The 72,089-nt window shown below is 37.2% G+C and overlaps 1 protein-coding gene across 3 annotated transcripts; it reads right to left on the reverse strand.

The window, feature by feature from the left end:
* Positions 1-8,936: 8,936 nt before the first annotated feature.
* EPYC (epiphycan) lies at positions 8,937-48,776 on the reverse strand. 3 transcript variants are annotated; one of them, XM_043880980.1, is made up of 7 exons: positions 48,687-48,776; positions 46,014-46,191; positions 21,579-21,750; positions 15,173-15,331; positions 13,671-13,873; positions 12,184-12,279; positions 8,937-9,567 (listed from the first exon to the last, which is right to left on the reverse strand). In XM_043880980.1, the coding sequence occupies exons 2-7, from the start codon at positions 46,176-46,178 to the stop codon at positions 9,397-9,399; spliced, it is 966 nt and encodes a 321-aa protein (XP_043736915.1). In that variant the 5' UTR covers positions 46,179-46,191; positions 48,687-48,776; the 3' UTR covers positions 8,937-9,396. The 3 variants fall into 3 exon arrangements, with proteins under 3 accessions (XP_043736915.1, XP_043736925.1, XP_043736936.1); XM_043880990.1 differs by lacking the exon at positions 48,687-48,776 and adding an exon at positions 47,586-47,706; XM_043881001.1 differs by lacking the exon at positions 48,687-48,776 and adding an exon at positions 47,552-47,664.
* Between the last annotated feature and the right edge of the window lie 23,313 nt (positions 48,777-72,089).

Genomic DNA, 72,089 nt, shown 5'->3' on the forward strand with positions numbered 1-72,089 from the left:
ACTCTGCAGGTGGGCTCATGGCTCACAAGCCTCACACCTACTCTGTGAGGTAGGTCTTGTTACCACGTTTCGTAGGTTAGGAAGCTTAGACGTTAATTTACCCGAGCTTGTGAGGTCAGTGAATTTAAGGGCTAGTGTTTAAACGTATTTGACCTCTTAGCCCAAATTCTTAGTGAGGTTACTGCAGTGCCCAAACAGCTTAAACGGGGCTGTGATGAAGAGAACAGGGAATCTGTGTGGTGAAGCTCCGTACTAACTGTAGTATATCATGTACATGTGCTCTGATTAAACATTACCAGGATGTACCCCATGGGTTGGTTTGTAAGAATGCTACTGTGCCAGTTGTTTTTCTTTTCGTCTTTTTGTTAACCAGGCAGCATGGTACCTTGGGAGCCTCTGTAATATTACAGTTAAAGAGTATGGGCTTTGGTTTAAATAGACAAGAGCCTACCCTGAATGACCCCCTACAGTCCTGTCAGACTCTTCGCCACCCTGTGGACCATAGCCTGCCACTCTCCTCTGTCCATGGAGTTCTCCAGGCAAGAATACTGGAGTAGGTTGCTATTCCCTCCTCCAGAGTATCTTCCTAATGGAGGGATAGAACCTGTGTCTTCTGAGTCCTCTGTGTTGGCAGGTGGACTCTTTACCACTAGTGCCATCTGGGAAGTCTGCTGCTAAGTCACTTCAGTTGTGTCCGACTCTGTGTGATCCCATAGACGGCAGCCCACCAGGCTCCCCCGTCTCTGGGATTCTCCAGGCAAAAACACTGGAGAGGGTTGCCATTTCCTTCTCCAATGTGTGAAGGTGAAAAGTGAAAGTGAAGTCGCTCAGTCGTGTCCGACTCTTAGCGACCCCATGGACCGCAGCCTACCAGGCTCCTCCATCCATGGAATTTTCCAGGCAAGAGTACTGGAGTGGGGTGCCATTGCCTTCTCCGCTGGGAAGTCTAGGTTTATCCAAATCTGTAGAAGGTGTAACCGTCAAGAGGAGCCCTAATGAGCCCTAATATAAACTATGGACTTCTGTTGATAATGATGTTTCACTGTAGGTTCATTATTAATGAAATGAACCACTCTGGTGGAAGATGTTTATAATGGGGGAGAGAGTATATGAGGAATCTCTGTACCTTCTTCTCATTTTGCTGTGAATATAAAATTGCTCTAAAAAAGAAGGGCTAATAAAAAATAATAATAATAATGGCTTCCCGGGGAGCTCAGTGGTAAAGAATCTGCTTGCCGGTGCAGAAGACTGAGGCTGGATCCCTATATTGGGAAGATCCCCTGGAGAAGAAAATGGCAACCCATTCTCCAGTACTCTTGCCTGGGAAATCAGATGGACAGAGGAGCCTAGCAGGCTACAGTCCATGGGGTCGCAAAGAGTCAAGTATGACTTAGCAACCAAATAACAACAGTAAAAAATAAAGGTGCTTCAACTTCAACTCAGCAACTATTAACTTCTGGAAGCCTCCAGTTCCTTACCCATACCATGAGCACAGTTATAGTGCCTGTTGCATAGAGTTATGTTAAGGATTAAGTATCGATTAAAGTACTTAGCACAGGTACTTAGCACTTAGTAACTGGGAACTAGCATCATTGTCATACTTACATGTTTTAGGACTTGTCAAGAGATTGATACAGTACGTGTAAAGATAACTAACCTTATGCATGAAGCAAAAATAGACTAGATGTCCCCATCCTTGTGTCCTTTTTCCTGTCCCACTTTTGAGAAACAGCAGGAAAGTACCACCGGCTTTGACCCTACAGAAAACTATCAAGTATATTCCTTTATTACCTTCCTGTGCTCCGTGGAATTGTGCAAAATGGAACACTGCCCACTGGGAACTGAGTCCATACAAGCTTCCATTAAATGACAGAGAAGCACAATGTGGGGAAGCCCTGATGCTTGCAAAGGTCATTGATACTTCCTGGCTGAAAATTGAGAATAGTACAGGGGTTCTTGGATCAGCACTCCACCCTTTGACATGGGACTTATAGACTCCACAGACATCATTCAAGTTCATTTGCTCTGTGGTTTGCTGAGGAGACACGTTTGCTTGAGTCCAAGGGCAGAATGCTGACATTTTAAGCCTCCAGTGTCCATTTTTGGACAGACTCTCACACACTTGGTGGTGACTCACCCCCTGATATGCTGAAGTTGGAACTGTGCTATTCCAGATTTATTTTTCTAAGAACATATATGGTATATGATATTGAGTTTTAATTGAGATCTTTAGAAATTGAGCATGTTGATTAGTGGAATTCCCATCTGTTTCTTTCTTTAAAAAATTACCTCAAGGATAATTAAGGGCATTTTTTTGATCAGTTGATGTGAACTTTATATAAGTAATACTGGCTTTATACACTTTTTCCATGGTGAGATATATATCTTTCAAATCTGTCCTCCCTACTTAATAACATTAATGCAGAATTGTCTTCCTTTTCTTAAGAGAAGCAGCAAATTACCATTTATGATTTTTGTGTTTTTTTCAGTAGATTTACATTATAATACTGATTGTTCATGTACTGGTAAATTACCCAAGAGAATTAGCACTGGAGCTTGTTAAGCATCACCGTCAGAAATGCAGTTAAGAAATTTTAAAGACTTTTAAAATTGACCCGTATTCTTCAAATACTGCAAAAGGAAATACTTTGATTCAACATTAAAACCCAACACACCATAAATTTATATATTGTATCCATCTAGATTGCTACATTAAAAATTCCCACAAACTTAGTCATCCATAGTTAAAACAATGTGTACATACATTTGTTTTCTCAGCATTTCCAAGTGTTGGGATTCAGGAACAACTTAGCTGTGTTTTCTGCTCAGGATCTCCCTGGGGCTATGATATAAGCATTTGGCTGATTGTGCTCTCATCCTGGAGCGCAATTTGGGAAAATCTGCTCCCAAGATCATTCATGTTATTGGCAGAATTTATTTCCTTGTGGCTGTTTAACTGAAGGCCCTAAACTTTAGCTTGCATGTTGGCTGGAGGAAGTCTTCAGGTCTGCAGGCTAATGGCAGGTTGGTGAGGACAACGGTGGTCCTAGAGGCAGCCTGCAGATCCCCATCATGAGTTTCCTCAACGTGGCCACTCACTCTCTCACACTGGCCAGGAGCCTCTCCTTCGTGCTTCCTAGCACGGTGAACACTCAGAGACACATACATGTGTGTATCATAATCATGGGGCTTGGCTTTTGTGACATCCCTGAGCTTTGTCATATCCTCTTGGCTGGAAGCAAAGCCCAGGTCCTACCAGCGCTCAAGAAGAGAGGTTGGATGCCAAAGGCACGTATGCCAACAGGCAGGAAACCATTGGGGATCACTTTAGTCTGCTTGCACACGTTTCAAGTAAAGGCAGTCAGATATGTCCTTTATAGCAACTAGTTGCAACTTGGGAGATTTTAATGATACTGCTGCATTTTGAGATTCTAATGAGTGCCATGTAACAGCATTGATTTTGCTCTGTTTTATGTTATTCAGAGTGTTATTTTGTTAGGTTGAAAACACTGCAGTCTTGGTTGTGCATTTGGGTGACTTGAAAAGAATGAATTCTAACACTTGATGGCAGTAGTAACTCAAGATTCAGTCAGTAAAAGTCCTTATACCAAAGAAACTGAAGCTAGACACTTTATAAAAAATATTTTATCACATATATCAAGTTACTCCAGGTTGCCAATATTAATTATCCTTTTTTTTCCTGGAGTGGTAGAATTGGGTATATTTATTAGATTTTAGCATTTTTTTGACTGGATTTTGGAGAGCTCAGCTCAGCTAATTAAACTTGTAAATAAAATTCTTCAGAGAAAAGTGGGATATACCTGATACATTTGGTCAGAGAAATGAAATGCAAAGCATATTTCAGATTTATCTTTGTAATCAATGTGTTGCTATGATATACAAAAAGTAATGTAAACATAACTCCTTTTATGCACTCTCAAAAACTTGCCTTTTTCCACCCTGAAGATATTCATGTAGTTTAAAATGTCGTCGCCATCTAGTGGTTACAGAGACTAAATGCAAGATATTAAGCCTTTCCGACTTTTTGAAAGTGAGAAAAGGATTCAAAATTACTCATTGCTTTCTCTCCACAATTTGGAAAGTTTTGGTGTTTGAAAGTTAATGAGGCACCTTGTACATCAGGGAATGCCACTGTGATATTTTCCATTTATGATTCTCATATTATTTAAGTAAATTGTGAAGGGAAAGTTTATAATAAAATAACTACAAAGACAGTGTTGCTACAGATTTAAAGAGAAGTAAGGATGTGAATTTTACATTCATAATAGTAGTCTGTGTAGGTATTATTTGCTATTGCCTTTTGAAAATATTACTAACCCTACAACAACTCAAGGTTTTCAGAGGATTAGCAAAATATATTGTAGTCCTATTATCTGAGAAATATGTGTATTTGGTGAGAATTACTTAGGAATTTCAATATGGAGATGTTTGCTTATAAATAGCTTTAAAGTACACTATAATGTGGGACAATAAAATGCAATGGCCTCCCCCTTGGAAAAGAACCTGTAATATTTAGAGAAAAAGAAATGTGTGTAGTATATTCATGAAGAAAAACTGTTGCCATAAGGAAAAAAGATTGTGTTTAATCAGGGATCAATTTTAGAATCAGAGCTTTCAGTGAAGAATGTGATGTGTTTAAAGTGGTCATTTAAATGGGATACATTTAAAAGGAATGCTATTATCACATACTATATTTTCAGGGTTATAGTAGTTACTTTGTCCTTATAGAGTTGATGAATTACATCTGTAAAGGAGCCTTGTGAGTAGGCAGTCATAATGCGCATGAGAATGTCAACTGACCCCATAGCTTTTGCATAATGATACTCTTTTTATCCCAGTATTTTCTTTTCTTTCTTTCTTCCTTCCTTCCTGTCTTCCTTTTTCTTTCTTTTCATTCTTTCCTTCTCTTTTCATTCTTTCCTTCTCTCTCTCACTCTATCCCTCCTCCCTCTTTCTTTCCTTTGACTACAACTTCCCACACCCCATTCTCATGATTTTGTAGTCATGGTGTGTTGAGAATACTGTGAGAACAGAGGGGTTTTCTATGTCATTTGTGGGGAGATCTGAGATCATCAGTAGTTTGTGTGGGCAGGGCATTATGAATTTATGGACCCTTTCCTCCATTAAAAAATAAAAGTTATATTTTATATCATGTTGCTATAAACACTAATATATTCCAGGCTGGATTCTTTATTGCCTGTTTACTATTATTATTATAATTGTGTGTTTTCTTTTTATTGAAAAGCATATGCAAAGTTCTGAAAATGAGTAAGTCAGCCTTGCCTGCTGGGAGTCTTTCTTTACCCTCCTGGTCCAAAGTGTCTCAGTCCATCTTTCTGCTGAATTTCTGGAGGTTGGGTATCTGGAACCCAGAAGTGTTTACTCAAATGTGACTCAAAGGCCTTTGGCCATTTGGAAGTCACTGTGGCATGCAAAAAGATAACACTGAGCTTGGCACCTGTGTTAGTCTGTTTGGGCTACCATAATACCATACCATAGACTGAGGATAGGATATCCAAGATCAAGGTCTCAGCTGATTTGATTTCTAGTGAGAGCTTACTTCCTGGATTGCAGATGGACGACTTCTCATTATGTCATCACCTGGCTTTTCTTTTTTTTTTAAACTAATTTATTTAATTGGAGGCTAAATACTTTACAATATTGTAGTGGTTTTTGCCAAACATCGACATGAATCAGCCACGGGTGCACATGTTTTCCCCCTCCAGAAACCCCCTCCCACCTCCCTCCCCGTTCCATCCCCCAGGGTCATCCCAGTACACGAGCCCTGAGCACCCTGTCTCATGCATCGAACCTGGACCGGCGATCCACTTCACATATGATAATATACACGTTTCAGTGCTTCGCTCTGAAATCATCCTACCCTTGCCTTCTCCCACAGAGTCCAAAAAAACTGTTCTTTACATCTGTGTCTCTTTTGCTGTCTCACATATAGGGTCATCATTATCATCTTTCTAAATTCCATATACATGTGTTAGTATACTGTATTGGTGTTTTTCTTTCTGACTTTCTTCACTCTCTATAATAGGCTCCAGTTTCATCCGCTTCATTAGAACTGATTCAAATGCATTCTTTTTAATGGCTGAGTAATATTCCATTGTGTATATGTACCACAGCTTTCTTATCCATCCGTCTGCTGATGGGCATCTAGGTTGCTCCCATGTCCTGGCTATTATAAACAGTGCTGCGATGAACATTGGGGTACATGTGTCTTTTTCAATTCTGGTTTCCTCAGTGTGTATGACCAGCAGTGGGATTGCTGGGTCATATGGCAGTTCTATTTCCAGTTTTTAAAGGAATCTCCACACTGTTCTCCATAGTGGCTGTACTAGTTTGCATTCCCACCAACAGTGTAAGAGGGTTCCTTTTTCTCTGCACCCTCTCCAGCATTTATTGTTTGTAGACTTTTGGGTAGCAACCATTCTGACCATCATGAGATGGTACCTCATTGTGGTTTTGATTTGCATTTCTCTGATAATGAGTTACGTTGGGCATCTTTTCATGTGTTTGTTAGCCATCTGTATGTCTTCTTTGGAGAAATGTCTGTTTAGTTCTTTGGCCCATTTTTTGATTGGGTCATTTATTTTTCTGGAATTGAGCTGCAGGAGTTGCTTGTATATCTTTGAGATTAATTCTTTGTCAGTTGCTTCATTTGCTATTATTTTCTCCCATTCTGAGGGCTGACTTCTCACCTTGCTTATAGTTTCCTTCGTTGTGCAAATACTTTTAAGTTTAATTAAGTCCCATTTGTTTATTTTTGCTTTTATTTCCATTACTCTGGGAGGTGTGTCATAAAGGATCCTGCTGTGATTTATGTCAGAGAGTGTTTTGCCTATGTTTTCCTCCAAGAGTTTTATAGTTTCTGGTCTTACATTTAGATCTTTAATCCATTTTGAGTTTATGTTTGTGTTTCATGTTAGAAAGTGTTCTAGTTTCATTCTTTTACAAGTGGTTGACCAGTTTTCCCAGCACCACTTGTTAAAGAGATTGTCTTTTCTCCATTGTATATTCTTGCCTCCTTTGTCAAAGATAAGGTGTCCACAGGTGTGTGCATTTATCTCTGGGCTTTCTATTTTGTTCCATTGATCTATATTTCTGTCTTTGTGCCAGTACCATACTGTCTTGATGACTGTAGCTTTGTAGTATAGTCTGAAGTCAGGCAGGTTGATTCCTTCAGTTCCATTCTTCTTTCTCAAAATTACCTTGGCTATTTCAGGTTTTTTTGTATCTCCATACAAATTGTGCAATTATTTGGTTTGGTTCTCTGAAAAATACTGTTGGTAGCTTGATAGGGATTGCATTGAATCTATAGATTGTTCTGGGCAGTATACTCATTTTCACTATATTGATTCTTCCTATCCAGGAACATGGTATATTTCTCCATCTATTTCTGTCATCTTTGATTTCTTTATGACTTTTCTTTAGTATAGGTACACACACACACACACACACACACACACACACACACAATCTCATTTTCTTCCTGTTCTTATAAGGCCACTAATCTCATCATGAATGCCCTACCTCATGACCTCATCTAACCCTTATTAAACTCCTAAAGGCCCCATTTCCAAACACCATCACAATGGGGAGGGGGTTATTTAGGACTTCAGTATACAAATTTTGGGGGTAAGCATTCAGCTCATAACAACTTCCCTGTCCAGTCTGTACACCATTTTCTTGTATTCCAATACAGGGAAAAGACACATTCATGGTATATGAGACAGGACAGTGAGGTGAAGTAGAATAGGCCTTTGGGGTCAGCCCTTAACCAGGAGCAAGTTGTTTAAGCTTTCTCTCGGATCTGTGATTGGAATAGTCATTGCTATCTTCAACTCCTAGGATGCTGTGAATTAATACATGCAGAAAAACCTTAGATGCCTAGTACATCTTTTGTGTTCAAGAATTGGTTCCTGTTGTAACAATATACATTCTTGTAGTAGGCTGATATATGTTTTTCAAAATCAGTAGAGCTGTGTGTGCCAATATGATAGATATGGTAGGAATGATCAAGGAATAGTTTTAAGTGAAACAAGAAAAATAGTGATTATCTATTGTGCTTAAAAATCCATATTTACATGTACTGATACATACATAATAGTGATATATATATACATATTATATCCATGTGTATTTTTGTAAAAGAGGAGCAATTATTTTTGCTTCTCATGAAAAACTTGATAAAATAATGAAAGAAACCATTGACTATTTCCAAGGAGTGGAACTTAGGGTTTGCTGCAGGAAAGAAACTCACCTTTCATTGTGCACTCTTTTGTTATCTTTCAGTTTTTTGTATTATTATCACACATTTCAGAAAGTTCCATTTTCTCTCCTTAACTTCTTCCCTACTGTCATTTTCATATTATTGGTTATATTTTCCACTTTCTATGTTTTATTTTTTTCACAGGCACAGAAATACTCAGTTCAGTTCAGTTCAGTCACTCAGTCGTGTCTGACTCTTTGCGACCCCATGGACTGCAGCATGCCAGGCCTCCCTGTCCATCACCAACTCCCGGAGTTTACTCAAACTCATGCCCATTGAGTCAGTGATGCCATCCAGCCATCTCATCCTCTGTCGTCCCCTTCTCCTCCTGCCCCCAATCCCTCCCAGCATCAGGGTCTTTTCCAATGAGTCAACTCTTCGCATGAGGTGGCCAAAGTATTGGAGTTTCCGCTTCAGCATCAGTCCTTCCAATGGACACTCAGGACTGATCTCCTTCAGGATGGACTGGTTGGATCTCCTTGCAGCACACCAGTTAACTAATAATTAGGAAAGGTCTAAAATCAGTTGGCAGGTCTTTAGGATGATAAAATATTATTGTTAAAATACTGAAGCTATGTGTATTACGATTATTTGCTTGTTGTGATTATAATGAATATTTTCCACAAGGCCCTCATAATTTTCAAATATTTTTATTCTTTTCTTCATTTTCTTTAATTAATTTGAAAATAAAAACATGCTTTAGTAAAAAATAAAAGGAAAAGTTTAATTAAAGCATTTAAATCTTGGCAATATACCTACATTGTTAATTTTTAATTTTTATTATGATTACTTTAAAATTATATAGGATATGAATTCCTAAAACTTGAAAATTACATGTGATTTATAAGAATATCTATGAAATATTTTCTCTTAGTCTCCTATTTCTGTACATTTTTGGTTTATTTCTGATTCATCTGGTGTTTTCTTAGACTACTACATTGCTATCATATATTAAAACTTTTAGCTGTATTTTATGTACTTATATCATCTTCCAGAACATATTTTGAAAGTATCATGCTGAGGTTTCTTTTTGAAGAGAGCAGGAAGAATCATTTTGTTATAGGAGGCATCATAATGCTAACCATTATCTGAAATCAGACAAGACTCCCAATAGGCAAACGAGGTAGGCACATGTAAGCTTGAGGAGTTTTGCTGAGATTGATAGGGTTTCCATCCAGTCGAATATCCTCTAATGCCTTACGAATATAAGTCAAATTTTTAACATTGCAGAAGGTATCTTCATGCATCTCCAGAATGTTGTTATTCTAAAAAAGATTAAGATAAATTATTAGATGAGTTATCACCTGTTCCTCATATTGATTAATAATATAGTCCATTTTACTCCACCCCTGCTTTTACTCTTTCATTCCTTCTCTCATCCAGAAATGCACATTATGCAATTATTATATACGTCAACACTTTCTAAGCAGTGAGGATAAGCCAATAAACATGAGAAACATATGCTTGCCTTTATGGAGCTTACTTCACTAATGGGAGTATAAGATAATGAGATGAAAAAGCAAATTTAAAGAAAACAAATTATTTCCAAAAATAATCTGAACTAAGAAGAAAGGAAAGTGTCTGTGAAAACTTACCTTAAGAGACAGCAGTGGAGCTGAGAATGGAATGACAAGGAGGCAGGGGCATGGGAGACAGCTGAGGTAAGAATGTCCCAGACAGAGAGAATGTCAAGTTCAAATTCTGAGTAATATGCAGGGAAAGTTCAAGAATGAGAAAAAAAAATGTCAAAATGGCTGTTGGGTTGAAAGTTTTGTATGTGACTGTTAGGGCTCATTAGGGCTGTTAGTGTTGCTCAAGTCTTCTGTTTCTCAGTATATCTTGTGGCTAGTTGTTCTATCCATTATTGAAAGTGGAATATTGAGGAATCTATTATTGTTGAATTGTCTTTTTCTCCCTTCAATTCTAATAGTGAAGTCCTTATAAATTTTGAGGCTTTGTCATTAGGTACATATATATTTATAACCCTTATGTCTTTCTGATGGATTGACTATTTTACAAAGTGTCCATGAGAAATAATATAGATTTAGTGCCTATGCACTATTCTATTTTCTTTGATAGGTAATAGATACTCAGTTAATAATTATCATGCCTTATCTTTAAGTCATTATCATGTATCCGTGAATGCAGCACCCACTTTATAAACTAAAACTGAGATGCAGGGAGGTTTAGATATTTGTTCAATCATTAAATAGTGTCAAGTAGAATTTCAGCCCAGGGAATCTGCTTTTGCCAGATCTGTCATTCTTATAGTATGTTGGAAAATATTTTTCAAATGAATCACAAAAAGAGATTTTTATAAGAGCATTAAAGATAAATATAAAATGAAGACAATGTAAATTAAAAACAGCTTTATACTGGATATTGGTGAGGTGATTGTGAAAGAGAAATATTTTTAAATGTTCACTTGATACTTTTTTAAACCTTAGAATAGGGAATATAAAGCCAATCACTTAAAAAAAAACTTAGATTGCATATGCAAGCACATTATGTTTAAATATAACATCAGAGACCTGGTTACTCTGTAGACTCAATATCATCAGACAGTAGTAATGAAATTTAATTTAGAATTGGAAAAAAATTTCCAATTCCTTTTATGGTTCCCTTGAAAATCTTTCTAATCCTAAACCAGGCAAGAAATTCTCATTGACATAGACATTCACCCCCAGAAAAAGAGAAGACCAATAGAGAGCCATCCAGAAACCAGATAAGGGCTAGAAAGGGCATCACATTAAGGAAGTTAGTCAGAAAAACTCTCAAGAGATAGATATCTAAGAGTCATAGACAGATACACACACAAAGACACCAGAAAGAAGTATGGAAAGATGTAAATAGGGATGGAAGAAAAGACACAGAGGTAAATAATTACAGAATCCACAGAGTAAAGAAGAAAGAATCAGACTTGCTCTCACACAGCAGAATCACTTCTTGTGATGGTTTATACTTTTCATCCTAAAAGACTGTAATATTGCACTATGATATTGTGTCTTTGAGCACATAATGGTTATGTTCTCTACAGATTTATTCCACAGAACAGATGAAATTATTACAGAAAGGTGATTACAACTGTATACCAAAAGTTACATCTGAAATAAGAAGTAATTTATCTTTCTTTGTCTCAACAACCAAAAGTGTTTTTTAATTGATCATATTGTAATATACTTCAGTGGAATATATTGTTCGGGTTTTTCCATAACATCTTACAGAAAAAAACATGAACAAACTTATTGGCCAACCCAGTATTTAGAAAATATTAGATCATAACATTTTGAAAATGTGTTTTCACTCATTACTTCAAAAATAAAATGTAGCTTAAAGGAATTTAAAATAACGCAAGCTTTCAAATATGTTGGTTTAGAAAAAAACTGCATTTTCTTAATCCAGAGAAATGAAAGTCCATCATCTCTCAGCAGATAGGAATGTCCTAGGATTGACTTTAACTCAGTTCATGGAACCTAAAATCAGGAGCTAAAACTGACATTTTTTTCCTTCTGAAAGCTATAAATCAAATTAAATTTTTCTTTCTCTCTTATTCTCTTCCATTTCTAATCTTCACACATTTCTTCAGCAGATGAAGCTCTTATTTTCTAAAAAAAGATTTGTGTGCCAAAAAGATGCATTATGAGGTGGCAAAGAATGAAAATAAAGACTAAAGTTAGTTATCAGAAATAAATCAGTATAGATGAGTCATGAATGTGCAGACAGCTTGTACTCAGAGTGAGAGAGAGAATAAATGAGAGAAAAAAAAAAAAAACTGTCACAGTGTATTAACATGCCATCATACAGCTTTTGCATCGTGGCTTCTCCCGTCTGCATCCGTTTTCCATGGATGTGCTGGGCATAACTTACTAGTATTAGCCTACCTGGAGGTGAAGGGCCCGCAGATTTTCCGGGAGTGGTAGCGGGATGTGGTCCAAGTTGTTATCCGTGAGGTAGAGATGATGGAGATCATACATATCCTGTAAACATTCCAAGTGTAGGGCCTTAATAGAAATTAGTGGTGCCACAGTCATACGGTTCATCCCCTGTTTATGAAACTATTTGTAAAATAACACATGCCTGTTCAGGTCTTGTTTTCTAAGTGAGTGAAGTCGCTCAGTTGTGTCCGACTCTTTGCGACCCCATGGACTGTAGCCTACCAGGCTCCTCCGTCCATGGGATTTCCCAGGCAAGAGTACTGAAGTGGGTTGCCATGCTTTCTAAAGTCGAGTCCTGGACAATTCAAATGAGTTCCACAAGAACTGATAGCAAGCAAATATCTCTCGATGTAAATGAAACATCTTTCTTAGTCTCTGGAAGAACCTACTTTGTCCACTCTAACTTTCTCAGTTTAAGCAAGGCATTGATTTCCCACACAGAGATTCTGCAATAAAATTTTGAGGATTATGGTGGGAAATAACAAGAAGTTCCTTCATGTTACAGGAATGGGGAAATGAGAAATTCTCCCCGAGAAAATGCTCCCATCTCCAGCACAAATAGCAAGAGGGCACCCTAGCAAGACAGAATATATGTTTAGATACGACCAGGTCTACTCCGACCAAATGTCACAGGACAACTGTGACTCACTGTCACCCATGCCAATAGACTCTGAGTGAGGGGACTAGATTTGATCTTTGCCAGGCTCTGATGAGGTGCCCTAACTCCCTTGCCTGCCACAGTGGTGTCGCAGGAGCACTAGTGGAGATACAGGCTTTCTACCATTGCCCAGGGCTAGCAAATGAATCCACACAACCCCTTGTAGCCTCTATGGAAGCTGTGAGATGTCCCTTCAAACAGTAGCTTAAATTTATTTGTCCAACAGATATTTAGAGAAGCAACTCGAAGGGAGTTAAGACTGGGTGAGAAAGCCAAACTGGTTACTGTTCTCAGACTCTCTGCGGTCATGCCAAGCAAAGCCATTCTAACCCCAAACTTGTTTCCTTCACTTAGAAAACAAAATTCATAAGACTAACTGAATCCATCCCCCTTACAGATAATTTAGAAGGCTTTTACCCTCAAGGCATCACCCACACTCTGTACAAGTAACTGTCCTTCCAACCACACAAAGTACTGTCCTTGAGTGGAGCTTTGGTAAGTATGAATCATTTGGCTTATAACATTCCTAAGTGCAACTTAACAGACTGGTGCTCCACCCACTTCTTATTCCAGCTCTGCTTTCTCCTCTTAGTTCTTGAGCAGCTTCAGAATGTACCAGTATTTCCCAAAGGCATGACACATAGTGTTCTAAAGTTTACTTTAGGCATTAAAAGTCTCATCAAATTGAATCCCTTTGTGGAAATAAAAAGGCTAGACACTGATAGCAAAGGGAATGGAAAGATTAAAGTATTTCATATTCAAACTTAAAACTCACTTTAAATGCTTCTTGCTTTATTCCTTTCCTTCCAAGTCTATTGTTGCTAATGTCAATAAATCTCAAAGTGGTTGGCAATTCTGGGAGCTGCCTAATTTTGTTGTCACGCAGGACAAGCTCTCGGAGTTGAGGCAGCTTTCTGAATGCATCTTCATCAATCTCAGATATTAAGTTTGATGTCAGATCAATCCTCCTTAGATCATCTGGAAAAAAAAAAGATAGAAGTAGTTGAATATGTTTCACTCACATAAAAATATAAATATAAAATTTCCCACATATAAACAAATATAAACATGCATTAGCAATAGTTAATGAAACAATTATTTCTAACAACTTTATAAAAACTTAATAGACTGCAGCTGCGGCTCAGTCATGTCCGACTCTGCAACCCCGTGAACTATAGCCCTCTAGGCTCCTCTGTCCATGGGAGTCTCCAGGCAGGAATACTGGAATGGGTTGCCATTCCCTCCTCCAGGGGATCTTCCTGGCCCATGGATTGAACCCCTGGCCCTATGTCTTCTGCATTGGCAGGCGGGTTCCTTACTACTGAACCACCTGGATTTCCTCCAAATACTATTCATATTTATGCACTCCAAAGTGTAGCCTTAGCAAAGAAATTGACACATTATATTTCATTATATTTAAAAGCATTGATCTTTTTCCTGTATTCCTCATAAATTTTGTCTGGATCTTACTATTTAAAATATTTTTTTTCCTCCGTGCTGGCAGATTATTATATTTTCTAACAGTAATAGATGCATTAGCATGAAAATACACAGGAATTAAAAAGAAATTTTCAAATGATTAAAACACTTAATGAAGACAAATATCAACTTTCTTCAAAGTTGGCAACAATCATAAGGTCAGAATTTAGATTTGCATTCATCAATTATAAAGCAATTGTGCTTTATTTTTTTAAATTGTGCTTCAATGGAAGTCTATTTGAACAAGCCAGATCCTACTAAATAGGATGGTCATGAATTTCTGCTCTTACTGTGATAATGTGATAATGAGTTTTAGCCTATAAAGTATAATTATTTGTGATTTTTGTTTACTTGAAAATAGTTTGAGAATATCAACAACTATATAGTTTCATGTGCATAAGTCACATCACTTCAATCGTGTCTGACTCTTTGTGACCTCATGGACCGGGGACTGTCATGGGGATTCTCCAGGCAAGAATACTGGAGTGGATTGCCATGGCTTCCTTGAGGGGACCTTCCCTATGCAGGGATCGAACCCATGTTTTTTATGTCTCCTGCATTGGCAGGCAGGTTCTTTACCACTAATGCCACTTGGGAAATCCATATAGTTTCATAATGACCTTTAATGATTCATCATTCTTTCTTATTGTAATTAAAACAAACCTTCAAGCATACAAATAAGTAAAAATTGATTTATGAGACATATTTTGATATTTATATTTCATTTTCAGTGACAACATTTTATAATGCAAACATTTAAGAAACAAAAGGGAAGGATATTAGTGCCAGCATCCATACTTAGGCTTGCAAAATCATTTTTGTTGATCTTTTTAATTCTGTTAAAACGGGAATAGAAATAAGCTGTGTTCTTGGGCAGTGGAGGAATAGCATCAAGTTCGTGGTCATCACAGTATACGGTGGTACTTATACAAGTACACAGAAGGCAGGTTGGAAAGTCTAAAAGAGAGGCAAATAACATATGTAAGCAACAGGCAATTTCTAACAAATAATGGGATTACAAATGTTTATTAAGCAAGATTACAGTCTCATATAGAGTATTCTGGAATATTTAATATCTTCTTATGTAGTTTTCTATAAATAGAATACTAAAGTCAAATATAACAACTCAGGCTGCCCCAATAATGAATATATTCTTTGTAATATTTTAAAATTTTATATTAAATTATTTACTGAATATAGCATGATTGTTGCTTTTATATTTATTGAAAATTCTATTTTCAGAAGTAAATGTTAAGATTGCGTATTTTATAAATTTAAAACATCACATATAATATTTTTATTAGATCTTTCATTCATTATTTAAACACGCCACTGAAATAACATCAAGGGAAAAGGTAGGGCAATTATCATTATTAATTCACTCAATATGCATTTATTGAATCTATTCTATGTAAATTGCACTGTGCTAGCCGGTGAAACAGTGGTAAGCACAGAGACACAGTTCTGTTTGATGATCTGCTATGTAAGATGGATGTTAATCACATAAATAAAATGATGATTGTGGTAAATGTCATGGAATATCATAGAGGCATACAATAGGAGAATTTGATCCAGTCTGAGAGTCATGGTTCTTTGAGGAGGTGATAACTGAGTTGAAATCTGCAGGAAGAGCAGGACCTGACTGTTGAGGTGAGCTGAAAGAGTCTGCAGGCAGAGGACACAGAACGTGCCAGGTCCCTTCACTCTGGGGGAACTGAAAGGTGGTCCCTGTAGCTACAGTACAGAAGCATTGGAATGTGTAGGACGCAAAACACACAGGCCTTATGGGCTGTGTTACAGGTTTTGTCTCCTGTCCTAAGGATGGGCAGGAGTATTACATGACCAGATTTGCATGTTACGATATCACCCTGTTTGAAGGTGAGCTGGAAGACTGATTGATGGGGGGTGGGGGTGCAGAGTGGGATGGGCATAGGGGCAATGAGTTATCAAGATAAAAGATGGTGCTTGCTTGGCTTTGATAATGTGCTAGAAAAGGCAACAGATCCCCCCTAAAAAATTCAAGTTATATTACATCTCCATTTATTTATCTATTCTCTCTCTCTCTCTCACACACACACACATACACACACACACACACACACATACACACAGCCCCCTCCTTCACTCTCTGCTTATTGCTCTTATTGGTCTTATAGAGGACAGAGAGCTTCTAAGGGAGATAGAGAAGCAATGGTTAAAAGAAAAGAAGGATAGTAGATGGTCAGTATTATGGAGGCCAAGTGGAGAGAGAGTCTGAAGGAACAGGGAATAGAAAATAATCTAAATCTGCTGAGATGTCAGTTAAGGACTGAAAAATGTCTCTTGGAGTAGTTACTATGGAGGTTATAGGAGACTTCGGTAAGTGCTGTGGAGTGATAAGACTGGAAGCCAGATCACAGTCCCTGAAGGAGGATGTAGGAGGCGAGGAAACAGTTACAGAACATGCAGACAATGTTTCTGAGATGTTTGACTGTAAACAAAAAGGAAAGAGAGATAGTGATAACTATAAGACATATTTGTAGTGTGTATGATGAGGAAATGGACTAAAGTGGGAGAGATTTGAAGAAAAGTATCCAAAGAGAGAGAGATTGAAAGTAAAAAGGGCAGCAGGAAATGGAACCAACAACACAGTAGGAAGCATTTACATCCCACATGAGGGAGCACAGACAGTGCCTCTGTTGTAACAGGAGGAAGGGGAAGAAGCGAGGATGTCTGTCAGGCAGTTTGGTTGCTCAGTCTTGTCCGACTCTTTGCAACTCCATGGACGGCAGCATGCCAAGCTTCCCTGTCCATCACCAATTCCTGGAGCTTGCTCAAACTCATATCCATCAAGTTGGTGATGCCATCCAACCATCTCATCCTCTGTTGTCCCCTTCTTCAACCTTTCCCAGAATCAGGGTCTTTTCCAATGAGTCAGTTCTTCCCATGAGGTGGTCAAAGTATTGGAACTTCAACTTCAACATCAGTCCTTCCAATGAATATTCAGGACTGATTTCCTTTAGGATGGACTGGTTGGATCTCCTTGCAGTCCAAGGGACTCCCAAGAGTCTTGTCCAGCACCACAGTTCAAAAGAATCATTTCTTTGGCACTCAGCTTTCTTTATGGTCCAGCTCTCACATTCTTACATGACTACTGGAAAAACCGTAGCTTTGACTATACAGACCTTTGTCAGCTAAGTAATGTCTCTCCTTTTTAATATGCTATCTAGGTTTGTCATAACTTTTTTCCCAAGGAGCTAACATCTTTTAATTTCATGGCTGCAGTCACCAAACGCAGTGATTTTGGAGTCCAAGGAAATAAAGTTGGTCACTGTTTCCATTGTTTCCCCATCTATTTGCCATGAACTGATGGGACTGGATGCCATGATCTTAGTTATTTGAATGCTGAGTTTCAAGCCAGCTTTTTCACACACCTCTTTCACTTTCCTCAAGAGGCTCTTTCTCTTTCTTCACTTTCTGCCATAAGGGTGGTGTCATCTGCGTATCTGATGTTATTGATATTTCTCCCAGCAATCTTGATTATATCTTGTGCTTCATCCAGCCCAGCATTTAGCACGATGTGTTCTGCATATAAGGGTGACAGTATACAGCCTTAACGTACTCCTTTCCCAATTTGGAACCAGTCTGTGGTTCCATGTCTGGTTCTAACTGTTTCTTCTTAGCCTGCATGCATATTTCTCAGGAGGCAGGTCAGGTAGTCTGGTATTCCCATCTCTCTAGGAATTTCCCCCAGTTTGTGGTGTCCACACAGTTAAAGCCTTTGGTATAGTCAATAAAGTAGAAGTAAATGTTTTTCTGGAACTCTCTTGCTTTTTCAATGATCCAATGGATGTTGGCAATTTGATCTCTGGTTCCTCTTTTTCTAAAACCATCTTGAACATCTGGAAGTTCATGGTTCATGTACTGGTGAAGCCTGGCTTGGAGAATTTTGAACATTACTTTGCTAATGTGTGAGATGAGTGCAATTGTGCGGTAGTTTGAGTGTTCTATGGCATTGCCTTTCTTTGGGAGTGGAATGAAAACTGACCTTTTCCAGTCTTGTGGTCACTGCTGAGTTTTCCAAATTTGCTGGATGTAGATAGAAATGTATGTAAAATATGTAGGGTGTGGATATAGATGTAGGTAAATTATGTGTCTGAAAATAGAAAGACCAAAGAGCCGTTGACCTGAAGACTGTATTTTCTTTGTGTAGGAGGAAGCTAAGCTCTCTGACTAGTTTGAGGAGTTTTGGGAGAAGGAGAGAATGGTTGTGAGATGTGAGATGGATGGAGAAAGTAAAATAGCCATGAGAGACAGAAGAAAAAAGTGATGGAAGACTTTCTTGGGATTGCTTGGTGATCCTCATTTAGCTGAGATTTTGCTGGTTTTAAGCACTGGAAGCCTCGTGTCTTGGGATCCCTCACTCCCAGGCAAATCAGGACATTTGGTTGCCCTTGTTGAAGGATCCATTTGTGGTTTGAGATCAAGAATTAGTAATGCACCTATTAAGGTCTTATTCTTGTTGTTGTTTAGTTGTTAAATGGTGTCTGACTCTTTGCAACTCAAATCTGACCCAGGTCAGATTGAACCCAAGTCTCCTGCATTGCAGGCGCATTTTAGTGATTTTAATTATAGAGTTAGGATTCCCAAGAAAACAATGTCATTAAATAGAAAAAATCACTTATAACAACTTCAGGAATGAAAGCTATTTTAGGAATGGAAGTTTGGGAAAAAATTTTAAGGGAGAGCTATAAAATATTTAATACTTGCTAATTTCTCCAATTATTATAAATAAATATTTTCTCTTTATCACAAAGTTTCAAGAAGAAAAGCATTTCATTCTTCTATATATTCATGGCCATGCTAATTTAGCAATAATTGCTTAGAATAATTATATATAGTCACAACAATTGCTTTTAATTCTAGCTTTTTTTTCACTTATAACTCAAGCCTACTCAATGTAGCTTCTGAATATTATTTCTAGAAATTGACATTTATAGTAACAATGTTTCGGTTTTTGATGTTTTAAATATTTCCAAACTATTTGACTTAAATCAATTTACATTTAAGTTTTAAAGTTTAGAATTTACTTCTGTGCAAAGTAAAGTGTGAATTAAATTTTTAATTTCATTACTTAGACTCCTTTAAGAAACAAATTTTTTAAGTCATAATTTTTCTTACATTGTTTCAAAATTTACATTATTGAGCCATAAATTTTACTAGAGCTTTTCAAAAGATTGGGCATTCTGCTCCTCTTAGTCTTGGCACATCAGGTAATTCCAAATCAGTCAACTTTTGAAAGCTCTGAAATTACTTAAAAGTAAGTAATGTTCTAGAGATATTTCATTTCCCTGTTTTGAGGACTTTCTGCTGGGTATGCACATTTCCTTCTAATTGTGTGTGTATCTCCCTGGTTCTGTTTTTAGCATGTTCTATCACCCCCACAGAAAGTTGACTGTGTGGAAAGACTATGATATATTCATTAAAGACAGGATTTAGTGGTTTCTGTCTTCATTCCAGCACCGTTACGTACCACCTCCATGATCTTGGACCACTTTTATGGCATTTGGAATTTTAGTTTGCCTATTTATAAAGTGAAAATAATAATAACTAGCATGTACTTAGTACTATTGTGTCTCTTCAAAGACACAATATAAAACACTTTAGGGACTGGCATATTGGCAGCATTTCACAAAAGACAACTTTTCATAGGACTTCTTAGTGAATAGTGAGAAGCTCATAGAATTAGGGAGTACATTGGTGATTACCAGGGACGGGGGGAAGGGGGAGATGGTTTCAGGTGTGTAAAATGAATTATGTTCTAGACATCTGCTTACAACACAGTGCCTGTAGTTAATGTATCGTACACTGAACGATTTGTTGAGATTAAATAAAAAAAATTCTCTTCTATCAATAATAAGAATCACTAACACTGATGATGTTTACTGTGGGCCAGGCACTAAATTTATTCAGTTAATCCTCGCAACAACTCTATGAGGTAACATCTATTACTTATTATCCCATTTTCTAGGTGAGGAAGCAAAGGCAAAAAAATACTGAATGCTTTGCTCAAGACAGTACACCCAGCAAATCTGAAAGTGGGGATCTGAACGCTCTTTCCTCTATTTTGTTCTCTCAGCGTGTTCTGTACAAACTTTTTCTTGTATTACCTGTAACACTTACTGCCTCTAAGTTGGTTTACATGTCCGTCTCTCTGTACTAGACAGAAATATCTGTGAAAATAGTAGTCATTTAAAGATGTTTTGTATATCCAGAACTTACAGTACAGAGACATTTGATGCTAAATAGACCTTTGCAATGGAAACTGTTCATTTTTTCTGCACCCCCCTCATCAGAGCACACACATTCTCCATGTATGTAAAAGTATTCTAGTGTGAGTCCACTTGAATACCTCCCAAGGTTGACACTGACAAATTCTTACATGAAATATAGACAAACCGTAGACTCACATTTAGCACCAGGAATTCCTTTTATGACCCTAAAGGCCCTGGTTTACATAACTTTCAGGTCCTACAAAGTGGAGTCCAATATTATGGAACCCTGTCTTCCCTTTTCCTTTCTCTGCTCCTAGGACTGAGTGGAAAGGCAGCCTGGTTCCCACTAAGAACACACTCAAGAAGCAGAACAAGCTTGCTTGAAACTCAATGTGTGAAACTGATGCTCTGTGATCTCTTTCTGAGCTAGTTTCTTAAGTAAGAATGTAAAAAAAAATGAATACTAATACCTTCACAGGGAGGTTGTAGTAGTCACATGAGATAATGTGACATGCTGAGCATTATGGCCCCCAGAAACTGTGTGCTCAATCAATGGAAAACATTATTACTACCATTACCATCATCCTCACCATCATCACATATCTCCTTGAAATGCTGGGACCTGATCTCAGCCATGGATTCTGATCTTGCTAATAGTGTTATCCTTTGGTCTAGAAATGCATTCCACCACAAAGCTTTTTGAGTAATGATACAAGACAAATATTTTCACCCCAGATCTTTGGTTATTTGATCATTTCCATCATGCCAAAGCTGCATTATTAAAACTGCTTTATATTTTAACAGAAAATACACGTGTATCTCCTGCTTCAAACCTAGCCTCTAGCAAAGCTTTCTCCTTGGGTCATGTGGGTCCCTGCAGAGTTGGAACTTGGCAGTTTTGAGAAATGGACAAGTGAACGTCATTACAATCCAACTGTGATGGACCTGACCTTCATTGGTCTGTGGACCCAGAACCCCGGTGAATTCAGGCTCTTGTGGGGAAGAACCATCGATCAGCCTGGGGGTAGATTCCTCTTCCTCTTCCTCTTCAGGCTCCTCTGGCTGTGGGGGCGGGGTGAGGAGCTCTCTGTTCCCGGAAGGCATCACTGTCGCTATTTCAATCTAAAAAACAAGCAGAATTTCATCAGGCAACCTTGTCAATCACCTTTTGTGGCAGACACAAATTTAAAAATGTATCCATCTTTGCCACAAGAGGTCGCTGGTGTCCTGAAGTTGAACACTGTGACGCCTGCTGGCCTGGGAAGGCACATGGGTTCCTGTTTTGTTTTTAATTAATTTTGTTTCTCAAATCTTAGTAATAGTTTCCAGTGCCTTTTAATTTTGGTCTTATTGATCTTTAAAACACCCGCGTGTGTTTATTTCATAGGTTTAAAAATAACCTTGTTTATTGTTTTCTAAATACATAGTGTTGCAAGAATGCCTTATTGTGAAAGCTTCTGAGAGTAAAATCTGAAATTCCCCTTCCTCCTGCAGCCCCAATTCTACTCCCAATAAGAAACTGATGTGTATTTTCAAGTCCTTTTAGCCTTTGATTTTCTAGATTCAAATATTCTGTTCCTTTACAGGGACTTACACTTCCTTCAGTTGCATTTTTAGTGAAAAGTATCCTTTATGCTAGACTAAAATATGTAAAGGTATAAAAACTACATGATTTGATCATGGAATGCCATTTCTCATATACTTTCACTGTTATTTGAATAACCAATATTACCAATAATATTGGGATATTAAAATTGACCTTTTTGAGAGCTTTGACAATACAAGGCACTTTTATAAAATTTGAAAACCTAGTCAAAGATGGCTTCTACTTTAGATTATTCTTGATTTCCTCTTCTTGCATGTTTTATGTGGTGAGTTTTTGATTCTAAGAACACTGTTTGGCACTTGGAAGAACCCCTTGCTCTCAACTTTCTTTGCTTATCTCAGCGTCTGTTTCTTTGTTTTTGTTATTTAGTTGCTAAGTCGAGTGGACTCTTTTGCAACCCCATGGACTGTAGCCCACCAAGCTCTTTTGTCCATTGGATTTTCCAGGCGAAAACCTGGAGTGGGTTGCCATTTCCTTCTTCAAGGGATCTTCCTGACCCAGAGATTGAACCAGGGCCTCCTGCATTGGCAGGCAGATTCTTTACCACTGAGACACCAGGGAAGCCCCTGTTTCTTTGTATCCCTTAGTAAATCCCTACCTCCCTACCCTAACTTCCTGCTGACCTTGAAACTTTGGGTGAGAAATTTGCTCAAGACAATTGGTTGTCAATATGTAGGAACTGGCTCAGAGGTAAAGACTCCACCTGCCAAGCAGGACATACAGGAGACATGAGTCCCCTCCCTGGGTGGGGAAGATCCCCTGGAGGAGGGCATGGCAACCCACTCCAGTATTCATGCCTGGAGAATCCTGTGGACAGGGAATCCTGGTGGGCTATAGTCCTTGGCGTTGCAAACAGTGAAAAACAACTGAGTGACTATACCCGCTCACAGGCTTATGTAGGAATAATCCTTAGAGGACTAGTCTTTTCATGGCACCCTAGAATTTCCCAAGTTTCCCTTTATCACCTTGATTTTTTTCATCCTTCTTTATTTGTTTTCATTAAACACATACACACACAAATTACTTTCTAACTTATTTAATGTCAACATGATATGCAAGCTATTTCTTTCATGTTTGAAATATGATATATGTAAAATAAATACATAATTAGACTAGATACTGAGTATTTTAGATAGTTGTTTCAGATTATTTTAAAATTTTATGATAGACTTATGATTTAATGTCACTTTTATACACTTGAATACATTGCTTCACAAAGGAAAATTACCCCTTTAAAGGAAACTAAACTATTTTTTGGTCAATTTATTTTTTTGGATTTTGTCTCCTTCTGCGCATCTGTAGTTTCTCCATTTCAGCCCTTCCTGCATTGTATGGTATTGATTCCATCGATTTTCTGCCAACCCAAGACTACTCTATGGTACACTTTGAGTTAGGTCTTCTGTCTTTGCACCCCAAGGCTGTAGCGTAGTAGGTGATCAACAAGTGCTTATCGATTATAATAAAAAAAAATTTTGCTTGTCCAAAATATATCTAATTCACAGCACCATGCTTAGTTTTAGACATTTTGCTAAGAAAAATCAACGAAGGTATTAAAGCTTACTTTACTGCATTTAAAGCATGAAAGCAAACCTAAAGCAAATTACAGTATATTGGGTGCATTAGGAAGCCATACATGATATTATAAAACGTGTCCAGAAATCTCTGCTTGAGAAGATTGGGCACACTTCCTTAAACGGAGAAACATACGGTTTCCATCTGCAGGGTCAGAAGGAGGCAGTTTCAGAAGGAATGGATTTGCAGAGAGACCAAAAGGAGGTTCTGGGAAGAACGGAAATTGAGACAGATGTTTCATGGAATGGAGGCAGCCTAAAGGGAGAAACACATTCCAGACACGTTGCCTTGAATCTTTAGCTTTGTAGAAAAATGTTTGTGCATACTTTTTTTTTTACAGATAATTGTTTTTCCACTGATTTGACGTGAAGCTGTAAGATCTCAGTTGTCATTCAATATAATGAGGCAAAACAGCTTTTGTGTTTATCAAAAACTGTTTTGTTCATGTTTCCTTGCTAATAAAATGTGAATATTGAGCAGCTTTTAAGACCGAGGAAAAGGAATGCATTTTCAGTTCAGCAAAGTTACAGAACTATAACTTCAAAGTACTGTGCCCGGAGAGCCTTTTGCACTGCAGATGCATTTATTCTCACCATTGGATAGAAGCGATTTAGGGTTCTGTCTTCTTTTCCTCTTTAACAATTTTCATACCATGATATGAAGTGGTTGAGGCAATGCATGCAGGAAAATAAGACCAGGGAAACGTAACCACCTGGCTCTCCTAGTAACAGACTTTTATGCTTAATGCTGCAGAATCCTAAACTTGGGAAGAAACATAAATGGCCAGAAAATACCCCTGCCCCCTTTCTCAAATGCACACATAACTGAACCTCTGATATATATATTTATTCTTTTGGAGTTTTTCTCCCCTCTTTTTCATTTCACCTCCTTGTTTTACTCAGACTTGCTCCCTACTGAGTTGACTTTTGATCTGATCATTATATTTCCCTAAATTTAAAGACACAGTACAAGATCATTTCCACATGTCATTACTTCTTGTGCCTATCTTCTTGACCCTGTACCAGTAGAGTATATCTTTGAGTTAATTGGTTGTCTCATTCTATTTTCTTGTTTACTGGCCTTGGAACTGTAGATAGTTGATGCCACGGCAGACAGTGATTAGAAGTACCTTCCATATCCATGAAAGAGGTATATTTCTATCAGAGATCACAGATGCATAGCCCACAGGCTGGGTAGAGTGCTGAAATTAGTCTCTTAGTCATGTCTGACTCTTTGAGACCCAGTGAGCTGTTGCCTGCCAGGCTCTTATATCCATGAAATTTTCCAGGCAAGAATACTGGAGTGGGTTACCATTTCCTTCTCCAGGGGATCTTCCTGACCCAGGGATCGAACCAATGTCTCTTGCATCTTATGCATTGTCAGGCAGATTCTTTACCACTGAGCCACTTGGGAAGTCACAGTGAGGTCTCTGCAAATGTCACACTGAAGAGATAATAGTACCAAGAAGTGTCCTCCACCATCCCTTGGCCTCCACACGCAGCACAGCCCTGATTCCATGGAGGTAACCCTGTACCTCAATGCAATCTCTGAGAAAATAGGGCTGAAATGACCCTGAGGTGGCTTAGATAAAGTTTCTGCTCCTGGAGAAATAAGGACTCTAAGCAGAAAGAAAGTCAGTTACATTTTTTTTTTTTTTACCAGATTATGTGTACTCAGACTTTTACTGGCTGTGTTTATATTGTTATTAATAAAACTGTGAAAGATTTGAGACCTTCACTCTCAAATAGTCAGTAGGCAGGGAACTTAGCTAGGTGCTCTGTGAGGACCTAGATGGGTGGAATGAGGGTGGGTAGGAGGGAGGTTCAAGAAGGAAGGGATATGTATTTACATATAGCTGATTCATTTAGTTGGATAGCAGAGACTAACAGTATGGTAAAGAAATTATACTCCAATAAAATTTATTTTTAAAAAATAGTCTGCAGAGCTGCCCACGGAAGAAACTTTCTCTAAAAGCACCCAGCATCATTTTAAGTGACAGTAACATAAAGAAGGGGCGATAAATTGGGAGATTGGGATTGACATATATACACTACTATATATAAAAATATATAACTAATAAGGATCTATTGTATAGCACAGGGAACTCTGCTCAATACTCTGTAATGAGCTATATGGGGAAATGATCTAAAAAGAGTGGCTATAATATAACTGACTCCCTCTGCTATACCCCTGAAACTAAGACAACACTGTAATCAACTATACTCCAATAATAAGAAGCTTAATATTAAACAAAAAAATACCCAAAATTTTAAAAAATCATTTTAATCAAATCAATTTGCCCCCTAGCAAAATGCATATCTAAATGATCTATGCAACTGAATTACTACCATTAAGCCTAAATTTATTTGTCTTAATTTCAGAGTAAAAATTTGAATAATTAGTATGTTCAGAATCAGCAGCCACACCTCTTCTAATTGTCTTATTTGTCACTGATTCTTTCAGTAGAGACCTGTTGTTGAGCATGCTACTCACACCTGTTCAGAGTAGTCAGAAACCATTTTGCTGCTCTGAAGCACTGTTTGAATTAATAAAAACTAGAATATTTTGTTTTTTGATATTTTAATACTTTTCATCTCTGTGCTTAATCTGCACTGTTTCCAGTGAAAAACTCAATGAAAATGTTATACCTGTGAGATGGAAAGAATGGAAAGAAAATGTAATACATATGAGATGGAAATCGTTACTTGGGTTTGATTCCTATCTTTATGAATGAGTGAAAGGATCACTAAAAGAGTGAATGCATTTATAAATGATGGAAGGTTTGGCAGTGTTTATCATTATCTAATCAGCTAGACTGAATGCTTGTGCCAAGCGTTACACTTAAGCTTTGGTCAACTGTCCATTTTCCCTGTCATTAATATTTTCTAAACATTGATCCAAGAATGAAAATATAATTGATCCTATTGGAAAAAATAATGCAGATTTTAGTATATAAAATAGAGTCCAGGATAGAGTCACAATGAGATTCCCAGCCCAAGAAACTGAAGTTACTTTAGATTGTTCTTATGATGCAGATCTGATCAATGAGAAGAGACTGTTTATCTCAAACCCTTGGGAGCAGTTTCTTGACTCATGATTCTTGACTCATTAGTGATGATGATATAGTCAAAGAAAGGAAAGTGAAGCCACTTAGTCATATCTGACTCTTTGCAACCCCATGGTCTGTAGCCTACCAGGCTACTCCATCCATGGAATTTTCCAGGCAAGAATACTGGAGTGGGTAGCCATTTCCTTCTCTGGGGGATCTTCCCGACCCAGGGGTCGAACCTGGGTATCCTGCAAGTAAACTGAAGAAGAAGGTAGTCTAGAAAAATCGAGCTCGGGGAAATATATGATAGCTTGTTATTGTAGACATCATTGTTTGGAAGAGGGAAACATTAAATTCATTGAACCTAAAGATATCATCCCTAAAATGGAGAAGAGAGGATTCATTGGATCTCACTATGGGCTAGCTGAAAATATTGGGCATGGATTGAGTACTCATTGTATATGAACAACTGTTATACTTTCCATTGATTTGCATGTAATTCTCAAAAATAGCCCTCTGTGGAAGGTGCAATGATTGTGCACATTTAACAGATTTGTAAACTGAGAATGGAAGGAGGGAGGGCTGAGAGGGCTGTCTGAGGTCACACAGCTCCTATGTAGTAAGCCCAGGATTTAAATCTGATTATGATTGTCATAAAACTACACAACTTCCTTAATACTTACTGATTCTGTACTCAGCCAAAAAAATTTATGCTGAATAATCTAACATCTTATAAATCTTCATTCTGAGAAAGAGGAGCTCTGGATAGGAGAAGTGAGCATTGTCATCGGTGGAAATGACCTCACATTATAAATTCATAAATAGACTTTCTTGTACATATTTTAAGCCTCTTGTGATTTTTTTCTTAGTGTCATTTATCAACCTACCATCATATCTGACCATGACTGATTACATTAGTCTGTTGCTACACATGAAGGCTGAAGGCTGAACACCCTCCCAAGGCCATGCTGCCCTATGAGAGAACTTGGCAGCCAATCAGTCTTTCTCCTGAAATTGACAAGTATAAAAAATATCACATAACACTGATGTAGGTAGAATGTAAAATTCAAGCAGCATTGATTATAATTTTCTCTCAATTTTGTAAGAAATAAGCTTTTATGTAGAATGAAGCTCTAGTCTGGTTAAGCTAAGATAGTTTCATATATTCATTTTCCTCTTGGGCATTCAGCTGAAATCAATTTTCCACTTTCTTAGACTCTAGATTGGGTCATGTGGCTAGTTCTGGCCAACTGATAGGGAGAGAAGGTCATGTGCAATGTCTGGTTCAAATCAGGGAAGAGCAAGCATTCTTTCTCCAGATTCTGTCTCTTCCCTTAATCTGTCAACACAAGATCCACTGTGACTTTGAAGTCCAAAGGTGAAGATGGTGACGTTCTAACATGAAAGATGTTTGAATCCCAGAATAACTACTTGGAAGGCAGTAAACCCCTTGACCTGCATTAGGTAGCCATGTCAGCAAGATATAAATTCCTTATTGCATTAAGCCATTGAGATTTTGAATTATTTGTTACAGCTGCTAATGTAACTTGCCCTAAAATAGACCTTTTCAATTTTTGTTTTCTTATCCATTTCCTAATTAAACTAATGAAACAATTTTTAATATTTTTGGAATTTATTTACCTAGCACATTTCATTGACATTAGAAAAATATAAATATGCACATTTTTTTGGTCTCTCTATCCTCTCTAATTTCTCTTTGACAGACTACTGTTCTTTGATCTAGGTCACTTATGTAGTACTTACTGAAATATATCACCAAATTTTACTCAGTTCACCATTATTTCAATTTATCTATTTTTAAATCTCAGTATTTTATTAGCTTAATGCAAAATTAATAAATCTATAGAATGAATAAATGCCTGAAAGTCAAAATCAAGACTAGTTAATGGCTTTTTTTAACCAATATAGCATACAGTCATATTTGATGTTAACTTGCTAAGATATGATGTATGTATTGACAAAAACCTGTAAATGCTTTTTTAAAAAAAAAATCTATCCTAATGTACAGCTATTCTTCATAGGTTTGTGTTCAATGCTATGTTTAAGTGAAAGCTGTAATGCAAAAGAAACAAAAGCTGATGATTTGAAGGTTACATTTAATCATATCCTCTCTAGCTGGTGTCTCTTCTGGGACCTCAGTGTTTTTTTCTTTGTTCGCATGTTTATTTTCTCATTTCCTTTTCTTGTTGTCAGAAAATGGCAATATTTCATTTTTACTTGCCAGAAAGACTTTTTTTTAACTTCAGTTTTATCCCAGTTTATTCAGGACTCTGTTCACCATCACCCCCTTAGGCTCCAGAAACTTAATAGGTTTCTAATATCTTAGTTCTCACAAAATGTATCATCTAGTTCTAATTGAATGTCTCCAAATGATATTGGTAGGGGACTTTGGCAAAGGCGGTAGAAACATTATCTAATAGCAAAGTCAGTTCATGTTCCCTTTCCCCTTACTGCCCTTGTTCCCCAAGTAAGGTTGCCAGAAGGACAATTTAGTGCAGGCTGAAATCAGTAATCTCATGAGGATGGGAGTAGGGGGAGAGAGTCAATCACAGTAATTGAAAACAAAGAAGTTGGACTGAAAACCAAGATATTTGGAACCTTTCAAACACTGGCTCTTTATTTTATGATGGAGTAATTTAGTATTTTTTTTAAGTTTCAATCTTTCCCATCCTAACACAAAGCAAATTGTTCCTTCTAACACAGACTTTCTTGAGGCACAGAGGATAACAAACTGTGCCTTTTAATATGCAGAGCGCCTCTGAGTACAACTGCTATTCATCCATGATGATGATTTATGTATTATCAGGGGTAATTATAGACGTTTTAAACAGGAAAACTTGCATTTCAGAGGATGTTCTAGGGAGAAGCAGCTAAGATTCAATTGTCTTCAAAATAGCTATCACATTACATTTTTTTCTATTGTACAGGATTGGTGGTAAAGCCTTGCAAAATTTTGCAAATTTAGAAATCTGACTTAATCTCGCAGGAGCAAAATGACTTTAAACAAATTCAAAAGACCATTCTAACTTAGTATGCTACCCTGAACCCTGTTATTGCCACCAGTATGTTCTCTGTAGTCTCTGTAGCTTCACTTGGGGGCTTAATTATAGTTACAACTTTATAGAAACAGAAGCAGAACAGAGGACCCTGTGTATATCAGCTCTATAATGACGTAAAGTAACAGAAGGCTGTTTTTCAAGGGTTTGAAATCCTTGAATTTGTTGACTATCATAAGTTTTTGCAGTCATTAGCCTGATAGAAGTCATCCTGTCAACAGAAGGCTGCTGAGTAGCAGTTAATTGACTCTGGTAATATTTGGCTCTATGATCTTCCTTATTAATCTCAGTATCAAAATGTATGGATCTGTTTTAATCTCCATTCTATATATATGTTATAGATTCAATATCGTTATGGTGAAGGACTTCTAAATGTTCTGAATTTGATTTCTTTCATATTTATGTCTTTGATCAGAGTTTCAATATCATAATTCCAGAGAGAACACTTTGAAAAAAGATTTGATCCATCCTCAATACCTTCTAGACACATTTCATTTGTTCTTCTCCTTATATGCTTTAAGAAATGGAGTGTTTTATATATTTACACATATACTTTTCCTTTTTAAAGCCCACATTGAAAGTTAGCAAAGATATTGACATGATGTCACTGATTATCCTTTGGGGCCCACCTATCTGCATCTTATTTCGAGTACATTGACATCATAAGCCAATAATTGTACAGCCTGATGGATGACAACATTGCTTGACCTCTTATTGTCCTGCCTAGCCTTTTTTTTTTTTTTAATGCCCTATTTTCACTGGATCTTCCCTAATTCCACAAATTTCTCATTCTAACATTCCTAGGGAAAGTTATGGTAAACTTGGTCTTGAGTTTGCTAGGAACAGAGAGGCTTACACTGTTATGGTATGCAAACACACAGGCATTTTTTTAAAAGGCTGTGCAGGACAATAAGAGGTCAGGTCCAATCCTGGGTTAGAATGTAGTGGAAGAACATGTCTAGTATGGGATTATCCAACTCAGAAATGTGAAGATTTCCAAAATTCTTTTGAACAATGTTACTTTTTTCAGATTTATCATTTACTGATTTTTTTAATGTCTCTGTAGAAGATGCCACAAAACAATATCTGGAGAATTTTGTCAGAAAACAGTGGCTCAGATGGTAAGGAATTCACCTACAATGCAGGAGACCCGGGTTTGAACACCGGGTCAGGAAGATCCCCTGGAGAAGGGAATGGCAACCCACTCCAGTATTCTTGCTTGAAAAATTCCACAGACAGAGGAACCTGGTGGGTTACAGTCCATAAGGTTGCAAAGAATCAGATATGACTGAGCAACTAACACTTTCACTTTTGTCAGAAAAACAAGTCTGGACCGGAGAGAAGAAAGAAGACTCTCGTTACTAGAAGGCACACAGTACTAAAGAAGTAAAAGGACCAAACTAAAAAGCATATTAAACTGATTTAAAAACAATAGTAACTGACGAATACTAAAAGAATAGCTGAGGGACGTCACACCCAATCTGAGTTCTACCCCTAGATATTCTGATATTAATAATCTAGAGTGTGGTCCAAGCATTAAAATGTACTTTGATGGCTCAGACGGTAAAGAATCTGCCTCCCTAGGTTGGGAAGATCCCATGGAGAAGGGAATGGCAACCCACTTCAGTATTCTTGCCTGGGGAATTCCGTGAACAGAGCAGCCTGGTGGGCTACAGTCCATGGGGTCGCAAAGAGTCGGACACGACTGAGCGACTTTCACTTTGAAACTCTAGAGGTGACTCAAATATATGGCCAAGGTCAACGTTAATTCCACAGACTAGAACGTAGGAGACACAAGTGCCAATTAAGTCCTGGAACTCTGAAATGTTGAGTGAGTGAGTGAAGTTGCTCAGTCGTATCCGACTCTTTGCGATCCCATGGACTGTAGCCTACCAGGCTCCTCCATCCATGGAATTTTCCAGGCAAGAATACTGGAGTGGGTTGCCATTTCCTTCTCCAGGGGATCTTCCCAACCCAGGGATCGAACCCGGTCTCCCGCATTGTAGGCAGACGCTTTACCCTCTGAACCACTATGGAAGCCCACAGCAGAGGGATTGTTTTTTACGGGCCTTCCAAGGGCCACAGTCATCAGAAACCTCAACTGGCAGTTTCAGTTCAGGAATCTGCTGAGGCTGATTCTCCAGCTTGAAACAAAACAAAAACAACTGTGGGGAAGAAGCGGAAACTCTCTGGGAGGTGGATTTCTTGAATTTCACAGCCTGAAGCAAGGGTAAAAGCCCCTGGGACACAGAGCTTCCAGACTGGAGAAACCCCTGGCTGAAAATCCTTGGTTACAACCATCTATCACTTGAAAGAACACATACTCAATGCAACACCAGGAACCAGAAAACCAGGATTTAGCAGGAAAATGGAGTTCAGAAGCTTTGAATGTGCAGAAAGATAAGCTTCAGATGGATCTGATGATTGGTGGGGTGGTGGTTTAGTTGCTCAGTCATGTCCAACTCTTTGCAATGTTATAGACTGTAACCTACCAGACTCCTGTGTCCGCGGGATTTCCCAGGCAAGAATACTAGAGTGGGTTGCCATTTCCTTTTCCAGGGGGAACTTCCTGGCTCAGGGATGGAACCCAGGTCTCCTATATTGCAGGCAGTCTTCTGCAATGCAGGCAGATTCTTTACCAACTGAGCCACCAGGGAAGTCATCAATCACCTGTGCTAAAAAAACTGGATGTTTAAAATTGGGCCAGGAAACAGTAATATCTCCAGTGATACTCTGAGAGAAGAGACATGATGTTTGGGGATGTTTTCTAGTTCAGTGCAGCTCATAGGTACATCAGAATGACCTGGAGGGTAGGTTTCTGATTTGTTAGATCTGGAGTGGAACCTGAAAGTTTGCATACCTGACCAGCTTTCAGGTAATGTTGGTGCTGCCAGCTCAAGAATTACACTTGGAGAACAGCTGCTCTAAGAAAGGTAAAACAGTGCCATAATTTAACTTCTAGTGGAAGTTGGAGATTTCTCCAAATTGTACTTGACCTCAAATTCTGCATACTAGGGACAATGAACATAAGTTGACCAATATCTGGATGAGGTTAAACCAAAAGTTCTTCCATCTTCTGAATTCTCAGATACCATCAACTCTCTTCTTGGTCTCTGGCAATAGTATGTACAGGCATGAGGAATACACTTTTGCCTAGAATAGCTGTTTAGGGACTCAGGATTAACATGTTTCTTAAAATTTGATGGAGATTGGGGTCAATATTGTGATAATATTGTATGTGCAAAAAGTACTTCATTCTCTTTAAATATCAGGGTCATGGGAGACCTGGTAATGAACAAATAGCAATTTATGTGCCTTTGAAGAACTACATCTGTACCTGGTAGAGTCCACTCAGGTTGTGAAAAAGGGGAGTTTTGGAGTCCATATTCTATGATCTTTTAAATCATGAGGCAAGTAATTCTGACTTTGTACTATAATCTCTTTGGATTTAAACAAGTTTCTACTTTAATATGGGCTTCCCTTGTGGCTTACCTGGCAAAGAGTCTGCCTGCAATGCGGGAGACCTGGGTTCGCTCCCTGGGTTGGAAAGATCACCTGCAGAAGGAAAAGGCTACCCACTCCAGTATTCTGGCCTGGAGAATTCCATGGACTGTATAGTCCATGGGTTGCAAAGAGTCAGACATGACTGAGTGACTTTCACTCATACTTGATTATCGACTTCCCAGGTGGCTCAGTAGTAAAGAATCTGCCTCCAGTGTAGGAGATGCGAGTTCCATCTCTGGGTCAGGAAGATCCTCTGGAGAAAGAAATGGCAACCCACTTCAGTATTCTTGCCTGGAAAATTCCATGGATAGAGGATCCTGGCAGGCCACAGTCCATGAGGTTGCAAAACAGTCAGATATATCTTACCGACTAAACAACATGCTTTAATATGCAAGGGACATTAATGTGTACTTTTTAACTTTTCTTCAAAAACTTTATCGAGGTAGGGGAGCTATATGCAAATCTGTATCCTCTATGTTTCTGTCTTATTGGTGTAATTATTCAGCATTTCACTTCATTGCAGAAGCTCTGATATTAAATATTGGGCCTTGATATAATTTGAGGTTAGAACATAGAACTGAGAGTGAAATTTCAATCTTTGAGATAAATTCACTGATGTTCTTGGACCTACTTGAGGGTTTTGTGTGATCAAATCTACAGAGGATATCTAAGAGTGCTGGTTGGTCTCATGCAGGCCTCAAGAGCAGGACTCAGGAATGTAGGAGCCACTGTCCTAAAAAGTGGGCTGACTTCCTCTCTTGATGTGGAGGTCGATATTGAACTCAGGGCCCAAGCCTAATGGCTTGTGAGGCCACTGTGTTGGGGAGTAGGTCCATCCACTCCTCCTAAGGGGAGAAGAATGACCAGGGTGATTAGTGAGTAGGAAAAGGAGCTCAGCATGAGTGGCTGTCTTCTTTTTCAGAAGAAGTTGCCTGTTTGCCAGGAGCATGCGTTCGGTTTTGCCCCTTCATGCAGGCAATAAGGTTTACTGTATTCTGAGGTCTGTGGTTGACTAGCCTTGCCTGTGACTGATGACCTGGCCTATATCTGAAGTTTTATACTAAAAACCCCACAGTTGCTTCACACCTAAATCATATATTGCAACTTAGCCTTTATCAGTAACAAGGGGGATATTTTGAACTCTATTGGTCTTAGTCTCATTTCTGTCTCTTAGTTGATCCTAAATTTAGGTAGGCCATAGCAGGAACATATATAAGGTTCCTTAAAACCTAACACTATTGCCCAGAAAATTTCTATATTATATGTATCTCTATGTGTCATATATAGAATAGTATGCATTTTCAAATATGTACTCAACCCCTGGCTTCATATAATGTTAACAACTCTTTTCTTTGCCTCACTGTCTTAATTTATATTTTATATCATAATATAACACATAATTAATAATATATAATACAAGATGTGATGTGGGAAATGTAATACAATATACTTTATACATATATATTTTGTAAACTATTTTATGAGATAATATTATTATATATAGCTCGTGCTGTCCTTAGTCACTCAGTTGTGTCCGACTCTTTATGACCCCATGAACTGTAGCCTGCCAGGCTCCTCTCTCCATGGGGATTCTCCAGGCAAGAATACTGGATTGGGTTGCCATGCCCTCTTCCAGAGAATATTCCCAACCCAGGGATCAAACCCAGGTCTTCCACATTGCAGGTGTATTCTTTACCATTTGAGCCACCAGGGAAACCCATTGTATATAGCTTATGTTAATCTGATTCTATCTATAATTATATTTATATATATATTTATGTATCTATTTCTGTATTCATTATAGCATTTATGCATGTAACTAGACTTACATACTATTCAAAAACAATAATAGATAAACACACGAGTAACATAATTTATATCTAAGATTTTCTATCAGGTCTGTGACTCATGACAGATTTGGATATATAATTTCTCAGCACATCTGTATATTTTGTGGCTGAACTCATAGACACCTTATGTCCCTAAACTACTGATCTTATTTATACTAATCTTTTCACTTCCTTTATTGTGTTGAAGCTGTGCGTTTATAAGATGACTAGCCTGAGAGCTACTGAGGGACAAGGAGGGACTTGGTCTGATTTACCTGCTTCTATTCCTGACTTTCAGCAAAAGATTGGTAAGTGGATCCAAAGTGAACCAATGCCAGCAGAGTTAGTCTTCATTATGGCACAAATCCTCTCCCTTCCATGAAGGCTTCTCTGATCACCAGTGCATAACCCTCTGTGGCTGTTGACTAATAACTGATTCCATGGTAAAGATAACATTCATTGAATGTTAGCTATATTCCAGGCTCTAAGTTAAATCATTGTTATTCAGTCTCTTAAGTCGTGTCCAAGTCTTTGTGACCTCATGGACTGCAGTATGCCAGGCTTCGCTGTCCTTCACGATCCCCCACAGTTTGCTCAAGCTCATGTTCATTGAGTTGATGATGCTCTCCAACCATCTCATCCTCTGTCACCCGCTTCTTCTCATGCCCTCAATCTTTCACAGCATCAGAGTCTTTTCCAGTGAGTTGGCTCTTTGCATTTTTAAAGCTGCTACCTTCAAAAGTTAACTCTTTCAAAAATTCCCTTAAAAACAATTTTGAGCTAAATCACATGTTCTGAAGATAATCTTTCTCATCAGGGTTTTTTCCAGTGAGTCAGCTCTTCACCTCAGGTGGCCAAAATATTGAAGCTTCAGCTTCGGCATCAGTCCTTCCAGTGAATATTAAGGACTGATTTCCTTTAGGACTGAATGGCTTGATCTCCTTGTAGTCCAAGGGACTCTCAAGAGTCTTCTCCCAAGGTATCTTAGGACTAGGAAGCTGAAACTCAGAGGGTTTTTATGACAGTCCAAGGCCACACAGTTGGTGTGACAGACTTGAGACTCACACATGAGGAGTCTGACTCCATAGCCCATGTCACTCAACTCTGTGAAAAACTGCCTCTCAAGGGTGAATCAGGTGTATACATGAGCAACACCCAAAGCTGGTGGTTTCTATCCCCATTCTTTGTAGTGTGCGTGGAATGATTTAAGTGCCCAGGCAAAGCCAGGTTGAAAAGCAAATATCCTACTTGTTTATTTGCTTAGAGTCTCCACTCTGCCAGTCTGTGCCTAACCAGTGAACTCCATTCCTCCAGCACATAATATTTAAATTATAGGCCCATCTCCCTGTTTTGTTAAAGTCTTCAAAATCCTGAATACTATTTGGGTTTTTATTCAGCACCAAGTAAGATTTTTATAAAACAAAACAGAATTTTAAATTTATCTTTCTCCCAAATTACCCCACCAGTCAATACTCAGTCTTGAAAGTGTTCTTTGTTGTCATCATTATATCAAAATTTTGTTTCCAAATAGGCCCTGGGCCATTCATTCAGTCTGAGTTACTAAGAGTACTCTGTGGGTTCCACATGCTGGCATGTAGGTAGGCCGAGTGTGATGAAATTCTGCGCTAAGCATAAGTCTGGTGCTCAAATTGATTTAAGTGATTTATACTAATTATCTAAAACAATGTGACCATGAACACTGGCAATGAAAGCTGTATCTTATTTTCTACTTTCTCTTGAAAATGTACAAGGAAGAAATGTGTTTGGCCAAGTTTACTCAATCACCATGTTTTTGACAAAGCTGCTTCCAGTTCAGAAGGATCATCTTTCCTGTCTCTTCCTTAAATACTTTGACAGCTAAGAGAGATACTTAGATAGTATATTAATTGCAATCACTAGAAAACTTTATCTGGTTCCTAATACTCAAATAACTTAATTTCAGAGAAAGTAAGCCTCAATATGGGACACAGCTAAAAGAAGCAAAGATAAAAGAGAAGGAATTGAAAAATAATGGAGGTTTTAGTGCCTGGGTCTCTCTACTTTGGCATCAGAAGAATCTGGTTTAAATTTTACTCTGAAACTTACTAGTTGAATAAGAACTCTGATCCTCAGTTGCTCTGAAAAATAAGTCTTATTTCAAGGGCCAGTTTTGATAATTAACTTATATTGTGGTCTCACAAATAATGTATAGTACAGATACAAACACAAACAAATCACTGGCAAATAATATCAGTAATCTTTTTCTCCTGATGATCCTGCATGATTGTACATTTTTGTTGCTTCACTTTTTTAAGGTTTTCAAATAGCTTAAAATAAAAATCAAACGGTTTAATGCTGCTTTGGAAAGAAACATATGGAAACTCAATCAGACAACCATATTAAAGGATCATCAGCAAAATTCTTTCCTCTCATCCTCAGAGCATCTTTGATGAAAAGGGAGGGTAAAGAGAAATTTTAGCTTTTAATTTTTGCCATAGCCTGAAAAGGATATTTACTTCAGGCCGAGTGACACTTTAACAAGTTACTTCTTCCAATAAGAGGTATTTTATATGCCAACCATATGTTTGAAACTTTAAAACATATTGTATAAATTGGCCAAAGTGAGACATGATTCCAGATACAATATAAAGTATTGCATACCTCTTTCACCAGAAGAAATAAATAGTAGAAATATTTCTAATTTAATTGTTTTTTGTTCAGAATATATACAGATGAGTTTTGAGACAAACTGCTCTCTAGTATTAATGAAGTTTTACACCAATTCATTATACTTGTATAACCTAATTTTAAGATCCTTTTTATATGTCATTATCTAAAGTGGACATTGATTTCTATAAGTAGTCCCATATTAGTTTGATTCTACTTCAGCAGTTTCAGGTGTTACATGCCATCAACATATGTTCTAAAATTTTTTTTGCATAGCATCCTGTTATGACAGGAGAAAAATCACTGCTCCATTCTTAATTGATACAACTGCCTTCACTGAGTTCTCTCCCATTCCTATAACTTCACTAAATTTAATTTTCATTTCCTTGGCAAAGTTTATTGATAAATGCTATTTTTGAAGCTGAATATATTTATTTCAATGGAAGTTTTTGTTTTAAGGATAATTTTAAACAATCTGGCCACCTGTTCTTTCTGTGAAATTAAAAAAAAAAAAAAGGCCTTAATTTTAAGATCAGTGGAGAGTAACAGCAAGAAAAGCATTCCTCATTCAAGAAACTTACTCTTAGCCAATTATTAATGATGTTTTTGGCTAGTTATTAATGCTATTTCCTTATGAATGCATACTCTCACTCCTTCCAGTATGTATATAAGGCAATTTTTAAAGCACACATGGTAATATTTCAGAAAATAACCTCCATGAGGAGATTAGGGTGACGGGAAGATAGAGGTGTGGGAAATAATACAAAGCCAGGGAAGAATGAGGCAAAAATTAAGATCTAGTTTTCTGAAAAAAAAATGACCGACACAGTTACAAGATGGATGGCCTGGAACATAAACAAATTTCTTAAAAATTGCAGCCTGTTCTGACACTGAGAGAAATTTTTCCTTCATGTCCTCATGAAAGAGCATCGTGTGATGTTGTCCTAAATGTCCCCGACACCATCCTATGACAAATACAGTCAAGTGCTTCATGGGACCACATGGCATAACATCTCTGGTATTTATTGAAGATATGGGAACAGTGCAGGCTCAATTAAATAGAGGTAATTATGCAAGACTAAATAATGTGATAGAGGTGTGGAGAAGTCAAATTACCTGGATGGAGCCAGGAAAATTTCCTGGAGGAATGGAAGTTCATACCTTTCAGCAGAACCTCAATAAATATGAATACAGTCACTGAGTACGTTTCTAAGCAAAATCATTTACTCATGGGCAAGGCCAATGATTTTTTAGACCTAAGAGAAACAGACAATCAATAATGCAAAAACTGCATCATGAAAATGGGAACACCAAATACCTGCTCAGTCAAAAGCACAATCTCAACTTAAGCCATTCAAAGAATACAGAATTTTGAACTATTTAGATTTTTCATGAACCACTTAAAAAAATTAGTGAAATTTTCCTTGGACCCTACACACTCAGGTTATTCCTTATAACTTAGATACATATACCTATTCACAATTCTTAAGTAGTCTTAAACCATTTTTTCTTAAAAAATTAGGTAACTTTCAGTTGTCTATAAAGTTCACTTCTAGTTCACCATATGCACCCATAGAAGAATGTTTTTCTTTCTCAGAGTGCAGTATAGAATGCACCTGGCATTAAGTTCAACCAAAACCAGTGCAAGTTAAAAGGACGATTAGAAAATGGTAGAAAATGAAGGGAGGACAATATAATCTTTATTAGTTTGTTAGAAATTATATTCTGGTAAGAGAACATCACTATGATTATATATTATGAATAACTGTAATCTTAGTCAAGCTACTTAACTGCTCTTTGTCTCAACATTCTTATCTATTCGATGGGAATAATAATGGATTTCATTCTTTGGTTGGGAGAAATAAATGAGATAATACATGTGATATTCCTAGCACAGTACTGACATGTAATAAGTGCTCATAATTAAGCTATTATCCATCAAGAAGGAAAACATCTGCATTTCAGTCTAATGGCTTATAACCAGTTCCTACTCATATCATTACAGTAAAATGAAAGCTAGAGGTAAAAACTGCAGCAACTTTATATCAGCAGATTTATCCACAGGATAATTTAAAACATTGTGATGGAATTTGTTGTTGTTGTTTATTTGCTAAGTCGTGTCTGACTCATTTGTGACCCCATGAACTGTAACCTACCAGGCTTCTCTGTCCATGGGGCATCACAGGCAAAAATACTGGAGTGGGTTGCCCTTTCCTTCTCCAGGGGATCTTCCCAACCCAGGGATAGAACTTGCATCTCCTGCATTGGCAGGCAGATTCTTACTGCTGAGCCACCAGGAAAGCCCAGATGATGGAATTGCTGGGTCTAAAATCTTTTTCTAACATATGTCCAGTGGATCCCAGATATTGTAGATTTTCAGAAATCACATAAGTCATCAGTCTGAAATATTAACTGTATATAATTTTCAAACCATTGAAAGAAATACTTTCCAACCACTGAGGAGGTAATGATTATACTACTACCAGTAGAAATTAATAAAGCTCTATTGAGATTCTAACCCTGGGAACCAAGGGTGGTTTGGCTCACTGACTAAATAAATCACTGGACTCATAAATGCAAGCCTTGCAGCCTTACAGCAATTCAAATGTGGCTTTCAGAAAAGCAGTTTAAATCACTACATATTATATTAGTTTTCTGTTGCTGCATTGAAAATTGCTATCTGGGTCAGGAAGATCCCCTGGAGGAGGAGATGGCAACCCACTCCAGTGTTCTTGCCTGGAGAATCCCCGTGGACAGAGGAGCCTGGCAGGCTATAGTCCATGGGGTTGCAAAGAGTCGGACACGGCTGAAGTGACTTAGCACACATACACACATAGCAGTTTGAAACTATACTCATTTTTAAGTTCATAGTTTCTGTGGATCAGAAGTTCAAGAATGACCTGACTGGGTTCTCTGCTTAAGGCCTCACAAGGCCGAAATAGAGGTGATGACCAGGGCTGTAACCTCATGTGGGTCTTGAAGTTTCTTGTATATTTAGAGATGGGTTTCCTCTACCCCCATATACTAGCTGGCTATCACCTTCTCTTCAGCTTAGAGACTTCCTGCATTCCTGCTCCGTATACCCATCTAACTTTAAAGCCAGAAACAGATCATTTCCCTTGCATTGAATTTCTTTCATGACTCCAATTTTATCCCTAACTTCAAGACACTGACTTTAAAGGGCTCATGAGTTTAGGTCAGGCTGACTAAGATAATCTCCCTTTTTAAATTTCAAGTATGCCGTAGAACATAACCTATTACAGGAGTGATATCCCAATATATTCATGATGTTAAGAATTGTAGAGAGCATGGATGCCTCCAGGAATGGGCCATTTAGGGCACATCTTAGAATTCTGCCTACCACATATATCAAAGGCCTTAAGTATTAATCATACCAAGTTTAGACCAAAGGGTCAACTATATTGGCATAAGTTGACAAGTCTTAGATTTTATAAGAAAGAAAATTGGCATTTAAAAGCAGTTATCCTGTCATTTTACAATTTTAGAATATCAAGTTGTCTTTTGTACAGATGAAACAAATTCTAGGCTAAATTATGCAGAACCACACTCTTGGCATCAAGTACAAAAAAAAAAAAACAGCTGAAGAATCTGATCCCCTTATTCTCAATGTGCATCATTTACTCTGAACTTTTTCATCAATGAGACCCTGTATGGGCGTGTTATCAGTGTTCACTCAAAAAGTATCCCATAAGATCAAGAACATGTGGAAACACTGCCTTTAATTTATAAAGATGAGATATATAAGTTTATTTGACCTTCCAGAATCTAAACTTCCAAGACTGCATCCAGGAAATTCATGCCATGTTAATCAGATTCTAGAATCCATTCACATGACTGGAACTGTTGGCTGTATTTCATATTTTCCCATAGGGAATTATATGGTAATTGCTTATAAGGAAATTTATAGTAATAATTTGTGAAGATCTGAACTAAAGTTCTTCTGAATTTTGTTCCTCTTGTCACCTTACTTTATCATATTGATTTAGTTGTTTTTTGATTTTTTCCATAGGTGGTAGGTGAGTGGATTGGTTGATTGATTTTTGCTACTGGACCTATTTCATAAATATCTTTTTAAAATTATATATCATTTATGTTTTCAAGTGTGTTATACTTTCATAACAGAAGCAGAAGATATAAAGAAGAGGTGGCAAGAATACACAGAAGAACTATGCAAAAAAGATCTTCATGACTCAGATAACCACTATGGTGTGATCACTCACCTAGAGCCAGACATCCTGGAATGTGAAGTCAAGTGGGCCTTAGGAAGTATATCTATGAACAAAGCTAGTGGAGGTGATGGAATTCCAGTGGAGCTATTTCAAATCCTGAAAGATGATGCTGTGAAAGTGCTGCACTCAATATGCCAGCAAATTTGGAAAACTCAGCAGTGACCACAAGACTGGAAAAGGTCAGTTTTCATTCCAATCCAAAAGAAAGGCAATGCCAAAGAATGCTTAAACTACCACACAATTGCACTCATCTCACACGCTAGCAAAGTAATGCTCAAAATTCTCCAAGCCAGGCTTCAGCAGTACATGAACCATGAACTTCCATGTGTTCAAGCTGGATTTAGAAAAGGCAGAGGAACCAGAGATCAAATTGTCAACATCTGCTGGATCATTGAAAAAGCAAGAGAGTTCCAGAAAAACATCTACTTCTCCTTTATTGACTACACCAAAGCCTTTGACTGTGTGGATCACAACACACTGTGGAAAATTCTTCAAGAGATGGGAATACCAGACCACCTGACCTGCCTCTTGAGAAATCTGTATGCAGGTCAAAAAGCAACAGTTAGAACTGAACATGGAACAACAGACTGGTTCCAAATAGAGAAAGGAGTACGTCAAGGCTGTATATTGTCACCCTGCTTATTTAACTAATATGCAGAGTACATCATGTGAAATGCCGGGCTGGATGAAGCACAACCTTGAATCAAGATTGCCAACTTTATGGCAGAAAGCAAAGAAGAACTAAAGAGCCTCTTGATGAAAGTTTAAGAGGAGAGTGAAAAAGTTGGCTGAAAACTCAACATTCAGAAAACTAAGATCATGGCATCCAGTCCCATCACTTCATGGCAAATAGATGGGGAAACAATAGAAACAGTGACAGACTTTATTTTGGGGGGCTCTAAAATCACTGCAGATGGTGACTGCAGCCATGAAATTAAAAGATGCTTGCTCCTTGGAAGAAAAGCTATGACCAACCTAGACAGCATATTAAAAAGCAGAGACATTACGTTGCCGACAAAGATCTGTCTAATGAAAGCTATGGTTTTTCCAGTAGTTATGTATGGATGGGAGAGTTGGACTATAAAGAAAGCTGAGCGCCAAAGAACTGATGCTTTTGAACTGTGGTGTTGGAGAAGACTCTTGAGAGTCTCTTGGACTGCAAGGAGATGGACTGCAACCAGTCCATCCTAAAAGAAATCAGTCCTGAATATTCACTGGAAGGACTGATGCTGAAGCTGAAACTCCAATACTTTGGCCACCCAATGCGAAGAACTGACTCATTGGAAAAGACCCTGATGCTGGGAAAGATTGAAGGTGGGAGGAGAAGGGGACGACAAAGGATGAGATGATTGGATGGCATTACCAACGCGGTGGACGTGAGTTTGAATAAGCTCTGGGAGTTGATGATGGACAGGGAAGCCTGGCACGCTACAGTCCATGGGGTTGCAAAGAGTCAGATATGACTGAGCAACTGAACTGAACTGATAGAACATTTATATCTATATTTCTATCTATACCTATGTCTATCACCTACCTAAAGCCAGTTTTCTGATGATGACTTTGCTGCAAAGGATTATTTTATCAGTGATGATTTGTGTATTTTAAGCAACTACGAGGTGTTGTCCGTGACTCTCTGGAACCCTCTGGTGTTTAGGTTTCTGAGCTTGGGTAGGCCATTATGAAAATTAGAAATGTTTGCCTGAAATAAGGGCTAGAGTATGTAAGGGTATAATGTCACCCATTCAGTACCTTATGGATAGGTTCTTATTCTAGAATAAGCAAACATGAGGAAAGGTTGTCTACTAAATCATCTCTATATGGATATATTGATTAGCTTAATTTTCTTTATGGCAGGAAGAACTTTAGACTTTCATGAGAATGTATAGGGCCTCTTGGGCAACAACAACAAAAAAATCCTGACAGTGAGGAATAACTTAAAAGCAGTCTTCAGATGAAGTTCACTTCCTTCACAGTTTGCCCAGGGTATTAAAAAATGTGAAAGTGTTACTTCTGCCACCTCATGGACTGTAGCCCACCAGGTTTCTCTGTCCATGGACTTCTCCAAGCAAGAATACTGAAGTGGGTGACCATTTCCTTCTCCAGGGGATCTTTTCAACCCAAAGATCGAACCCAGGTCTCCTGCATTGCAGGCAGATTTTTTTATCATTTGAGCCACAAGGGATGCTTAGTCTTAAAAGGTGTTTTCTCTATTGTGCATCTGTTCTTCTGAAGTGAATAAATAGTCCCTTGAAGCCAAATTCCTCAGCTCCACTTAAAATAGAGAATTCACTTATGGTACTCACCAATCCTATGAAATACTTTTTGGAAGAATGACAAATAAGTTTAAAATCTTTATTTTAGTAGATAACTGCAAATATACACTGTGGTTTTTCAAAAAATTTATGCAAGATGGAAAAAGGAGCAGGGCAGATGAGTTAAGTGCTGAAAACTTTCTTGTAATGCTCTCCATTGATGCAATAGCGATATAGACATCACATTTATTGCAAGATAGATATTAACAACTATAAATTCTCTACAGAAAGCCCCCTTCATATAATAGAAGGCACACAGTGAAATGAATCAACAGTGAATATTAATAAAGATTTAAAAACAGTCATAACCAAATGTTCAGAAGAAAAGTCTCCTGCTGTCAAGCCTGAAATTTCACTAAAAAAAAAAAAGACAGAGGGCAAACAAGAGAAAGACAGTAAAAGAATAGGGTGGGGAGAAGATATAAAAATATTGTACAGTGAAAATCTAACTGTATTTAATAAGGCAATAAAAAGAAAGATGAGAACATTTACTATCTTAAAAAGGATGTATCTAAGTCTCATACAATTTAAATACATGCTTTTGTTTAAATATTTCATGTCCCTAGTTATCAAAAGTTATTCTAAGGAGATTTGCACTCGAATGACTGCCCCAAATATGTTCTGATTCTGCAGAGGTGATGTAATTTCCCTTTTGGCTTATTTGCACTTAATTAGTTTTTGTCAATGTTGTATGTTTGTTATACTCCAACATTTCAAGGTCTGCTTGTTTTCTGATTCAGAAAAAATTAGTCTGTATCCTTTAGTTATATAAAAAGCCTACCATTTAATTAGGAACATGTCATATTAGATTTAGGTAATGGTCTGTAACCTTGCCAATGCCTACATTACTGCTGAGAGTAATCAGTCATTTAGGGAAGCATATTTCCACTTGGAAAACAGTAAAGTTTCAAACCATTGTCCCTTTTTTGCATTCTTTTAGTTTTATTCTATTACATTTTAATCTCTCACATCTTTTTTCTTCACTTCAAACTTCCCAAACTTCTTTATCATTATAGGTGTACTATTTGAATTCACCTTTCTCTCACTGATTGCCTCTTTCTCTGTTCTAACTTGATAGAAACTCTTATTTTTCAACTTTATGAGGAGATATAAAGAAAATGAAGTATAAAAAAGAAAATAGTCTTCCAGTGTTAACTTCCATCACATTGAACATGTTCTGGAGAAAATGTTAATACAAAATTATTAATTTGGAACATTTCAGTGTATGTTCCCAGTTGCTCAGTCCTGTCCAACTCTTTGCAACCCCATGAACTGCAGCCCACAAGGCTCCTCTGTCCGTGGGATTTTCCAGGCAAGAATACTGGAGTGGGTTGCCATTTCCTCCTCCAGGAGATCTTCCAGAACCAGGGATCGAACCCACATCTCCTGCACTGGCAGGCAGTTCTTTCCCACTGAGTCACCTGGGAAGCCAGAACCATCTCTACTCCTAAGTAAACAAAAATCTATTTGAAGAGAAGAAACCCCAATAATCCCTCATATAATGCTTTAAAAAGGCTCAGGAGTTGGAGGAATCGGTTACCTCAGCTCGCCCCACTGGGATGTTCTCGTAGCTGTACAGATGATCCAGGTCTTCTAAGGTGGCATCGTAGTTTTCTGAGTCGTAGTTAATGGATTCTAGAGTTGGGGCGGTCACAGCAGCGCCCAAGATGACAAGTCCCACAATGAGGCTTGCTAATGCTTTCATTTTTCAAACTCTCCTAATCATAAAACATTGAAACACATAAATGTTTAATTGCTAATAACTTATGAATAGCTTGCACTAAATAGGAATTATAGAGCACCATCAATACTGAGAAACTCAAGCTGGTAGTTTTCTTTCAACGGATAATTTATCACATAACATGTGTAACTGTGTGGATTCTGAGGACTATTGATGCCAGGTCTTCTAATTAATTCACAAACCTACCCACATTTTTGCAGTAGATATTGTAATTACAATAAATCGATTTTATTTTATAAAGAAACTTGGAGAAAAAGAGATACAGAAAGACTGTGATAAACTTAGGTGGCTCAGACGGTAAAGAATCCACCTGCAATGCAGGAGACCTAGGTTCAACCCCTGGGTTGGGAAGATCTCCTGGAGAAGGGAACAGCTACCCACTCCAGTATTCTGGCCTGGAGAATGCATGGACTGTATGGTCCATGGGATCACAAACAGCTGGACACGACTGAACAACTTTCACTTTATTCACAAAAGCCTTCGCATTATCTAAGTTTCCCCACTTACTAAGCATGAAGTTATTTCATCAGCTCCGGGATGCAGAGCTGATGATGATGATGATAATTACTATAACTCTCAGACCATTTTAAAAATGAGGAAACCAAGACAGAGTTGGCTAGTAATACAACTAAGACTGTTTCTTGTACATTTAAGCCCAAGTCTTTTTCCAGACAAAATAATGAAGGCTTTTTTTTTTTCCCTTTTACTTCTTGGTTGCCGCTGGGTGTCATTAATACATACATAATTTAATATGTACATACATAAAATTAATATTTCATGCAATATTTTCAAAATTTGTTCTTAACTAAATGGAGGAGATAAGAAAAAACACTTTTCCTTTAGTCCTTGGTGTTTTATTTCAATTCTTAATGGCTACTTAAAGTTTAGATTCAGAATCAATGGGAATACATGTTTAAAAGTCACCATTTAGCAAGATTTCCTTAGAGGAGCATTTGCACACACACAAGATTAGAGCAATCTTTTGCAATTCTTTAATTAATATAATCCTTATTTTCCATGATAACATCACGTTTTTGGGGGAATCAGTCAATATCTTATAATTTTAATTATTTTAATTCTGTGTATACTCCTTTGAATACATTGTAGTTTAGAAAAAAATCTCTTAGTATAATTTTAAATGTTTAAATTAAGCCTATCAAAAGTGTTACTTCATGATCATTTATAGAGGAACAAAGTATTTGGAAAGCTTTTTATCAAGCATGTCTAATTTTAAAGGTTTCGTATTTCAGATACACTTCTTTGATTTACTTATGAACAGTACGTGTGGTGTTTGTACCTACGCAGACATATAAAAAGGAATTCATGGTAAATATTACCTTTAAACTTGAATGCATTAGCAGACCAACTGACCTTCAGTTACTTGAAAGAAAGTCTTTATGAAGCAGGTTTAGGCAGAAGCATATGAAATTCCTCTGAGAATAAGAAGTAGTACAAGGAGCTCCTTTTTATCCCCTCCTATGCTGTTTTCAAATAAATTTTATTCACACAGGATAAACTAAGCCTCTATTCTACTTGCCTTTGCAGAAGGTTTTGCACAGTCTCAGATTTGAAACTGTATTATGCAATCACCAACAAAGTCCTGCTTAATAAAACAGTGTGATTTGCAAATCTCTCAACAACCAATCTCCATATTCAGGTGGGAATCAGTAACAATGGACACCACTAATCTAAGAAGTATATATTTTCCTTGTACATTTCTGGTGAGTTTCATTGTTCAAAAAAATTATGCACTTGCTTATTTTTTCTCACTTTTATACTCTATATTTGATTATGAAGATCTGCATATTAGAAGTTACTTGCATTTGATGTATCCCCTAAAGCTATCACCAATAAGGCAGTCTGTTAGCCTTGGAAATATGAAGAACACACATCCATGTGTAGATAAAAAGCATATCTCTTACTTCAAATACTTACATTAGTATTTAATGTAGTGGCTTGTTGAAACTTTGAACTTATTATCTACTTTATGCCATCTAATGATATTTTAATAGCATATACCTATATAAAGCTTTAAAATATATAGCTTAAAAAGGCATTCTAATTGCACAATTCCAATATGATCATCAGTACATTTTAAACACCTAATTTTTGTAATTTTCTTCTTTTGCATGATATTTCAATCAATAACAACCAACAGTGCCTGTCAATACTAGCAAAGAACGTGTTCTGTATCAGGGCACCTGATTTAAGGAATATATTGGAAACAACTATAATTTTATTGGCATCTGTCATGGCTATTAAGATAAACTGTTTCACTGTATGTTATGAATTCCTAAGCTAATTCAGAATTTTGGATTTTCCAAGAATAATATAAATATAAAAGGAGCAAACTAAACCCAATCCATTGAAGTTCACCAAAATATTAAAGCAAGGTGAATTATTTTTTTCAAAGGTTGTTATAGTAGGAAAAAAAGTCTATAACCCAAGAAGAAGGCAAGTGTAAAAACTTACCTTTGGCTCCGACTTGTTGAAATGGCACGCAGGGACTGAGGATGCCGTCCCAGTGGTATTTGCCCCTGACCAATGGTTGTGAATTCTGGTCTGTGGGAGGTGGAATTTATAATTTATACTCAGTTTTCTGTTTGGAAAAGCTCACCTTGGGAAATGCTTCTTAGTCTTTTAAAAAACCCAAATTATTTTATAATCACTCAAATTAAGCAGCAGAAGCCAAATCACATAGTACATAAAGCTCCTGAAATTATGTTAAAGGAATTCTGATTGCAGATGTATCACCTTAAAAATTTTAAATGGAATAAGTTTGTTTTAACATATCTTGTCTACAACACATTCACCAGTTAAGGGAAGACATTAATGTACACAGTGATACTATAAATGGATATTTCAGAAATGTTCTAAGAAGAAAGAATTTTACCAAACCTTGCATATCTTGAATTGTTTTTTTTCGATTTTCATTGACATTAACTGAAATTTAGTAAATGTTTCAAAAACCTTACCTATATAATGTTGGGTAAGGAGAAGAAACAAAAGAAAACAGATTATTTTGATTGCTTGGAATGCTTTGAGGGCAAACAATAACCTCTTGCATGATTATCTTTTTAAAAAATTATGCCCAGAAGTAAAGCATAAATATGATCTGAGTGTTTTGAAAAGAAGGCTCCTTTTCTTCTCTTTTATCTATCTGAGCTCAAAAAATCAAATTACGTTAAAAACTTTTTTGCCCCAGAATACAAGATTTATTTTAGGCTTTTGGTAGCTGACGTGTTTTGTGAAGCTGGGTTTTACTACATGTATATAGAGAAAATATATTTGTATTAAATTTCTCTTCTTCACATACAGATGGCTAACAAACACATGAAAAGATGCTCAACATCACTCGTTATTAGAGAAATGCAAATCAAAACCACAATGAGGTACCATTACACGCCAGTCAGGATGGCTGCTATCCAAAAGTCTACAAGCAATAAATGCTGGAGAGGGTGTGGAGAAAAGGGAACCCTCTTACACTGTTGGTGGGAATGCAAACTAGTACAGCCGCTATGGAAAACAGTGTGGAGATTTCTTAAAAAACTGGAAATAGAACTGCCATATGACCCAGCAATCCCACTTCTGGGCATACACACTGAGGAAACCAGATCTGAAAGAGACACATGCACCCCAATGTTCATCGCAGCACTGTTTATAATAGCCAGGACATGGAAGCAACCTAGATGCCCATCAGCAGACGAATGGATAAGGAAGCTGTGGTATATATACACCATGGAATATTACTCAGCCATTAAAAAGAATTCATTTGGACCAGTTCTAATGAGGTGGATGAAGCTGGAGCCCATTATACAGAGTGAAGTAAGCCAGAAAGATAAAGAACATTACAGCATACTAACACATATATATGGAATTTAGAAAGGTGATAACGATAACCCTATATGCAAAACAGAAAAAGAGACACAGAAATACAGAACAGACTTTTGAACTCTGTGGGAGAATGTGAGGGTGGGATATTTCAAAAGAACAGCATGTATACTATCTATGGTGAAACAGATCACCAGCCCAGGTGGGATGCATGAGACAAGTGCTCCGGCCTGGTGCACTGGGAAGAGCCAGAGGAATCGGGTGGAGAGGGAGGTGGGAGGGGGGATCGGGATTGGGAATACACGTAAATCCATGGCTGATTCATATCAATGTATAACAAAACCCACTGGAAAAAAAAATAATAATAATAAAAAAATAAAATTAAATAAAATTAAAAAAAAAATAAATTTCTCTTCTTCACTTTCACTCACACTGCAAAAGTTCTAGAGAAAACTAAAACGTGCCTCTGGTATTCTGGTATGTCTTCTGTAAATCTAGGCATCTGGCTCTCACCTGTACACCAGGAATCTTTCCTTCATGACCAGAGGTGAATAGCTTCCCTGGATTTTGAGAGCAGGTTCGGTCCTGGACAAACTGACGGAGGAGATAGTCTGTCTTCAGAACACTCATTCCCCTTTCTGGTTTGCGCTGATATTTCGTCCTTCAGACTGCTTTGCCCATCTCTTCAGGGCACTCTCAGTCATTATCCCCATCATCTGTACCTGGTTGCAAATAATTTGTTCTCAGTGTGAATTATTTTTCTCAGGATCAGCTTTATTGATAATGGAAGCAGTGATAAAATGTAAAGTATGAAATCTACAAAGAACTCTGGAACAGTAGTGAGGCCATCTTGGAGGCAGTGATTTCCTCCTGGCAGCCGTGCATGCCAGGTCACGTAGATGTGCTCACCACGTCATCTAGAGGCTACTTTCAGAGCATTTCTGGAAAGAGGCATTTCTGTCCTTCAAACCAGGCATCCCCAACCCCAGGGCCACACCTGTTAGAAACTCACCTGTTAGAAATTTACACAGCAGGAGGTGAGCAGCAGGCAAGCAAGCAAAGCTTCACCTGCTCCCCATCACTAGCGTTATGTCTGAACTGTCCCCTACTCTTCCCACAGAAAAAGTGTCTTCCACAAAAACCACCCCTTGATGCCGAAAAGGTTGGGAACTGCTGTTTTAAGTTATTGATGTTTCAGTGATGTCTTTCATAGGCCCCAGAACACTCTCCACAAATTCAGTTTTTTCATGATGATTTCATAGCCGAATTACTTCTGTTAGATATAGAATTAACACTATATTGACAATTACTAGTCTTAATATAGAATTGAAAGCAAAAATGATCATCTGTGAGTCTTCTTCCAAGTTCTCTTTCCTTATAAAAATGGAAATCGTCATACTGAGTGAAGTCAGACACAGAAAGACAAATATCATATGATATTGCTTATATATGGAATCTTAAAAAAGGGTACATGTGAACTTATTTATAAAACAGAAGTAGAGTCATGGATGTAGAAAACAAGCTTATGGTTATTGGGGGTAATGTGAGGAGGGATAAATTGGGAGATTGGGATTGCCATATACACACTACTATAAATAAAATAGATAACTAATAGAATCTACTGTTAAGGCACAGGGAACTCTACACTCTGCGATAGCCTATATGGAAAAATAATCTAAAAAAGGGTGAATATATGTATATGTATAACTGAGCCATTTTTCTGTATACCTGAAACTAATGCAACTTTGTAAATCAACTATACTGCAACATTTTTTTTTTTTAAGGGACAATTCTTAAAGTACTTTCTCTTCTTCTTATCTGGACCCTCTCCAATATTTCAAAACTGTTTTGAACTGTGGGAGCTCAAATTTGTAACAGCCTTCTGAGGATCTAATCTCCACTGAACAATGAGGGAGGATTAATTACCAGTTCTAGCCTTTCATATCCCTGGTAAATATCTTCTAGTTTCATGATAATTTTCTTAATAGGGCCTGAACTTGGTTATCAGATATGCTCAGGAGATCAGTTATTATGACTACTTGTATTATCTAGTAACTGAGGCCTTATGGCTTTATCCCTTTTAAGTCCCAAAACATTTTATCAATACAAATCCTTTTGGCCATAACTCTCTACACAGTTAATTAAATACCATTCTTCTTGCTGAGACAGAATTAATTTTTCAAACAGAATGGTCTTGTGCTACTGATTCCCTTCTCTGTTCTATAGTCACCCTGAGGGCTGCCCACAACTCTCTGCCCTTGTTATCAGCTCCCAAAGACCACATCAGGAAGACTCAGCAGGAGGGTATAGATATCCCACTCCACTGATTATAAGGGATAAAACCATTGCTTGCATGATTAGCTCTGAAGAATTCCCTTCTTGCCTCAAATACCTAGTCATCATCAGACACTCACAGCTCTTGTAAGTCTTCTAGCATCACCATACACTCATGTATTGATACAATGTGCTGCCTTTGTTCCCCAGTCTTAGCCAGTCTCCTCTTCCAGTCTTCTTTCAAGCCTGATCTCGGATCCAAAAATTCTCCTTTGTCCTCAGTTTCTTTTGAAAAATTCCCCTCTGTTTTTCTTAATCTTAAAAATCTGGCTGTCTCCCGAGAAACGTTTTCCACTGTAGTCCTTAAAGTAAAAGCTGTGCTTCTTCTTTACTCACGGGACTCAAAGATGGAGGGATGTGCCCTGCTCTATATTTTCTCTTCCAAATGATTTCTTCTCTTTACTCTTAAAAAAATAACTTCATCCATTCTGAAACTCCTGACATTTGGTTTAATTATCTGCAACCTCTTCCTGTCATCAACTGCTGGACCTCCTGGTCAAGCCTCTCCTTGTCTATGACTGACTCCTGGCTCCCTCATACTCTCTACTGAAACCCTGTCATCATGTCCGACGACGTGCTTCTATGTGCATAATCCACGTACCACGGAGGCCTTGGAGTTGCCTTATCTTCTCCCGGGAAGTTACCCACTACTACTGTCATAACCCCAGTTTGTCAGCACCAGGCATTACATAATCCTATTACTGGGGTATTGTTATTTTTCCCTTTGCCTCAGGAGAACTTCATTCCACAGACTCAGTCTCTCTTTCACTATTTATTAAATTACCTATCTTCAAATTCCTCCTTAGCTTTTAGATATGATGGGCCATTATCATAATCACTCCCTTTCAAGCACTTTCTGCTCTCTTTCTTCTTTTTCTTTCATCATACTCATTTATGAAAACTTAAATTTTGGTTAAACATAACTCCCAACCCTCTTCTCTCTTGCATCTGAGCAGCTGTGTATTACTAATGAAAATCACCTACAGCAATTGGTGTCACTTCAAGTTCTTAAAAATAAGCTTCAACACTAGCCGGCAGATCTACCTTTTTTCTGATGTTGATTCCCTTCCCAGTACTCTAAGATGACGACATTATATTTCCTTTGTCCTGAAACACATCCTATATTCTGTTTCTCCTCACGAACATCAGCAGAGTGATGGTGAAAGTCATCAGAGAAATGTTCAATTAACTCATTATAAAACCCACCTGCATTTATGTGTATCTTTGTTTTGCCTCCTGTGACAGTGGAAGAAGTAAAGTAAATTCCCCAAACAAGATCTAATTCCCTGTTTCTCTTCTCAAGGTCTATGCTTCTTTAATTATCTCCTCTTGCTCCACTAGCTCCCCTCTGTATTATCATTTGTAGAAACACACACAGCCTATGCATAGTCAAGCAGATATTCTATACTGAGTGAAAGTACAAAACACCATGGGTACAGTCATAGCTACCAGAGCATATGCCGCTTCTAAAATAAAATTCAAAATCAAATTATTTTAAAACACTTCACGGTCCAAAAATATATATCTACAGACTTGAGTCATCCTATAAACTCTACAATTATGACTTCAGATGGTATGTCTCATCATTAAAAGTAATGGCTCTTAGATTCCACATTTTCATTCTACTACTATTCCATTTCTTTCTCCCCTTTACAGAAAAAAAATTCTGAAACTAATGGTATGCATTTACTGTTTATTCTTGCTCTTTTCTCATCCACTCTTCATTCTACTGCAGTTTGGGGTTCTGTATGGATAATTCTCTGGCTTTGTCCTAATTGCTGTCCTAGGAGCCCACCTTAGTTTCCATATCTCATTGGCTATGCCTTCTCAATTCCTTTCTCAGCTTTCTCTTTCTCTAACTGGCCTATAAATGTTGGAGTACCTGAGCTTTTAGTCTTTGGGTGACCTCATCTATTTCCACTCTAAAATTAACAACAAAAACAAAATTTTAAGAATAACGACCATTTTGAATGCTCACTATGGGCCTGGCATTGTTTATTATCCTCACTTACTGGAGAAGTAACTAAGGTCCAGGAAGATTAAATGACTTCAGCTAGTAAGAGGCAGAGCCAGAATCAAAGCTGAAGCCATCTGGCAGCAAAGCCCAAGTTTTGAACCACAACTTTGAACCACCGCCTTATGTTTAAATCTCCCACTGCTGCCTCTGCAATCTGCACAGCTGTCTGGGCTGCCAATTCTTTTCTTTTATGCCATTGACTGCTTAGAACTTGTCATCTTCACTTGGGTATTTTATCATAATATACCCAAAATAATGGCCTTAGGACCCACCCTAAACTCTGTTCCTTTACTCTACACTTTATTAAACGGTAATCACATCTCTCTAGTTGGCTCCACTCAGAGCTTTACAATTATTGTAGATTCCTTCCAATTCTTTACTGTGTCCCATCCAATCCATCAAAGGGATCAGTTCTACTTAAAATATATTTCATTCCACTATCTTCTCTCACCTGAACTACCAAAAAAAGCATCCTACTGGGTCTCCTTGCTTCCTGTTTTGTGCTTCTATTATTTATTCTCCAAACACCAGCAAGAGTCATTTAAAATATAAATACATAAAACTCCACATCCTTTTCACTGGAAGCGTTCAGTAGCTTTATATTTCCCTTTGAACAAAATCTAAACTCCTGACCCATGTCCCAGAAAGGCCCCCATCAGCTGGGGCCTACCTCCTTCTCCATGCCGAGATCAAGCACCTCTCCCTCAGTCTCTCTCCTGCAGTCATATACATGACCTTTCTGTTCTCAAGTCACCCCCAATCATTGTTTCCTCCAAGGGTTGATCTTCATGGCACCCATTACAACCTGCTATTATATTTTTTCTTTTCTTATATACATCGCCCTTGGGTGAATACTAGCTTCACGATGCATGAACTTTACTAATCATATTCACAGTTGTATCCTTAATGTCGAAAATAGTTCTTGGCCCAGAATTTGTGCCCAGTGTTTCTTATGTGAACCAGTCAATTAATGATTGTATGAATCAAATGCATAGTAATTCAAAGTAATCTATAATCACTTAATAAAATTATAATGATTTGCTAGGGCTAGTTGGATTACTTCCACTTATAGTAACTGGTTCTTGGTTAACATACCAAATTCATTCTCTTCTGGGGTTTTTTTTTTTTTTTTTCAACTACATTTTCTGTTCTAGCAACGGCTAATCTGTCCAGTGACACTTTCCAAGCCAATCTGTCCAGTGACACTTTGCCCATTGGCCTCAGGGAGCAAGGTTTTACATTTGTTTGTTATGACTTTCTTGTGTCACATACAAAGATATATACTACAGGCTTTTGATGAGAATCTAAGAGAGCTTCCATACCACTTAGGATTCCTGGATAGAAGTATAAAAATCAAACTGACTTAGGAAACAGGTAGTTCATTGATCCAATTAACTGAAAAGTTAACTTGTAACTTGATCCAACTTACAAGTTTCTCTTTTTCCAGAGAGCTTTCTTTTTGTTGATATCATAATTAGTGATCTTCCACATAGAGGTGGTAGCTACATCTGCTCCATATCTTATATCATTTTATGTTAAAATCAAAGAAGATGATGAGAATTCTTTGTGCTCATAACCCAAGAAAATATTTTCTTCTGTACTGTTGATTCTGATCAAATCATAGGCTCACCACTCAAAAAACAAACAAGCAAAAAGATAACAATGGGCTTGGGAGAATACAGTGTCTATTTGGTTGAATCCTTACCTCATTTGAGGCTCAGCTTAATGTTACCTCCTTGGTTACTCCTTCTCTGAGAACTCCATCTAAAAGTGAATGAACTTCTTCATAACACTCATAACTATATGACATAAATGTATAAATTATTAGTTTATTTATTTTCTCCACCAGAATGTTATCTCCACAAAACATGGTTTATCAGTTTTGTTTATTGCTACACTTCTGCCCGTTACACATATTAGGCATTCAGTAAATATTTGTTGACTTAGACCTTTGGCCAAATGCTTTCTCCTTGAGCTTGTAACAGACTGAAAAGGGAGTGAATGGTACTTCTCATCAAAAACTAGTGATAGAAGAGTGAATTTGTCATGCATCACAAAGTCTTTGAACTTTTGTGCATGGACTTTCTAAAAACTATTTTGGCTGTTTCTTTTGCTCAATTTCTGATTCTTATCTGTCTTCTAATGAATTGAATGTAAGATACATATAAATACTTGAAAACCAAAATGTTATGGTAGTATCATTAAATCTCTGCTTCATGTATAGCATATGTATATATTCTATTTTCCATGTCATTTTGGCATTACTTAGTAATTCCAAATCAGTAAAATTTAAAATAGCAATTTTAGATACTGCTAATGATTATTTTACCATAATTTAGACATAATTATTACATTTTACTTGTCTTTTTTATGTTGCATTTTTTAAAAAGCTTATTATTTTGGTAGAAATTATACATATTCTCGTTATGAAAATTCAAGGACTATAAATTTTGAGAAAAAGACCCAATAATCATCCACATGCTTACCACACAAAATGTTATTATCTCTGCATATTTAGAGATAAAAAAGGATGAAAAAGATAAGTATAGATAATATTATAAGATATAATAATATGATATATTATTTATATAAGCAATTGGTAAAAGTTTAGTAGACATTTTATCCCTAAAATTCAAAATTATTCATTTAAATATTAAAAATTATGAAATTATTGAGTTAAATTTTAAAAAAAATTATTCTAATTTTTATGTACTCATTTATACTTGCACTTCTTTTCACTTTCCAATTTTGTTATATTTTACTTATCAGAGACTGGCAATTTTTCTTATTGTCTGAATACATGTTTGCTTACTTTAGCCAACATAGTCTAATGTCTCCTGCACTGTTATGTGCAGATTATAGCACAATCAATCTTCAAATCTTCAGAATGACCTCATGAAATAGTTTGTATTATTAATTTGCCCAAGGTCATAGACCTAAAATTTGTCAGAGTTGAAAGTATAATATAAGAATATGGGTCCGGACCATTTATTTGTCACATCATACAATTATGTGTCTTGTCTTTGATTTTAGATATATGCACAATAGTATTTAATATGAATGACCCATTCTTTTTTGTTCACATCTGCTTCAGTTTTGAATGTACAGTTTTGATAGAACTCTTCTTAAAGTATATTCACTTCTGTGCTATGTTCCCTGAGTACTTGCTTTTTTTTTTTTTTTAATATCTGTGAACATTTTACTTTAAGGACAAATTAGTAGAATATTCTTAGGTCACATTTTTCTTAGACTATTGAGACATTGCTTCATTGTCTTCTGGCACTAAAAGTTGCAGTGGAAAAGTCTGAAGCCAGCCTAGTTATTTTCCACTGTTTAGGTTACTTACTTTTCCTCTCTGGACACTCAATATGTTTTCTAGACTTTGAATCTTGGTAACATCACAAAAGATGGCTTGACCTTTACAGTTTTGTCAATCTTTACAAAAGAAGAAGTTTCATTTTTTACTTGCAGGTTAATAAGTATTCTTAATTTCAGGACAAATCTCTTCTAATGTACTTTTGAATTTTTGTTTCTGTTTAATTCCTTGTAATCATTTCCTGGAATAATAATTATGTTATACTGAAATTAATTTTGCTTTGTTCCATCACCATCAGTTTTTGCTCTAATCAGTTTTCTATTATCTCAATATTTTCTGTATATTTTCTTAACTCTGCCACTCTTCTACAGATTTTAGTAAATATTTAAAAGTATGCCCAAAGAAAACTTAACAGTGTCCTCCATGGGGAGCTTCTCTACCCTGTCTTACTTGAGCAAAGAACAATCAGACAACTCCAGACCCTGCTAGATTTGTCTGTCATAAACAATGAGAAGATAGGGGCTAAGGAATGTTTTGAAAACCACATTTCAGGGACTAAGGTCTATTAAAAATATGAGATTTATTATAAGAATATAGAATTCTTACCCTTCCCAACATCTTACAGCTACCTCAGTAGGGCTTCAATATTAAAACAGATCATAAGGAGTCACAGATTGTAAATGAGAATCACAGATTCTATTTAAGAAGCAGTCCCTAGGGAAACCCAAAAGCAACAGGAAGAAAAAAGTCTGACAAGGAAACTAGAGAAAATCTAAGCTTCTGGTAATTACAGTTATGGCAAACACTGAACACAACCCAACTCCTAACCGGATTAACATAAAATGTCACACTAAAAGCTTAATTACCTCAATGACTATTACTCAATACAAGTCCAGCTTTCAACAAAAAATTACAAGGTATTCTAAAAGATAAAAAGGAACAATCTGAAGAGACAAAATAAAACAAGTTTTGAGACAAAGAGACAAAACAACACAACTCAGATATGACATGAATTTTGATATTATCAGAGAACTTAAAACTGTTATGTTTAGTATTTTAAAGACTCCATTGGAAAACATACATAACTTTCAAGAACAGATGGGTAATATAAATAGAGGTTCAGAAACTCCCAAGAAAGAGTCTAAAACAATCTTTTTTTTTTCCCACCACACTGCATGGCTTAGGGGATCTTAGATCCTAAGCAGGGATCAAACTCAGGGCCCCAGGAGTTAAAGCACTGAACTACCAGGGAATTCCCAAAAGGAAAGTATAGAGGCCACAGATACTATAATAGACATTAAGAATTCTTTTGATGGTCTCATAAGTAGACTGAACATGGCAAAGGAAAGAATCAGCGACTCTCAAGATATGCCAATAGAAACTGCCAAAAGTGAAATGCAAAGAGTAAAAAAATAAATCAAAGAAACAGAATAACCAAGGCCTGGGGGAGAATTTAAAAAGGTGTAAAATATGTATACTAAAAAACACGAGAAGGGCAAAAATGACAGGAAGGAGCAGCAGAAATATTTGAAATACTAATAATAGAATTTTCTAAAATTATTTACAGACACCAAACTACAGATTCAGAAAACTTTAGAGAACAACAAACAGAATATAAATACCAAAAAAAAAAATCTATACCTAAGCATATTATAGTTAAATACCAGAAAACCAAAGACAAAGAGGAAATCTCGAAAAAATTATTAAACAGTAGAGGAAACCATCTTTAGAGGAGTAAGAATAAGATTGCATTGGATGCAAGCAAGAAGAGAATGGAATGAAATATTCAAAGTGTTGAGGGGAAAAAAAAAAAAACCTAAATTCTTGAGTTATGTATTTGTTTAACCTTCTTTCAGGTTTCCCAGGTGATGCTAGTGTTAAAGAACCTGTCTGCCAATGCAGAAGACATAAGAGAAGCGGGTTTGATCCCTGAGTTGGGAAGACTCCCTGGAGGAGGGCATAGCAACCCATTCCAGCATTCTTGCTTGGAGAATCCTACGGACAGAGGAGCCCGGTGGGCTACAGTCCATGGGGTCACAACAAATCAGATAGGACTGAAGCAACTTAGCACACACACATGCAACCTATCTTTCACAAATGAAAGAGAAATACTCTTAGACAAACATATACTGAGGAAATCTGTTGCCAGTAGATCTGCCTTGCAAGAAATGTTAAAAGAAATCTAAAGAGAAGAATGATATAGGTCAGCAACTTGGACCTAAATAAAGAAAGGAAGAGCATAAGGGAAGGGATAAATAAAGATGAAATAAAATACTTTATTTATCTTATTCTTAATTTAATAGTTTGTTTAAATAATCATAGCAATAATGTTTTAGATAATTATAGCATATGGACAAATAAAATAAATGGCAACAATATTGTAAAGGATGGAAGGAAGGAGTTGGGGATACTCTGTTTACAGCAGTTTTATTTATAATCACCCAAAACTGGGAGGAATCAAGATATCCTTCAAAGGTGAATGAATATATAGTGCTATATCCATACAGTGGAGCATTATTAAAATAATTTTTTAAATGAGTTATCAAATGATAAAGTAACTTGTAAAAATTTGAATACATGTTGTTAAATGAAAGAAGACAATCTTAAAAGTCTACATCAGTGGTCCCCAACTTTTTTTGGCATCAGGGACTGGTTTCATGGAAGATGATTTTTTCATGGACCAGCTGAGGGGGTGGTTTTGAGATGATTCAAGTGCATTACCTTTATTGTGCATGTTATTTCTGTCATTACATCAGCTCCACCTCAGATTGTCAGGCATTTGATCCCAGAGATTGGGGACTCTTGGTCTATGTATTATATGATTCCAACCACATGACAGTCTGCAAAAGGGAAAACTGTGGAGACAGTAAAAAGATCTGTGGTTGCCAGGGGTATAGAGGGAGTGAGTAGGGGTTAAGAGGTGAGGCCAAGGGGATTATTAGGGCAAGTAAACTCATCTGTATGATATTGTGACGGTAAATATATGACATTATGTGTTTGTGCTAAGTCACTCAATCATGTCTGACTCTTTGCGACCCCATGGACTGTAGCCCACCAGGCTCCTCTGTCCACAGAATTTTCCAGGCAGGAATACTGGAGTTGCCATTCCCTTCTCCAGGGGACCTTCCTGACCCAGGGATTAAACCTGGGTCTCCTGCATTGCGGGCAGATTCTTTACTATCTGAGCCAACAGGGAAGCCCTACATGACATTATACATTAGCCAAAATCTATAGTACCATGCATCACTAGTGGTGGACTTTAATATAAATGATGGGCTATAGTTAATAGTAATGTATTAATATTGCTTCATTTATCATAACAAATGTACCATGCTAATACAAGATATTAATAAAATAGGATATGTGCACGGGGGATGGGAGAGTGTTACATGAAAATCTCTGCACCATCTGTTCAAAGTTTTTGTAAATCCAAAACTGTTCTAAAAAATTATATATCCAATCTCTTCATTTCACACTGATAAAAAGATTAATATATTATTTTACTCCCTAATGTGCCTTATTTTCTATGTGCCTGTTACTTATCAGGCACTGTTTTGGGGGTATATGACTTAAGAGAAATCGCCTGATGTAGAAAGAACTTAGACTAAATATTCAGTATTATACTGGATTAAAGATCAACTTGGAGAAGTAAATGGCAACCCACTCCAGTATTTTTGCCTGGAGAATTCCATGGACGGACAGAGGAGCCTGGTGGGTCCATGGAGTCGCAGAGTCAGACACAACTGAGCGACTATCACTCACTCAAAGATCAACTACATTTTAAAATGAGGTTAATATGATGATGGGTACTACCTCTTCCACAGTTGCTACTTTAATTACAGATAGGTTCCTACATTAATCTTCAGGGAAAACCCACACACTGTGTACATTATATACCAATTCCAGAAATTTTGTCTCCTTTAGCAAATATTTGCTGAAGGAAAACATTTGAAATCAAAAGAGGCTTTTATCAGAACAGGAAACTGTATCACACAGTCCATTTATGATGTTCTTCCTAGAGATTATTTTCTGACGTCTAACTTTTAAGGTCTACACAGGCATATAAATGCCAACAGTCTTAACACTTTACTCCTAAGTTTTCTAACTCTGATGTTTTTGGCTCTGTTACAATTAATATCTAGTCTTTCTTGGCTGAAGTTACTTTATGTTGTCTAACTTGGTTAAATCACTTGTTCTGGATTGAATAAGTTAATTCATGTACTTGTTTACAAGATGATATGTTTTTCTTCTTGGCCTTCACACTTGGTGTAAGTGAATAGGCTTTTGCTCCAAGGTTGATTCTAATTCCAAAATATCATCCAACTTTCACTCTTTCTGTGTTTCAGACATTAATTTGACTCTGGTGTTTGCCACTTCAGATAGCACTCAATGAGCTTTTGTAAGTCGCTACTAAGATTTCCACCACCCCCCCGCCCCACCTTGTTCCGTAGGTTCCCCAGTTATAATCATTTTTAGGCTTTATATTTTATTATTTAGTTGCCAAAATCATTAACAAAAATAAAGTTAGATAATAAAAAAGAAAAATATACCAAAGAAAGAGCTAGAATGGGTTTTCAGAAGGTTTATCAATAATTGATAAAAAATTTTAAAAGCAACTGTATAGTATATTAGGGCTTCCCTGATAGCTCAGTTGGTAAAGAATCCACCTGCAATGGAGGAGACCCCGGTTCAATTCCAGGGTTGGGAACATCCACTGGAGAAGGGATAGGCTATCCACTCCAGTATTCTTGGACTTCCCTTGTGGCTCAGCTGGTAAAGAATCAGCCCCTCAATGCGGGCGACCTGGGTTTGATCCCTGGGTTGGGAAGATCTCCTGGAGAAGGGAAAGGCTACCCACTTCAGTATTCTGGCCTGGAGAATTCTGTGGACTCTGTAGTCCATGGGGTGGCAGAAAGTCGGAAGACTGAGTGACTTTCACTTTCACTTTTATATAGTATATTACATAGAATGGCACCAAACTTAAATTTTATTTCATCTTTTTTTTTTATGATTTAAAACACCAAATAAACGTCTCAAAGAATCAGAAATGCTTCTCTTTATAAGAGGAAATATAAACAGTCTGTTTATGACAACTAAGGAAATTTTCCATTTGAAGGACTATAAAATTTATATTTCTACTTAATGCATTGGTTTGAGTTTCTTTAAATTGTCTACAGTGCATCGTTTTACACTGTAATTACTAAAATAGCCCTCTGATAATTTGGTTGATATTTACAATGAAGCAATGACAATTGTGCTTAGGATTAAATGGAAAAACACTAACATAGCTGAAATATGTTTTCTGATATGACTTAGTGCCTTTCCAACTTGATATTATCCAGCCATGTTCCTAACTCATCAAAAATTCAGCCACAGCAGTCTTCTGTGCCTCCAAAACACCAAGTTCATTCTCGTTTCAGGCACTTCACCTCTTTGTTCCCTTTGTCTTATTTGCATTTTCCTCCTACCACTAATTTATGTCTGGGAGAGGCCTTTCTGACCCATCCAAACTAAAATACTTCTTCTTCTTCTTATTTTCCATAGCATCCTGCTTTATTTTACCGTATTTCATATCAGATATTTTGCACGTGTATTATCAAATTTAACCTCCACAGAACTGAAATTCCATGGGAGCAAACATTATGCTTTATTTTCCCTCCTTTGGATACCCACTGTCCCGCTCTTGTCTCTGGAACAGAGGAGGGCTCGAATCAATGTTTGCTGAATAAATAAAATATAACTTCAAAATTTATATTGTGTTACCCTTCAGGCCATTCAGTTTTACTGAGTCAGGTTAGTATAGAACTTCCCTTGTAGCTTAGTGAGTAAAGAACCTGCCTGCAATGAAGGAGATCCTGGTTTGATCCCTGGGTTGGGAAGATCCCCTGGAGAAGGAAATGGCACCCCACTCCCATATTCTTGCCTGGAGAATCCCATGGGCAGAGGAGCCTAGAAGGTTACAGTCCATGGGGTCGCAAGGGTCAGATACAACTTAGCAACTAAACCACTACCACAATGCTAATACAAATTAGACAGAAATACCTTGGTCCGAATTAAGACCACCTGAATCACTGTGTCCTTGTATCATCAAAGTGTCTATTCTGTAAACAGTACTGGGTACTGGTGATTATTCAGTATGTCTTGTGTCAGTCTTTGAGCTGATACCATTTACTGACACTTGGTTAAGTGAGACATCATCCTAGCTATTCAATGAGTAAATGTTGTTGGGTTTTCCTAACTTTCCTTCTCTTCAGCATTTCATAAGAACCCTTCTTTCATTCAAGATGCCTTTTTTTTTTTTTCAGTTCGGATATGCCAGTCACTTATATGTCTTATAAAAATTTCTTATAAAAATTAAAGTGAAAGCAATTATTAATTATTTTGCCAATATTTCCAGTTATAATATCAATAGAAAATATTATGTTTTACTCTCCTGTTTAGGTATTTTGTAATTATATATCTCAACTACTCATAAGTGTTGCCAGATCTAAGATATAAAAATGCAGCAAACACAGTGAAATTTGAATTTCAAGGGAGTGAAATATTTTATAGGTGTAATTATGTCTCATGCAATATTTGAGACATATTTATACTGAAGAAGTTATTTATTATTTACCTGAAATTTAAATTAACTGAGTGTCCTGTATTTTATGGTCAACTCTAATCAGTTCAGAACTTGAACAAGAAAAAGTAAGAGTGGATCTTTTTAAACCCAAAAAGTCATTGCGAAGACCCCTCATAGAACCTCAAAAATCTCTCAAATGACAAGGAATTAAAGGTGTTCTAGGATCTAAGATGTACATTATGTACATAACTCTCATTGGGTATTCAATGAGGTTTCATTGAAGGCAACTAAATCTACAACAATCAAAAAGAATTTGGGAGCAAGTGTTTTGAAGCCTGGGGGCAGTGGGAATGGGCCAGGGCAGGTTTATTCATCCTTTGAAATCTAAGGTGATATCTTTGAAGTTCCCTGAAATCTTAAAGGCATGTATAGTTTCAAAGCAGCGCATAAGATTTCTGAAAGTATGCATGAAAAAAATTCCTTTAATTTTTAATGGCCAGCATGAGTCAGCATGTACCATAAGATGGTGCCATTTATGAGTTCTGTTACAGCAGTCTAATTTAAGCAAGCAGGTTTTTTACCAAAATCTTTCCTTAAGTGTCAGTGATGCACATGATATGTGTTAGAGTAAGTGTGAATGAATGCCCCTTATATCAGTCAGGATTGTCCAGAGAAACAGAACCAAAAGAATTTATATATATTTATATATATTATATATATATATAATATATATATATTTATATAAATTTATTTTATATAACATAATATATGTTTATATTATATATATAATTCTTTTATATATATATATATTTGTGTGTGTGTGTGTATTCTATAGAAATTCATTTTAAGGGATTAGCTGAAACAATTGTGGGGGGTGGCCAGCCCGAAATTCTAAGGGCAGGCCAGCAAGCTGGGAATTCAGGCAATGGTTGAGGTAGCCTTGAATCTGAATGCATAGGGTAAAACGCAAGTTGAATACTGAGGCAGGTTTTGTATATTACCGTCTTGAGGATGAATTTCTTCTTCCCTTCAAAACCTTAGTTTTTTTCTCTATAGGCCTTAAACTGATTGGGTAAGCCCCATCCATATCATCAAGGGCGATCTCTTTGACTTAAAGTCAACTGACTGTAGATCTTCATCACATCTATTAATATAAAATACTTTCACAGCAACATCTAGACTAGGGTTTGACCAAATGATGGGTACATTAGCCTAGTCAAGTTGACATGTAAGATTAGCTATCACACCGTGTTATTTCTGCTATTTATTTAAAGATTTTAGAGCATTTTATTCCTAACACAAGGTGAAGAACTTTGGCTCTGGAGTCAGATGGCTCCTGAGGTCAATGTTTGCTATGTAACCTTGACAAACTCATTTAATCTATATTTACCTCAGATTATCATTCTGTAAAACAGGAAAAACAATACCCTCATAGGATTAACATGAAGGTGGTATATTAAAATAATACATCGCCTATAAAAGTATTTAGAACCATTTCCAATGCACAGGAAGCATTTGATAATAGTAATTTTTGTATACATTGATAGTTATTGCTATTATTCTCTTTCAATGAGTTTTATTATAATTAATGCTGCTCCCTGAATTATTTAATTAGATAGCCGAGGAATGCTGGCACTTTCCTTTACCACTATTTTTCTTCCTTGTAGATTTTCTAAGGGCACTCGACATACAAGGAACATCAAGAAGTAAGAAATTAAGTGCAAGTTTAACCTTAATCAGGCTTCCCAGGTGGCACAGTGGTAAAGAATCTGCCTGCCAATGCAGGAGAAATCAGAGACCCACGTTCAATCCCTGGGTTGGAAGATCCCCTGGGGAAGGAAATGGCAACCTTCTCCAGTATTCTTGCCTGGAAAATTCCATGGACAGAAAAGCCTGGCAGGCTACAGTCCATGGGGTCACAGAGTTGGATGCAACTGAGCGCACATAGAAACATACACAATGTCCTTCTTAACCGATCTTTTTACTGACAACTTCAAGCAGAGATCTTTGGTAAACCTTTTGGGTAATCTCACTCCATTATTTTGAGATGATGATAAATACATGTGTGCGTGCTAAATCACTTCAGTCTTTTCTCACTGTTTGCAATCTTATGGCCTGTAGCCTGCCAGGCTCTTCTCTCCATGAGATTTTTCAGGCAAGAATAATGGAGTTGGTTGCCATGCCTTCCTCCAGGGGATCTTTCCTAACCCAGGGATCAAACCCGTATCTCTTATTTCTCTTGCATTGGCAGGTGAGTTCTTTACCTCCAGTGCCACTTGGGAAGCCCAGTGAAAAATGTTATTGCTGTTCAGTGGCCCAGTTGTGTCTGACTCTTTGCCACCCCATGGACTGCAGCATGCCAATCCTCCCTATCCCGTGCCATCTCCCAGAGTTTACCCAAGTTCATGTCCACTGCATTGGTGATGCCATCCAGCCATCTCAATCTCTGATGCCCTATTCTGCCCTCAATCTTTCCCAGTGTCAGGCACTTTTCTGATGAGTCGGCTGTTCACATTAGGTGACCAAAATACTGAAGCTTCAGCTTCAGCATCGTCTCTCCAGTGAATATTCAGGGTTGATTTCTCTTGAGATTGACTGGTTTGATCTCCTTGCAGTCCAAGGGATTCTCAAGAGTCTTCTCTAACACCACAGTTCAAAAGCATCAGTTCTTCAGTGCTCAGCTTTCTTTATAGTCCAACTCTCACATCCATACATGACTACTGGAAAAACCATAGCCTTGACTAGATGGACCTTTGTTGACAAAATAATGTCTCTGCTTTTTAATATGCTGTCTAGGTTGGTCATAACTTTTCTTCCAAGGAGTAAGTGTCTTTTAATTTCATGGCTGCAATCACCATCTGCAGTGATTTTGGAGCCCAAAAATATCAAGTCGGCCACTGTTTCCAGTTTCCCCATCTATTCGCCATGAAGTGATGGGACCGAATGCCATGATCTTAGTTTTCTGAATGTTGAGCTTTAAGCCAACTTTTTCACTCTCCTCTTTTACTTTCATCAAGAGGCTCTTTATTTTCTGCCATAAGGGTGGTATCATCTGCATATCTGAGGTTGCTGATATTTCTCCTGGCAATCTTACTAGAGGATAAAAGGTATTCAGATAAATAATGTATCCTTTGCAGGGAAGTATAGAAGAAAGTATGAGAGAAGCCCCACATGCATTTTCTCAGCAGACATATCTGAGAACAGGTTTAATTAGAAGAAAGAATCTGTGCTGGAAGGGAAAAGCATGAAACAAATTAGAAGCAAACTAAAAATCCAAGTCACGTCTGCCCAGCTTTCTCAAGCCAGCCACTTCCTAAAAAAATAAAATAAACCCAATTAAAAAGTTGGTAGCTAGTGGGAAGCAGCCATATAGCGCAGAGAGCTCGGCTCAGTGCTCTGTGATGACATAGAGGGGTGGGATGGGGGAGTGGGATGGAGGCTCAGGAGGAAGGGGAATGTACGGATGCTTACAGCTGATTTACATTGTTGTACAACAGAAAACACAACACTGTAAAGCAATTATCCTCCAGTTTAAAAAATATTTTAATAAAAGGGAAAACAAACAAATGCAAAACCTGCTGTTGTTCTTTTAAAGTCAAGAAGATGAAGCTCTGTTAAGAGCCCATGTGAGTTCCCATTCTCCTGGCGTGGCCAGTAGACAAAAGATAGCAGGACAGGGGCTCATCAGGGATCTTTAGAGAGAGAAGCCATGGAAAAACACCGTATGGGCAGGTAGGAGGTTGAAGTCATTGCAGCTGGAATGATTAAGAAAGCATCACCTGATTCCTAATCCGGGACTAGTGTGGCCCAGTAATGTCATGCTTAAATGTATGAATCAATACAGTATTTTCCAAGCTTCCATATTCCCAGACCCTTAAATGAGTTTTGTCATATCCCTATAAACCCATTGTTTTAATTATAAAAACTTAATATTTTTTCAAATCAAATGCAACTTGATTTCTTTAAAAGTTTAGCCTCACACTATCTCATGATTTCTGTGAAGTTGTGTTTTTGTTAATGTTGTGTTTGTGTATCACATTAAAAATAAATTTTAAAGCTGACTATGTAAACTGCCAATATATGTGTCTATAAACCACTTGGAAGTATATCATGCTTTGGGAATAAATTAGTTTTATGTGGGTGAAAATATGGCTTTTAATAAAATATGTATATATCCTGGACTCCTATTGCTTCAATAAATATTTGTGAATTATAACGTCAGGAGCTGTTCTATGCACTACAAATGCAGAAACAATCTAGACAGTCAATAGTGATATGTGTTATAAAGAAAATAAAACACGTCAAATGAGGAAAGTTCCCAGGAAGGTAAATTTTTATTTGAATATGGCCAAGTATAATCAGGTGGCACTAGCGGTAAAGAACCTGCCTGCCGCACAGATGTAAGAGGCATGGGTTCAATCCCTGGGTCAGGAAGATCCCCTGGAGAAGGGCATGGGAACCCACTCCAGTATTCTGGCCTGCAGAATCCCATGGACAGAGGAGCCTGGAAGGCTACTGTCTATAGGGTTGCAAAGAGTCAAACATGACCAAAGCAACTTAGCACGCACACAAGTAAAATCAACATTCCCCTCTTTTTCTTAGCAATCATCCAGAGGCAACAAGGAGGATAAGAGATAGAAACAGGAAGTCCATTAGAAACTAAATTAAAATAAATGAATATAATCTAGATGTATACAACGAGCAATCTTGAATTGCTAATTAGGAGAGAGGATAGTCCAAAAAGTGAAGACCAACAGGGTAATAGAGAGAGGATCTTTGTGGTTGCAGAACTCCATGAAAAAACCGCAAACACTGCCTACTCTTAAGTAGGTGGTAGAGTCTTGAAATTCAAAAACAACATTTTCTTGTTTGCAAAAAAAATGGCAACAGGGTACCTGGGGCACCTGGGGAGTTTCCTTGGAATTGGCTCTATTTTGAGGAAAAGAAGATGGAAAAGGATGTAATCACACAGCTTACATCTCAGGTCAGCCCAAAGAGAGGTGAGAGGCACTTCACGTCATTGTGAGCTGCCTGCCAGTTGCTAACCTCAATATTTTTGGATCGGTAAAAGCTAATAAACTTCTCACATACACCAACCTAGAGCATAAAAACTTTCTCAGCAGCCTGGGATATAATATTCGTCCATCCTTCAGGAAAAGCCCACTGAGGTCTTAGGGGAAGAGACTTAATTTCTAAAGGCAGCACAGTAAGTCTTCCCATTGCAGTAGGTTCCAAAGTCAGTTAACTACTCAAAAGACTTCATCTCCATTTGCCTGAAGACTGCATGCTTTTGTATCTGTAGCCTACTCCTCACTATTATGCATGCAAACAAATCTGTTTGCATCATAAAAATAAATAAATAGATAAATGTGTGTGTACTCAGTTGTACCCGGCTCTTTGCGACCCCATGGAATGCAGCCCACCAGGCTCCTCTGTCCATGGGATTCTCCTGGCAAGGATACTGGAGTGGGTTGCCATTTCCTTCTCCAGTGGATCTTCCTGACCCAGGGATCAAACCCACATCTCTTGTGTCTTCAGCATTGGCAGGCCCATTCTTTACCACTGTGCCACCTGGGAAACCCAAAATAGATAAATAAATAAATAAGTAAATAATTGTTTTAAAAGAGATGAATTATTGCCCATAGATACAGCTCTTCAAACACTTCTGGCCTTTGCAGTCACCTGTTTCTGATATAATTCATATTGCAGGAGAGTTTAAAGATACAGATGTCACTTCAGATTTGAAAAATAAGATTTGGATGCATTAAGGAATTGCCCATCATTTTATGTATATAATCATCAGAGCTGAGTCCTGTTCTGGCCTTCGGATGCAAAGATTCTTCAAATCAAGACTCATTGCCTTCAACACATCACTGAAGTTACAAAAACCTAAATCACTGCACAGTTAGGATTTTTATAAATTATGACCACAGGACAGGACATAGACTTGAAATATTGGAGTTCGGCGTATAAAATGTTCCCCCACCCACTTACCACTAGTTTTTATACTAAGGTTTCAGTACTAATTGAAAGAAAATCTGTAGTCCTTGTATGTGCACTGTTAAATCATTAATGCAATATAATTTCTCTAGAAAATGTGTATTTGATCTTTCATGGAAAGAATATTTTTTTCATTTAGAACAAATTCACTTCTTTAGTAAAAGTCATTTTTGTAATACGTTTCTTTGAAAAGCATTGGCTTTTAATTAAAAAATAAAAAAAGAAAATTACCTAAGAATTTGGCAGCTTAAAAGCATCAGTTGTTTATTCTCATGGATCTGAGGTTGCCTAAGACAATAGACTGCTGTAACTGCCATGACTGCTCCACCTGAGACTGACAGGTTAGTTGGAGTCTGTTCATCTAAAGAATGGATATTAGGTGGGTAACTAACAGTACCACAAGGATTAGGTTAATGACTGAATTTAGCAACAAGGGTGGCCCTGGTGACACTGATTAAAAAAAAAAAAAACTGCTTTAATGATACTAGTTGGGTTAGGAGATGAATTAGAGAATCTAGAAGTAAAGAGAAAGGGAAAAGAAAGAATATGAGGACAAAATTTTCATGAAATTCGACTCTAAAAATAGCTAAAGGAAGTTGGTATAGGGTAAGCTATAAACACTACACAATTATATAGACATGCAGTGTTTTATTTTTATTAATTTTCTTTAGATTTACAAAATTTTGAATTTAAATTTATTTCAAATTTTAAAATATGTATATATTCCCAAGTATGAAAATGAATCAATATAAATAGTGACTCAGTAGTAAAGAATCCATCTGCAATGCAGGAGACTTGCAGGAGACATGGGTTTGATCCCTGGGTTGGGAAGATTCCCTGGAGAAGGAAATAGCAACCCACTCTAATAGTCTTGCCTGGGAAATCCCATGGACAGAGGAGCTTTGTGGGCTACAGTCCATGGGGTCACAAAGAGTCAGACATGACTGAGCAACTAAACAACAACAAATATTTATATGTATAGACATTCATGACTCTGGTTGCAAGATCTCATATGTCTTAAACTGGACAATTAGAGAAAGAGTGTCATAAAAATGACATGTAATAGCAGATCAAGGATTAACTGAAAACCAATTTACCACAAATATTACATGGGAGAACTCCAATTCCGCAGTGGTCACTGGCCTACCTGTGGACTTGGAGGAACATGGTCTATCTTGGAATCTCTTTATATTCTCATTTGTGGAAGCCTAGTTGAGTACTTTGCAAATATTATATCCAAGAAACCACATGATGAATTTGGCACTAGCGTTGTTGCTATAAAAGACTTTTACTGAATACAGCAAAATTAAATACTGTGAGGAAAGTTTGTAGTGACAGACTCTTCTGTGCTATTTCTCAAAGACGGTAAGGGTTGTGGAATATTTCAGACAAGTGGAGTTGAACTGGAAAGTAGGGTGGATTTTTTTCAATGTTATGGAAAAATTCTGTTTATACAAGTGTTTATGATAAGTGAGTAGATAAGTACAATCATATCTCTTCCTGTGAGGAATTTTTTGTGAGGAAAGAGAATTTCCTGTTAATTTCACTGAGAAAGCTTTAGAATTATTAAATTCTAAATTTGAAATTTGCATTTCAAAGTTAAGCCATTTCCTAGAGATAAAAATGAAAGGAACATTGATTTTCTTTTGTGTTTTGTTTTCTGAATGAAATATTACTTTTTATTCATTTGGTATTCAAATTGCATATACCTCAATTATTTTACTGAAAATATTTAAAGATATGAAACATACTTCAACCTAGCTGGTATCCTATTTTATATTAAAACCAGACACTTTTATATGGTGCTTTTTC

This window comes from Cervus elaphus, chromosome 3, assembly GCF_910594005.1.
Source record: "Cervus elaphus chromosome 3, mCerEla1.1, whole genome shotgun sequence".
Taxonomy (NCBI): domain Eukaryota; kingdom Metazoa; phylum Chordata; class Mammalia; order Artiodactyla; family Cervidae; genus Cervus; species Cervus elaphus.

Bases quoted from the DNA above. Each gene is read 5' to 3' on its own strand.
- EPYC (XM_043880980.1), bottom strand. From the start codon at position 46,178: ATGAAAGCATTAGCAAGCCTCATTGTGGGACTTGTCATCTTGGGCGCT. The intron at 13,874-15,172 runs GTATGGATGCTG...TTTTTTTTCCAG, and splicing joins AAATGATTTTGCAAGCCTAA to ATGATCTAAGGAGGATTGAT. The intron at 12,280-13,670 runs GTGAGTTTTAAG...GAATGTTTACAG, and splicing joins TAAAGCAAGAAGCATTTAAA to GATATGTATGATCTCCATCA.